We start from the raw sequence: 71,479 nt of genomic DNA, 5'->3' as shown, positions 1-71,479 counted from the left end.
AAACACTGTGTTCTTTGATCAGATTGGGAGAAAACGTCGAGGCATACATTGATGATATGATTGTCAAGACTAAACTTCAGAAAGATCATCTGTCGGACCTCCGAGAAACTTTCGCCACACTCAGGCGGCACCATGTCATACTCAATCCCAAGAAATGTGTCTTTGGAGTTGAGTCTGGGAAATTTCTCGGATTCCTTATCAATCAGAGAGGAATTGAGGCGAACCCTGAGAAGGTGCAGGCGGTCATTGACATGCAGTCGCCTCGTACCATCCGAGAGGTTCAGAAGTTAACAGGTTGTCTAACGGCCTTGGAAAGATTTCTAAGCCGATCAGGCGACAAATGCCTATACTTTTTCCAGGCAATTAAGAAAAAGACAAGGTTTGAATGGGGGGCCGGATGCTGAGGCGGCCTTCCAGAAATTGAAAGTTCACTTGCATTCCTTGCCGAGGCTGGTCAGCCCTTTGCCCAAAGAAGTACTCTACATGTACCTGGCCGTCTCTGATCATGCGTTAAGCGCTGTTCTCCTTGCTGAAAGAGACGGCTGTCAGCTCCCGGTCTACTTTGTCAGTCACGTACTGAAAAATGCCGAGTTGAGGTATCCCTTAGTGGAAAAATTTGGTCTTGCACTCTTCATGGCTGTTAAAAAATTGAAGCCCTACTTTTTGGCACATGCAGTCGTCGTGTATACAGACCAACCTATCAAGCGGCCACTGACCATCATGGACTCGTCAGGCCGAATGATCAAATGGGCCATAGAAATTCAGAGCCTCGAAGTTACTTTCGAGCCTAGAAAAGCAGTGAAGGGGCAAGCCTTTGCTGACTTTATTGTTGAGATGACTCGTCCCCCTGACTCTCAAGTTCCAGACCAAGTCTGGAAGGTATATGTGGACGGAAGCTCTACTTCAAATGGTTGTGGAGCAGGCGTCATATGTCAGTCGCCGGAGGGCGACAGGTACGAGTATGCTCTACGCTTCAGTTTTCAGGCCTCAAACAATGAGGCAGAATATGAAGCTTTACTAGCCGGAATCCGCATGTGTAAGGCGGCAGGGGCAAGAAAAATAGACGCCTGTTCCGATTCACAATTGATAGTGAGTCAGTACAATGGCGAATACGAAGCAACCCATCCGGCCATGATCAAGTATTTACAGGCGGTCCGACAAGCAGTCGGCTCCCTTGAGGATTTCCATCTGATCCAAGTGCCGAGATCAGAAAACAACCAGGCGGATGCATTGTCAAAATTAGCATCATCCGCCTCCTCTGATACTCCTCGAACTGTTTTTTGGGAAGTAATGGAGAAGAGAAGCATCGAGGAAGACCCTATTGGAATCCTAGACAGAAGCTCAACCTGGATGGATCCAATCAGGGCATATCTGACAAACGGTACCCTGCCGGATGATCATCAACAGGCGGCAGCACTGAAAAAAACGAGCAACCTGTTTTGAAATAATAAAGGGAGAACTTCACAAAAGGGGGTACCTTCAACCCTTCTTAAAGTGTGTTACTCCAGAAAACGGACGAGAGATACTAGACGATCTTCACTCTGGTTACTGTGCTTCCCATATAGGCGGTAGGACGCTTGCTCAACGGGCAAGGCGACAGGGCTAATTTTGGCCTACTTTAGAAGCAGATGTAATGGAGATGGTGAAAAAATGTGACAAGTTCCAAAGGTTTGGCAAGCTAATTCACCGTCCGGCTACTGACCTCACTGCCATTCATAGCCCACTACCGTTTGCTAAGTGGGGCATGGATATTCTGGGTCCATATACGCCTGCTACAGGCGGAAGGAGGTACATACTTGTTGCCGTCGACTACTTCACTAAATGGGTAGAGGCGGAGGCTGTAAAGGGAATCAAGACGAAGGATGTAATTTCATTCATTTGGAAAAATGTCATCACTCGGTTCGGGGTTCCCATGTCTATGGTTTTTGATAATGGTCCCCAATTTGAGACGCCTGTTCTCAAAAGCTGGTTGGGTGACCAAGGAATTGCACCCTACTTTGCATCTGTCGGCCGTCCACAAGCAAACGGCCAGGTAGAAGCCTTTAATAAAATCATCTCAGACGGTCTCAAGAAAAAGATTGAACGAGCAGGCGGCCTATGGGCGGATGAATTACCACATGTTCTCTGGGCCATTAGGACGACTGAAAAAGGGGCGACTGGAGAAACTCCATTCCTCCTAACTTATGGTGCGGAAGCTGTTCTTCCAATAGAACACTACGAGCCGACTCTTCGAGTAATGCTATATGACGAAGAGGCAAAACTGGGAAGCCATGCGCCTGGCATTAGACTCACTTCCTGAAAGGAGGGCAATGCTGTCTTGCGCCATGAAATTTACCGCCTGAGAATAAATAGATCATATAACAAAAAAAGTACACAGGCGTCCACTCAAAGTGGGGGACTTTGTACTTAGAAAAATGGAAGCAGTTGGTAGGGCTAATGAGTCTGGCAAACTAACTCCCAACTGGGAAGGACCCTACCGAATCTGTGAAGAGGTCAGGGACGGTACCTACCGGCTGGAAACACCAGAAGGACAAACCGTTGCCCTCGAACTTGGAATGTAGATAATCTTAAGAAATATTTCTTTTGAATGATGTAAATAATCAAGGCTACTTAATAAAAGTTTGCACTTAATATTCAATTTTGTACTAAGGAGGGCACGCCTACTAACAAATAGTCGGCTACTCTCCATGTTTAATTTTTATTCTTACTTAAGAGGGCATGCCTGTACTGGTATTCCTTTATCAGATCGGCTGTACTACATCGCTCTCCATTGAGATATTTTACAATCTTCAGAGGGGCATGCCGCTGTACCTTACAGTCGGCTACTCTCATTGTATTTTACTCTTTCAGAGGGGCATGCCGCTGTACCTTTACAGTCGGCTACTCTCCATGATATTCTCACCAACATGGCTGTACCTTTAAGTTGGTTTATGATATTTTAATAAGGCCTGTCGCCTGGACATATAGTCGGCTACTCTCCATAGAAGAGGCCGACTGGTTCCACATCTTAGCTAAAAAGATTAGGGCCTGGCCGACCCTGTGCCTAACAGGCGGCTACCCTCCTTTTACTTAGCACCTACGTTCACCAAGAACTTACAAGGCCACAGGCCAAATGATCAGACCAGGCGCCAAGCCAACTGATCCAATCTTCAAAACTAATACGACCTGTCCCAACATATAGCAGGCGTCCGGCGGCATCCCTTCGGGATGAAATTCGTCGCACAGAGAGCAGCTCCCTTTTGGGTGGAACATTGCTCTATAAACTAATTACACGGCACCTATACGACTGTCCCCAAGGGAAACACGTAGCCGTTTTTTGAGACAAGGATAACTGTATCACTAACCAAACCAGTGGTAGCAGTTGACATCTGAGTCAGATGACCGCCTGTATTACTTGGGATAAATGCAAGGGGTACCTCTTGAGTTAATAGCCAACAAAACATTGGCGAATCAAGGGGTCTAGCCGGCCTCCGCCGCCTGGTACTTCTACTACTCAAGCAAGAGTGACGGCGACTGAGTAACACCAACGTTAACTCATAGTCACTCCCTCAAACTTTGTATGGAACCTTAAAAGGTTTGAGTCGAGACCGCATGTTTTTTGGCAACAGCGGCACTCAAAACCCCTATTCCTACTAGGTAACCTCTTGTAGTTAATAGCCAACAAACATTGGCGAATCAAGGGATCAGCCGGCCTCCGCCGCCTGGTACCTTCTACTACTCAATCTAGAGTGTGATGGAGACTAAGTAACTTCCTAAATGTAACTCATTATGTCACCTCCCTCAAACTTAGTATGGAGCCTAAAAGGTATGAGTCATCCGCCTGTTTTTAGCAAACAGCGGCACTCAACCACTATTCCTACTAGGTTAAACCTCCTGAGTTTAAAGCCAACAAAACATTGGCGAATCAAGGGGAACAACCGGTACCACGCTTAATACCTCTACTACTTAGTTCCTTGGCAACTAAGTAACAATCATGTTCACTTGGTCAGACCACTTTCCTACTTGGTTAATTTACAAATGACAGGACCCTGCCTAAAAAGGATCCAGTCTTAAAATAGTTCGAATACCGATTGGATAAATGGCCGACTGATCGTCTATCCTGGAAACAGACAACACAGTCGTCCAGGGGCATAGGCGGCGTGACTAACTATCTGTACCTGTCTGCAACTATCGCCATGTAAAACAGTCGGTCTAGTGAACAATTGGATATTAGAATATTCAATACTTCAGACAATTTGAAGCAAAACAAAAATTCATTAAAAAGAAGCCGGTCATTAAAGACCGACAAAATATTCAAAGCCCGCGGCCCCCTGGCCGGGTAAATACAAAACAAACGGCACGCAGGCCGTGGAAAGAATACATAAAGTTAAGAAGGGGGCAGATCTTCAATATTAGCAGCTGCCGCCTGGTCAGCACTTTCTTGCTGGACTCGGGCTTCACTGCATCATTTTTTGATGCATTACCCCCAAGCGGCACAAGCGCCACTACCGCTCCTCCTCCTCCAACGCTTCCTCCAACGCCTCTTCCTCAGCAGCCGCCAGGATCTCTTGTTTATATAGTTAGAACACTAGCGTACGTTTTTTCCCATGAGGCAAAGTCGGCATTGGGAAGAGACGGCCCCAAGTCATGCGCTGGATTTGAGCGGAGTCTTCCATCATCTCCCGACCAGCTCTTTCTTCTCTTGCTCGCCTTTTCCGAGGAGCTCCTGAGTAAGACTCTTCTCCTGGGTCAGCAGGCGTTCCTTTACGTTGGCCAAGGATTTCTCCAAGGCTTCGTATGAGTACATCTTGTAGGCGAAGAGGTTTCAGCTCGGCCTTGAGATTGTGATGGTCGCCTCCACCTCGCCATTCCTCTTCTGGGCCGCCTCTAACTAAGCCCGAACAGCGGCGGTAGCCTGCGCCTGATAATAAAGAATATCAATGGTCAGAACTTCATTTTGGGCAATTTGAAACATTGCCTTATCACAGTCAGAGGCGGCCATAGCTTTTGCAGCCTTTACCTCTTTGTTCTTCCGGTCAAGCTGCTTGCGAAGGCCGTTCACCCGGAGCAGGGCCTAAGAACAAAGGAACAGCGTCAGTTTCCAAACAAAAAGAAAACAGGCGTCCTAGAATTCAAATACTCAAAAATATGCTAAGTAACATCAGCAAGGACCCCTGTAATCCCGTCTAGGTCAAGGGTGCCGACACCCCTGAACACCTCCCTTTCAACTGGAGGAACGAGCCCTGATCATAGACTTGGCCCACCTCTACCAAGTCAGGCTCCTAAGGGCCGGCTGCATCAAGCATAAACAAACGGATTAGACCTAGTAAAAAAGGGAGCAAGTCTAAAAATTTACAAGGACAACTTCATACTTCTAGGCGGCCCAGTTGGAGTTTTAGAAGAAGTGGCCGGCTGTTTCTCAGCCGCCACATGTTTCCTGGCAAAACCAGGAGAGCTCGCAACAGTCGTCCTCCGGCGCCTTGGGGTCCGCTGTTGGGAAGATGAAGCTCTCGGAGCACCCGTCTAAAAAAGAAGAAAAAGTCAGTATATGCATAAACACAACTCCAAAAAAAGGGTGAAAGGTTCGGAGCCACCAAGGGTGCCCCCTTGTTGGGGGAGTCGGTTGAAGCTTGTTGCATGATGGAGGCCCGCAACATGGCCGCCGCAGTCTTGGAGGCGGTAATTTTGCTCATGGCGTCAGCTGCAAAAAACAAACAGCAAAGTTAATAAAAGTCATAACAAGAAATGCATGGAACAACAGAGTATTCGACAGGCCGACTACCTCTTGAGCACCGACTGCTGAGGCCACAGGCGGCCAAAAAGTACTCGTCGTAGAGCCATTTGAAGCTCGGGACGCAGTGCAGGGGTACTTGCTCTCGTACCCCTGAAGTAGAGTCGACCCTCGACTCTACTTTAAAGAGTCCTTTATCAAGGATCTCTTTCTTAGCCTTGGGGGGAACAGGCGGCATGCTGCGGCCGCCTGCAAGAAGGGGCGGATTCCTGTTCCACCTATTGAAGCGCTTGTTCAGCTCAGTGTCTGAACTCTCAATGATGGAAGGTGCTCCGCCAGTCCTTCCATTGTTTGCTTTACCTCTCGTCATGAGGTAGCCCCTGTGGCTTGTCAATTGATACCAGCCGGTACCGCCTGCCTTAGGGGTCCGGCTGAGATAGTTCATATGGGCGAAAGCCTCGAAGCTCGGCTCCACCCCGTGCAGTTCGCACCCGGCCACATAGCCGAGTACGTTGACCCAGGAGTTTGGGGCTAACTGCCATAACCCCAACTCATACCCATCCAAGATCCGCTGAACAGCCGGATGTAATGGGAAGCGCAGCCCAGCCTTGATGGCCGCCTCGTAGCAGCCAAAGCAGGCGCTATCATAACTGGTACCAGCCGGCCAGACGACTGTGTCTTCTGGATCCGGCACAAACACTAAAAAGTCGGGGCCCATTGTGTGGTTTGCGATAAAGCTCTCCACTTTCTCTTGCATGGCTGTGATCGGCCCCGAGGTACCGTGCAGTAGTAGGGGGTATTTTGCTCTCGGTAAGAGGCGGATGGCTCCGCCAATTGTCCCCCTTCTCAACTGCGTGAGAAAGCCTCGCCTCTTGCAGGCGGCTGTTTTTCTCTTCTGTGTCCAGAGAAGCATGGCCAGAAGAGCTAGACTCGGAATCGTCCTCTGACGAGTCCGAAGAGGACGACTCCTCCCTCTCCCGGAGGGGCCCGCCTCCTCTCTTTAAAAGGAGCAGAATTGTTAACTGTTAAATGGGAAGGGGTCACTTGACTCCTCCCTCAGAATTGCCGGCTTTCAGCCGCCTTGTTTCACTTCCACATCTGGCGCCTGGTCAGATGTTTCACTAATCGGCACCCTGTGGGAGGAGCCGTCTGAATTTGAGATCCTAGCAGTCTTTTTGTTCTGGCCATCCTGCTCTGCATAGACACAGATACAGTCGGACTTTGTATAAAGGGCAAAGATGGGTCCGGAAAAGGGCAGGCGGCACTCCTAGTCCTAGATTCAGCCGTCCCCGGTGACCGGCTGATCACTAACCTAGGTCGTGTCGTGTGCTTCCGTGGTGCCATTTCAAAAATAAAAAGAAAATTAAGAGTAAGAGAACCGACGTTACCTGAACGAGTGACGATTGATGAAGTTCTGAAAATCCTGTGCAGTCGGCTTGTCAGAACAGGCGGTAGGCAGAAAAGGTCCAAAATGTCAGAGCAAGTTCAGGGGTCCGAATGTTCTCTCACAAAGTTCTCAAGTGTGAAAATGACTCAAGACAACTCTCCCTTATATAGGCGAAGTGAGAAGGCGAAGGGTCACTTCAGAATTTTTGGGCGGAAAATCTCTCGGCCTTTCGCCGACTGACACCTGTAGCAGGTCGCCTGTACCTGTCACAGGTAACACGTGACCAGTCACGTGCCACCTGTGAGGGGCAAATGATTAGGGGATTACCAATCGCGCCACGTGGCCAATCAGGTCCTGTCCCTGGAAATGCCACGTGTGTACCCCAGACACAGGGTAGGCCCAACTTCCTCAGCCCTAGGTTAACCTAAACCTAGGATTGGCACGTTGGTGGCCGGCTCGGGAGAGGGTACTAACTTGACAGGCGGAGCTTAGGTACAAGTCTCGGAATTGTAACTCTTGGAATGCTACAACTTACTCAACGGTTTGTTTTGAAGGGGATTTTTCAGGGTTCAGGTAACAGAAATTCCGGTCACTGAATCTAGGACTAGGAGTGCCGCCTGCCCTTTTCTGGACCCATCTTTGCCCTTTAGTCCGACTCTGTGTCTATGCAGAGCATGATGGCCAGAACAAAAAGACTGCCAGGATCTCAAATCAGACGGCTCCTCCCACAGGGTGCCGATTAGTGAAACATCTGACCAGGCGCCAGATTGAAACAAAGCGGCTTGATTCCGTTGACAAGCTCCTTTTAAAGAGAGGAGGCGGGCCCCTGAGGGGAGGAGTCGTCCTCTTCGGACTCGTCAGAGGACGATTCCGAGTCTAGCTCTTCTGGCCATGCTTCTTTGGACACAGAAGAGAAAAACAGTCGCCTGCAAGAGGCGAGGCTTTCTCACGCAGTTGAGAAGGGGGACGATTGGGCGGAGCCATCCGCCTCTTACCGAGAGCAAAATACCCCCTACTACTGCACGGTACCTCGGGCCGGATCACGGCCATGCAAGAGAAAGTGGAGAGCTTTATCGCAAACCACACAATGGGCCCCCTTTTAGTGTTTGTGCCGGATCCAGAAGACACAGTCGTCTGGCCGGCTGGTACCAGTTATGATAGCGCCTGCTTTGGCTGCTACGAGGCGGCCATCAAGGCTGGGCTGCGCTTCCCAGGCTGTTCAGCGGATCTTGGATGGGTATGAGTTGGGGTTATGGCAGTTAGCCCCGAACTCCTGGGTCAACGTACTCGGCTATGTGGCCGGGTGCGAACTGCACGGGGTGGAGCCGAGCTTCGAGGCTTTCGCCCACATGAACTACCTCAGCCGGACCCCTAAGGCAGGCGGTACCGGCTGGTATCAATTGACGAGCCACAGGGGCTACCTCATGACGAGAGGTAAAGCAAACAAATGGAAGGACTGGCGGAGCACCTTCCTCATCATTGAGAGTTCAGACACAGAGCTGAACAAGCGCTTCAACAGGTGGAACAGGAATCCGCCCCTTCTTGCAGCGGCCGCAGCATGCCGCCTGTTCCCCCCAAGGCTAAGAAAGAGATCCTAGATAAAGGACTCTTCAAAGTAGAGTCGAAGGTGAACTCTACTTCAGGGGTACGAGAGCAAGTACCCCTGCACTGCGTCCCGAGCTTCAAATGGCTCTACGACGAGTACTTTTTGGCCGCCTGTGGCCTCAGCAGTCGGTGCTCAAGAGGTAGCCGGCCTGTCGAATACTCTGTTGTTCCATGCATTTCTTGTTATGACTTTTATTAACTTTGCTATTTGTTTTTGCAGCGGACGCCATGAGCAAAATTACCGCCTCCAAGACTGCGGCGGCCATGTTGCGGGCCTCCATCATGCAACAAGCTTCAACCGACTCCCCCAACAAGGGGGCACCCTTGGTGGGCTTCGAACCTTTCACCCTTTTTTGGAGTTGTTTTGCATATACTGACTTCTTCTTTTTTAGACGGGCGCTCCAAGAGCTTCTTCTTCCCAACAGCCGGACCCCAAGGCCCGGAGGACGACTGTTGCGAGCTCTCCTGGTTCTGCAGGAAACATGCGGCGGCTGAGAAACAGCCGGCCACTTCTTCTAAAACTCCAGCTGGGCCGCCTAGAAGTATGAAGTTGTCCTTGTAAATTTTAGACTTGCTCCCTTTTTTACTAGGTCTAATCCGTTTGTTTATGCTTGATGCAGCCGGCCCTCAGGAGCCTGACTTGGTCGAGGTGGCCAAGTCTATGATCAAGGCCGTTCCTCCAGCTGAAAGGGAGGCGGTCAGGGGTGTCGGCACCCTTGACCTAGACGGGATTGCAGGGGTCCTTGCTGAGGTATACTTAGCATATTTTTGAGTATTTGAATTCCAGGACGCCTGTTTTCTTTTTTGTTTGGAAACTGACGCCTGTTCCCCTTTTTACTTAGGCCCTGCTCCGAGTGAACGGCCTTCGCAAGCCGCTTGACCGGAAGAACAAAGAGGTAAAGGCTGCAAAAGCTATGGCCGCCTCTGACTGTGATAAGGCAATGTTTCAAATTGCCCAAAATGAAGTTCTGACCATTGATATTCTTTATTATCAGGCGCAGGCTACCGCCGCTATCCGGGCTCAGTTAGAGGCGGCCCAGAAGAGGAATAGCGAGCTGGAGGCGACCATCAACAATCCAAGGCCGAGCTGAGACCTCTTCGCCAAAAGATGTCCTCATACGAAACCTTGGAGAAATCCTTGGCGAGCGTAAAGGTACGCCTGGTGACCCAGGAGAAGAGTCTTACTCAGGAGCTCTCGGAAAAGGCCGAGCAAGAAAAGAAAGAGCTGGTGGGAGATGATGGAAGACTCTGCTCAAATCCAGCGCATGACTTGGGGCCGCCTCTTCCCCAATGCCGACTTTGCCTCATGGGAAAAAACGTACCGCCAGTGTTCTGATAGATATAATCAAGAGATCCTGGCGGCTGCTGAGGAAGAGGCGTTGGAGAGGAGGAGGAGCCGGTAGTGGCGCTTGTGCCGCTTGGGGGTAATGCATCAAAAAGGATGCAGCTGAAGCCGAGTCCAGCAAGAAGAGTGCTGACCAGGCGGCAGCTGCTAATATTGAAGATCTGCCCCTTCTTAAGCTTTATGTCTTCTTTCCACGGCCTGCGTGCCGTTTGTTTTGTATTTACCCGGCCAGGGGGCGGGGCTCTGAATATTTTGCCGGTCTTTAATGACCGGCTTCTTTTTAATGAATTTTTTTTGTTTTGCTTCAAATTTGTTCAAGTATTCTGATATCCAATTGTACACTATACCGACTGTTTTACATGGCCGATAGTTGCAGACAGGTACGGATAGTTAGTCACGCCGCCTATGCCCCTGGACGACTGGTTGTCTGTTTCCAGGCTAGACGATCAGTCGGCCATTTATCCAATCGGTATTCGAACCATTTTAAAGACTGGATCCCCTTTAGGCAGGCGGTCATTGTAAAATTAACCAAGTAGGAAAGTGGTTTGACCAAGTAAACATGATTGTTACCTAGTCGCCAAGTAACTGAGTAGTAGAGGTATCAAGCGGTGGGTACCGGTTGTTCCCCTTTATTCGCCAATGTTTGTTGGCTTTTAACTCATAGGTTGTTAACCTAGCAGGAGTAGTGGTTGAGAGCCCCTGTTTGCTAAAAACAGGCGGACGACTCATACCTTTTAGGCTCCATACTAAGTTTGAGAGAGTGACTATGAGTTAACTTTGGTGTTACTCAGTCGCCGTCACTCCTGCTTGAGTAGTAAAGGTACCAGGCGGCAGAGGCCGCTGAACCTTTTGATTCGCCAATGTTTGTTGGCTATTAACTCTAAGAGGTACCCCTGTATTTATCCAAGTAATACAGGCGGTCATCTGACTAAGATGTCAACTGCTACCACTGGTTTTATTAGTGATAGAGTTATCCTTGTCTCAAAAACGGCTACTGGTTGCCCTTGGGGACAGTCGTATAGGTGCGTGTAATTAGTTTATAGAGCAATGTTCCACCCAAAAGGGAGCTGCTCTCTGCGACGAATTTCATCCGGAGGGATGCCGCCGGACGCCTGCTATGATGTTGGGACAGGTCGTATTAGTTTTGAAGATTTGATCAGTTGGCTTGGCGCCTGGTCTGATCATTCGGCCTGTGGCCTTGGTTAGTTCTTGGTGAACGTAGGTGCTAAGTAAAAGGAGGGTAGCCGCCTGTTAGGCACAGGGTCGGCCAGGCCCTGATCATTTTTAGTTAAGGGGTGGCCGTGTGTTTGGAACCAGTCGGCCCTCTTGGAGAGTAGCCGACTATATGTCCAGACGGCATGCCCCTATGGTGAGTAAAAAACTCAATGGAGAGTAGCCGACTGTAAAGGTACAGACGGCATGCCCCTCTGAAGATAGAGTAAAATACTCAATGGAGAGTAGCCGACTGTAAAGGTACAGACGGCATGCCCTCTGCTGCCGACTCTGCCCCTCCTCAATGGAGTAACTGCTGCCCAACTGGAGAGTAGCCGACTTTTGTTAGTAGGCGTGCCCCTTAGTACAAAATTGAATATTAAGTACGCAAACTTTTATTAAGTAGCCCTTGACTATTTACATCATTCAAAAGAAATATTTCTTAAGATTATCTATTCCAAGTTCGAGGCAACGGTTGTCCGTCTGGTGTTTCCCAGACGGTAGGTACCGTCCCTGACCTCTTCACAGATTCGGTAGGGTCCTTCCCAGTTGGGAGTTAGTTTGCCAGACTCATTAGCCCTACCAACTGCTTCCATTTTTCTAAGTACAAAGTCCCCACTTTGAGTGGACGCCTGTGTACTTTTTTGTTGTATGATCTAGTCATTCTCAGGCGGTAAATTTCATGGCGCAAGACAGCATTGCCCCTCCTTTCAGGAAGTGAGTCTAATGCCAGGCGCATGGCTTCCCAGTTTGCCTCTTCGTCATATAGCATTACTCGAAGAGTCGGCTCGTAGTGTTCTATTGGAAGAACAGCTTCCGCACCATAAGTTAGGAGGAATGGAGTTTCTCCAGTCGCCCCTTTTTCAGTCGTCCTAATGGCCCAGAGAACATGTGGTAATTCATCCGCCCATAGGCCGCCTGCTCGTTCAATCTTTTTCTTGAGACCGTCTGAGATGATTTTATTAAAGGCTTCTACCTGGCCGTTTGCTTGTGGACGGCCGACAGATGCAAAGTAGTGTGCAATTCCTTGGTCACCCAACCAGCTTTTGAGAACAGGCGTCTCAAATTGGGGACCATTATCAAAAACCATAGACATGGGAACCCCGAACCGAGTGATGACATTTTTCCAAATGAATGAAATTACATCCTTCGTCTTGATTCCCTTTACAGCCTCCGCCTCTACCCATTTAGTGAAGTAGTCGACGGCAACAAGTATGTACCTCCTTCCGCCTGTAGCAGGCGTATATGGACCCAGAATATCCATGCCCCACTTAGCAAACGGTAGTGGGCTATGAATGGTAGTGAGGTCAGTAGCCGGACGGTGAATTAGCTTGCCAAACCTTTGGCACTTGTCACATTTTTTCACCATCTCCATTGCATCTGCTTCTAAAGTAGGCCAAAAGTAGCCCTGCCGCCTTGCCCGTTGAGCAAGCGTCCTACGCCTATATGGGAAGCACAGTAACCAGAGTGAAGATCGTCTAGTATCTCTCGTCCCTTTTCTGGAGTAACACACTTTAAGAAGGGTTGAAGGTACCCCCTTTTGTGAAGTTCTCCCTTTATTATTTCAAAACTGGTTGCTCGTTTTTTCAGTGCTGCCGCCTGTTGATGATCATCCGGCAGGGTACCATTTGTCAGATATGCCCTGATTGGATCCATCCAGGTTGAGCTTCTGTCTAGGATTCCAATAGGGTCTTCCTCGATGCTTCTCTTCTCCATTACTTCCCAAAAAACAGTTCGAGGAGTATCAGAGGAGGCGGATGATGCTAATTTTGACAGTGCATCCGCCTGGTTGTTTTCTGATCTCGGCACTTGGATCAGATGGAAATCCTCAAGGGAGCCGACTGCTTGTCGGACCGCCTGTAAATACTTGATCATGGCCGGATGGGTTTGCTTCGTATTCGCCATTGTACTGACTCACTATCAATTGTGAATCGGAACAGGCGTCTATTTTTTTGCCCCTGCCGCCTTGCACATGCGGATTCCGGCTAGTAAAGCTTCATATTCTGCCTCATTGTTTGAGGCCTGAAAACTGAAGCGTAGAGCATACTCGTACCTGTCGCCCTCTGGCGACTGACATATGACGCCTGCTCCACAACCATTTGAAGTAGAGCTTCCGTCCACATATACCTTCCAGACTTGGTCTGGAACTTGAGAGTCAGGAGGACGAGTCATCTCAACAATAAAGTCAGCAAAGGCTTGCCCCTTCACTGCTTTTTCTAGGCTCGAAAGTAACTTCGAGGCTCTGTATTTCTATGGCCCATTTGATCATTCGGCCTGACGACTCCATGATGGTCAGTGGCCGCTTGATAGGTTGGTCTGTATACACGACGACTGCATGTGCCAAAAAGTAGGGCTTCAATTTTTTAACAGCCATGAAGAGTGCAAGACCAAATTTCTCCACTAAGGGATACCTCAACTCGGCATTTTTCAGTACGTGACTGACAAAGTAGACCGGGAGCTGACAGCCGTCTTTCAGCAAGGAGAACAGCGCTTAACGCATGATCAGAGACGGCCAGGTACATGTAGAGTACTTCTTTGGGCAAAGGGCTGACCAGCCTCGGCAAGGAATGCAAGTGAACTTTCAATTTCTGGAAGGCGGCCTCAGCATCCGGCCCCCATTCAAACCTTGCCTTTTTCTTAATTGCCTGGAAAAAGTATAGCATTTGTCGCCTGATCGGCTTAGAAATCTTCCCAAGGCCGCCAGACAACCTGTTAACTTCTGAACCTCTCGGATGGTACGAGGCGACTGCATGTCAATGACCGCCTGCACCTTCTCAGGGTTCGCCTCTATTCCTCTCTGATTGATAAGGAATCCGAGAAATTTCCCAGACTCAACTCCAAAGACACATTTCTTGGGATTGAGCATGACATGGTGCCGCCTGAGTGTGGCGAAAGTTTCTCGGAGGTCCGACAGATGATCTTTCTGAAGTTTAGACTTGACAATCATATCATCAATGTATGCCTCGACGTTTCTCCCAATCTGATCAAAGAACACAGTGTTTATCATTCGCTGGAAAGTGCCGGGGCATTCTTAAGACCAAACGGCATGACCGTGTAACAGTATAACCCCTGATCAGTGACGAAGGCCGTCTTCTCCTGATCTTTCTTCCATAAAGGAATTTGATGGAAACCAGAGTAGGCGTCCATAAAGCTCATCAAAGCATGGCCGGCTGTTGAGTCGACCAGGTTATCAATTTTAGGCAGAGGGTAACTGTCTTTGGGGCACGCCTTGTTTAAGTCTGTGTAGTCTACACACATTCGCCAGGTGCCATTCGGCTTTTTAACAAGCACCACATTTGCAACCCAGTCTGGGAAGTAACATTGCCGAATGAACCCTGCATCAAGTAATTTTTTAACTTCGGCGGCTGCCGCCTGACTTCTTTCTTCGCCATGGTTCCGCTTCTTCTGCCGTACCGGCTTCTTTTTCGGATCCACGGCCAGTTTATGTACCGCCAGATCAGGACTAATGCCTGGCATTTCATGGACTTCGAATGCAAAGATGTCCTTGTATTCTTTCAATAGTTTGTGAAAGTCGTCACCCAGGACTCTCAGAGCAGTCGTCCCAACTTTGACTGTTCGGTCAGGACGCGAGTCGTCTAAGATCAGGTCCGTATGCTCACCAGCCGGCTGAGGGCGGAATTCATCCGACCGCTCCTCTGCCAATGATTGCTTTTTCTGTCTTTTCTTGCGGCCCCTGTCTGGGATGTCTTTCTCTTCTTGCCGCCTGCTTCTTGAACAGGCACACTCTCCTTGACATTGTCAAGGTCTATTTTTCCACCACTCGACCCAGTGGCCATAACAGTGAGCTTGACATCCGAGTGATAGCACTCTCGGGCCATCCTCTGATCTCCCCTTAGGGACCCGACTGTTCCATTATACCTCTCAAACTTGAGCAACATAAGAGATGGGATTATAACAGCCTTGGAATTATTCAGGGTTGGTCGTCCCAGAATCATGTTGTAGGCCGAGAGTTCTTCTACTACCAGGAACCGGACTACCATGTGTCGTCCTTCCCCTTTTTCGCCCAGGCGGATGGGTAAATCCACTCGTCCCACTGGGTGACGACTCCTCCTCCAAACCCTACTAAAGGGTGGGATGCCGGATGTATGCAATCAGTCTGATATTTTAGTTTCGACAGACATTTGCTACTGATGAGATATGAGGAGCTTCCGATATCTATGAGGATTTGGCCAACTCTCTGGTTGGCCACTTTACATTCAATAACGATAGGGTCGTCATGCGGCCCTCTTACCCCTCCTAGATCTTTTTCAGTGATGACAATCTCAGGAAATGAATATTTGGAGGGCCGTTCTTGGTGAACGGAATTTACATCTAACCGTCTGATGTTGTCTTTGTTGCCCCTAATAGTGGGGCCGCCTCCTGAGAAGCCGCCTGCAATGGTGTAGACGACTGCATCATCTGTATCGGAGCTGTCGGCTTGTAGACTCTTTTTGGTCGACTGCTTTTTTGAGGAAGTGTTCCTCGTAGATTTCTTGACATAAGTGTCAAGATCACCTTGTTCAGCCAGGCGGTCCAGATACCGCATGAGACTGATGCATTCATTGGTGTGATGACCAACGTCTTCATGATAAGCACAATATTTATCTTGGTTCCGGTTGTTTGCAGAACCCTTTATGGGGACCGGCTTCTCAATTGAGATCCGTCCCTTGATTTCCTTTAGGATAAACTGGCTATCCTTGTTAAACGCATACTTTGGGGAGTATGGTTTGAATTCTTTTTTCTTTTTCTGGGCCGGCTGTTTAGAGGAATCAGCCGCCCAGACCTCTTTTCTCTTCTCGTCTTTGTTTGACGACTGTTTCTGTCGTCCCTCTCTTTTGTCGGACCTTTTTCCGTCCGACTGTTTTCCCGTACTACAAAGATCAGTCGCCTGTATATAGGCTTCCGCTTCAATCAAGGCCTCTTGAAGAGTCGCCACCCTCTTTCGGACCAAATCAAATTTGAAGGTCGACCCGTCTTTGAGACCTCTGAAAAAGTCAGTATAGGCTACTTCATCCGGTAACCCTTGAATCTGTATTCTCATCAGGTTAAACCGCCTGATGTAAGAACGAAGCCCCTCCTTCTCGCCCTGCTGAATTGTTCCTAAATCAAGGGTCGTCTTCTTTGTAGGGATGTTCATGGCGAAGTTGGAGGTGAATAAGTAAGCAAGCGTCCTGAAGCTATTTACACAACCAGTCGGCAGGTTGCCGAACCATTGTTGTGCGATTCCTTTGAGAGTCGCTGGGAAACACTTGCACCAAGTGGGATCATCCAACCCTTGAAGGTATATCAGGTTGGTGAAGGCCATAAGATGGTCTTCTGGGTTAGTAGTGCCGTCATAGGCGCCTACTAATACATTGTTCACTTTGGCCGGCTGAGCGGCTTCAGTAATTTCCTTGGAGAAGGTCGACGGCTGTTCACCAAGTCTAAGCAACCGAAGCTGCCAGTCCATAGGTTGGACATTTTTTGCTGCATGACCACCAAACGGAGGTGGCTGTAAAAAATACTGTTGTTGCGGTACAAACGGTAAGTTTGGTACCGCCTGGTCGCTATGAAAGCCGGACTGACGGGAGGTGCCGCCTGACTGACTCTCTCGATACGACTGAGTATGCCTCATTGAGGTATTTCGCAGACTGTCTTGGAAGTTTGAAGTAGAGGCCGACTCTGACAATCGGTCACTCTTCTTCTGCTCTAGCAGTAGCCGAGCGTTTGTGTATGATTTCCTCGACCCGTCCGCCTGAATATGACGAACAGGTTTCCTATTTCCTGGAGTAGGAAAACGGTATTTTGTGAAATCAAGGGCAGGTGGCTCCCGCTTCCTAGATTTAGGATGAGGAGTCGCCTCTCGCCCTTGAACTGGCTTCCTCTTCAGTGAAGTGGAAGGTTTCTTAGCCGACTGCTCCTTGTCCAGAGCAGGCGGCTTCTTGTTGATCAACTCTTGAATTTCTCCCTTGAAGTCCCTCATGAAGGTCATGAGTTCGTTCCTTGTGATGGGAGCAGACCCATCAGTCGGCTGCTGCCGAACAGGCGGTGCGCCTGCTGGCTCACTTCTAGTTTGAAGATGTTCCCGTTCCCTCCTTTCAGTATGACGGGTACGTCGGGCCCTTAGGGTCCCGTCTGAAGCTGTGTGAGCTTCAACTTCAAATTCACTCTCAGTATCGTGGTCCGACTGAACTTGAGGGTCGTCTAGGTGACGCCTCTCTTCAGGAGTCGGTAGAGACATGGATGCCATCTCAGAAGTACTCTCCCCACAGACGGCGCCAAATGTTTCGGGGTTTTCTGATGTCCTGCGGGAGAGTTACAATTCCGAGACTGGAACCGGACGCCTGTACCTGCAAAACAACGGAGACTCCTGGTGGTGGGAGCTCCGCCTCCAACGGTCAAGTTAGTACTTGATTAAGGAGTAATTAATGCGGAAATTAAAGTGATTGGGTCTCTCTAGGTGAGAGTGTTTAATGTGAGTTTTTAGCGTAATCTGCTTTGTTAGCGTGATCAGCCTGTTATCTCTGTAATCCCCCCTTAATGAGGATTAAGGGAGGTATTTATAACCTTGGGAAAACGTGCCCATCCTAGGTTTAGGTTATTCTAGGGCTGATTGGGCTTCCCTCGGAAGTTGGGCCTGGGTGGCCGGTTTCTCCATTAGACATGGAGTATGCCACGTGTCATGACATAATAGGTCCAAGGTGGACAAATAAGCGGGTGCCACGTGGCAAGCCCTGACAGTTCCAACTGAGGGACACTTGGCAGGACCTGATTGGCCCACGTGGCGCATTCCGATTGGTGGGAGCAAAATCCCCTAATCATATATCATATCGTACGAATGTACGGTTGGTATCATTATCATACTATCATAGGTATCATTGCCTCATTGAATTATTGGTATGTACTATAATCGATAAACATATTTACATATCTGATCATTAAAACTTAAAAGTTTAAAACACTTGTTGATCAATCTAATTGAATACTTGTACATTCTTAATTATCGATTTATCGTATTATAAGTATCAACTCATTAAATCATGGTCATGATTTCGTGATTTCGTCCATTTAACTTATTAAGTTGTTTGAGTTAGTAATCTAAATAAAGTAACAAACTAAATAACGAATCCATTTAATCTCGTGTAAGTTATAATTTATAAGAAATGCAATGTTTGGAAATGGAAATTGATTCAATACAATATTGTTAATGTATATGTAATTATAGATTAATTATTATGTATATCATATCGTACGAATGTACGGTTGGTATCATTATCATACTATCATAAGTATCATTGCCTCATTGAATTATTGGTATGTACTACAATCGATAAACATATTTACATATCTGATTATTAAAACTTAAAAGTTTAAAACACTTGTTGATCAATCTAATTGAATACTTGTACATTCTTAATTATCGATTTATCTTATTATAAGTATCAACTCATTAAATCATGGTCATGACGCGATCTTTAAAACAATCATGAATTCATGACCCAAACCGCTTATAAACCGAACCGACATGATCCAAACCGTTCATAAACCGAACCAATTGAACTATGTAAACCCTCCACTAAACCGGCCCATTTCAAACTGAACCGACATGATTCGCACCGTTTATAAACCGAACCGATATTGACCCGGGTAAACCCGCCCCTAAACCGACCCATTTCAAACCAAACCGGCTTGATCCAAACCGTTTGTAAACCGAACTGACATTGACCCGGGTAAACCCGCCCCCTAAACCGACCCGTATCAAACCGAACCGACATAATCCGAATCGTTTATAAACCGACCCGCTTATGACCCAAACCGAATTTGAACCGCAAAGAAATAAACCGAAACCAAACCGAGCCGTGACTAACCCAAACCGAACCAAACCGACCCGCCAGCTAAACTAAACCGTTTCAATCCGAACCGCTCCAAACCGAAACCGACTCAAACCGAGGTCAAACCGAACCGCCAGACCGAAGTCCCACCCCTAGTTGTAACCCAACAGAGTCTCTCATTGAAGTCTTCGTTTGAATTTTTTTCCAGAAATCTGATGAGCTCCATTGTTGTCTGAACATCCACAAAAATGGTGCCGAAAACTCGATCAAAACCAACAAAATTACAACTAATATGGCCATTCTTCTTCATCTTCTTCATCCATTGCCTCGCCATTTTTCTCTTCACTCGAGGATTTCTTCTCACTCGCACTGAACTCCCTTACTACAGCAATTGCTCCGATGTTTCTCTCTCTCCTTGCTTCGATTCATCATCAATCCCTTCTTCTCCATCTTCGTCTTCGTCTTCGTCTTCTGCTCAAGGGAGTAATCAAACTTGTTGGACTAAACCAGTTGTTGATCGTCTCGTCATTATCGTTTTCGACGCTTTGAGGTGATTTCGGTGAATTAATTTCATTAGCATTGGATTTGAGCTGTAAATTTTGTTGATGTTTTTAGGGTTTTTGATTTTTTTTGCAGGTTTGATTTTGTCGCGCCAAGTAGCTTTTTTCCAGGTTAGTAGATTTGTATTGTAATTCTGCCCCAAATTATGTAGCTGAGTATTATTTTTTTTGGAATTTCTTTGGAGGTTTGCTACTATCATACTATGTTTTGGCATTTGTTTATCTAGTATAACTTTTTATTCATTTAATTTGGACTTGTATAAATCTAAAATTAAAAATGACACAACTTTTGGTTGTTTCTTTGATTGATAATGTGTGCTTGAATCTGAAACATTGGACATTTTGTGATTTATAGTTGTTTATGTGTTTCAAGTTGAAAAGCTCGTAGAGCAAAGTTATATACTTCTTTGGTCCCGAAATAGAATTCGAGCTTACCATTTTGGAGTACTTGGATGTCGTAGTTCCTGTAATACAGTAATAGTAATTAATCGTAGGCCAAATTCTCAAAAGCTCGAAGCTAACAACACACACCTCTCCTACTCAATTTTAGAGAAAAGTTTGCCAAAATGGTTGGACGAGAAACTTACAAATCATCTCATTTATGTTTGTATAGTTTTAATAACATGAGACTCATGACGCTTCATTGGCTTCTTAGACCTGTTCACTTCACCATTGGAGAGGGTCTTATAGTTAGGCCTGTTCACTTTAGTTTAATTTCAGTACAGTTCAGCTCCTAATTTCCTTCTCTCATAAAATATTCATTTCAACTCACTTTAGTTCAGCTCAGCTCCAATCACTTTAGTTCACTTCAGTTCAGTAAATGTGAACATGCCCTTACTGTAGTTTTTGGTGCTTGAAATGTCATGACACTTGAAATTAATGGCAAAAGTGATTCCTCTTTTCAGTTTTTTGTTTATGTAAGATATGGTGGTCAATGTGACAATTATTTTCAGATGCATGAAGATTGAACTTATATTAAAATATATAGTGATGCTGCAGTGAGATATTGTAATCTCTGGTCATGTTATTTTTTAACCCTGTAAAATTTAGCAATCTAAAGAATGTGTAAAATTGAATCTGGTCTACAAGCTGTAGTCTTGTAACTCATTTATCTTTCATGCTTTAATATCATATCTGGACAATTTTAGCACTCTATTAAGTGTTAGCTATATGTTGCTGTAGAGAAGAAACCATGGATGGACAAGTTACAAGTAATACAAAATCTAGCAGCAGAGGAGGGGCCCACATCTAGGATTTTCAAAGCTATTGCTGACCCTCCTACAACTAGTTTACAGCGTTTGAAGGTGAAGAATATTGCATTTTATCAATATCTATGCTGAACCTTTATATCTTTAGGATCTCTCCATTTATTGGAACTTTTTTTTGACTTGGTATCCTATTTGAGAGGTTTACTTACCTAGATCTGCTAGGTCATATTTTGGAGCATTTTACGGGTGGAAGTATGTTGGTTTTGAAAGAGATAAGAGATCAGGGATTATTAATCATTTGAAAATTTGATTCTTTTGATTTTATCTGAAATAGGGTGCACTTTCTATTTTCATCATTGTTTTGTGATGTGTACTTTTTCAAGGGATTAGTCTTGCACATAAAAATTTGGTTGCATGAGTATCTCTGTCTTCACCATTGTTTTGTGATGCGTACGTTTTCAAGGGATGAGATTTGTACATTTAAATTGGTTGCCTGGGTACTATCGCCTCTCACTTCAAAGATTCTTGAGGACTTTTGGACCTCAACTTTTCAACCTCAACATATTATAATGTGAGTCTGTGATTTGCATAACATTGTAATTGTACTTAATGGAACGTGAAACTATCACATGAGCTTGCCTAGCAATAATGTACCCGTGGCACCTATAAGTCAAATATGTTATGTGGAAGTAACTAGCTTGGTCTGAAAAGTAATCCTGTACTTCCAAATATAGCTAACATCAACAATTGTAATGTTGGGGCAAGGATTAGGATTGGGGGAATCCTTTCTTTTGATTATGCAAGAATGTGACAAAGTGAGGCTATCTGATACAGCAAATATAACAGAATTTAGAGGGAAACAAATGTAATGTCTCTATATATGATCATGTTGGAGTCACAAAAATTGACAGTCACGCAAACTCAGCAAAAGAGTTACCTTTGTTCTGCAAAACCTTATGAGGTTTTTCTGAACCAAAAATCCAAGTTAAAATCTTTATGATAGGAGCTGAATGATAAATGTGGAATTATGGAAAAAGATGTCTTCCTTTCGCAAGCTTCTCTTCAGCATTATGTTCAGTTTTGATTTCAAGATTTGCAGATTGCACTTCTACAGTCCAAAATGAATAACGGTTGACTTTCAAGTTTATTAAGCCTTTTTTTAGTGTAGGTTTACTAAAATCTGGCTGCATACAAACAGAATCTCCTTGTACTGAGTCAATTCTCTACTCTCACATTTTATTGTGTGCATATATGATTATGGGTTTCCATTTGTAACACAGTTGTTGCCTTATAGAGTTACGGCAGGAGGACATGGAAAAGGAGGATGCTATGTTGCTATGTATTTATGGTTCTTTTGCATGTTTCTGCTTGAATAGGCTAAACATGAGTACTTGGCATGTTGTTGGCCAGATTTTACTGGTGCTGGATCTGGTCAAGGCTATTAAGCTTATCAGCTTATGAATTTCTAGTGGATACTTGTGCTATCATATGTGCGAAGTATTATTTTTTTGGAGTATGCACTGTCTTGGCTTCAATTTTGACTACATATAAGTTGTTGAATTCAATTTCTTTCAATTTATGAATTACAGCTTATCACCATCTTTGTTCTTTGCTGTTATCTAGGGCTTGACAACTGGTGGATTGCCAACATTCGTAGATGTGGGAAATAGCTTTGGTGCTCCTGCAATCGTTGAAGATAATTTTATTCAGCAGGTTCCAATATTTATTTTCCCATTTATTTTCTTTCTTCTTTTTATTTTATCTTTATTTATTATTATTGTTATTTTTTTATATTCCCTCTGTACGTATTTGTATTGCCCGTTTTTCATTATAAGATGTCCATAGATGTATAATTCATCCAATTTATAGTCATATGGTTCCATCAGACCATCACTTTACTCTCATTAACTATGTATGGTCTCACCACTCTATTCTCTCATCAAATCCTAACAATCAAACATTAAATTTTTGCCAAAATCAAATGGGGCATAGAAATAGAAACATAGGGAGTATTTTGTATATGTCACTTAATCATCCTTTTTCTACCAATAATAATTAGTTTCATGTTACCCACTTGAGCTTTGAAAAGGGGATCAACATGTAAGTTATTACTCTTGCGATATTTTTTAGATTTCTCTTTTTGTGTATGCGTCTAGCTTTAACTAAATCAGCTCAGTCGAGATTACAATACTTTATCCCTTTCACCTCCGAGACTCAAGTTTAATTTCTGGTGTCATAGTCTCTAACTTGTGGACTTCTTGCTAAGGGGTTAGGCTGATCTTGTTACCCATTTCCCTTGACACAAATTGTGCTTAACCTTCTATAACGGAGGGCCTAATGGTGGCCTTTTATACTCTTCCACATTAAAAATTTTTTGTTTATTTTCTGAGCAAGAGTTGATATTGGACTTGTGCAGTTAGTGGAAAATGGAAAGCGGGTTGTAATGATGGGTGATGATACATGGCTACAGCTGTTTCCTCACCATTTTAAGAAATCTTTTCCGTATCCTTCATTTAATGTTAAAGACCTTGATACGGTAAGTTATGTTCATTGTTCAATTTATCTTCATTTTCCAGTAAACATTTCATGCAAGTTTGTAATTGTGAAGCTACTAACTTTCGATACCATTTGTTAGGTTGACAATGGGTGTATTGAGCACTTGATTCCATCTCTTCATGATGAAGATTGGGATGTGCTGATTGCACACTTTCTTGGAGTGGTAAGTTATCCCTTACTCTACAAATTAATTGCTTTAACATGTTGTCTTAAGCAGGCTAGAAGGAGCATACAGCCAGATACTGTTTTATGTTAGAGGCATCAGATAATTCATACATTTGTACTATTACAAAATTTGTATTGAAGGCAGGATTTTCATAGTGAACAAGTAATACATTTTTATCCGTGAAAAATTTTCACCCTTGTAAGTGACAGCTAAAAGAGTTACGGAGTTTCTTTCCTGTTTGTTTACTTGCCTTATATAGAGAGTAGTACAAGGCAATTGCTAAAAAGTAGACAAACTAAGGAATTTGAATTCTTTGATGTTCATTGAGATAGTTATTGAAAGGAGAAGTTATTTTAAGGGGAGGATGGTAGGGTGATTAGGGAGAAGACTGTCTTTTTAGTTGAGACAATCCCATCTAAAAGGAGCTTCTTAAAGATGTGAATTACAATTATCCAATGATGAGAAAATCGGCTAATTAGGATCATATGTTTAGTGGGGTTTTATTGTGGATAAAAGACACTCCTATACTGTGGAGTTAAGGCGCTAGAGAATGGCTTTTCTTCAAAAGCATAGAGATTTAATGCTGAATGAAATGAGGATATCATTATGATGTGTAGCTAAACATTTTATGGGTTTATTTTGGAGTTAAAGCTTGTGTTTGGTTTGTATTTTTGGACTCATGATGTTGGACTTAGGCCCAGGCCTTGTTAAGGTGAGCATTGTTGCTCTTTTGGTTGATTTTTATTTATTTTTTATTTTTTTACCTCTATTAGTGGCACAGAAAGTATTCTATTGATACTACACACTTCTGGTTAAGTAGAATTAATCGAGATTAGAAGTTATATTATGACTTGTAGTACAAATATTAAATTGAAGTATTAGAAGCTGTATTAGTCCGACTTTTAAATACAATTTATGAACAAATTACACCCTTCTTTATATTGATTGAAGTACATACTTGGACATCTAAATATGCAGCAACTAGAAACTGCAAATTAGCAAAACTTGTGGATCCTTTTAAATTAACTGGAGTTCAATCCTCGATACACATTTGTGCAGTTGCATCCCATTATTTATCCTCCATATCGGATATACTGAAAAATGTTGTTGAACTTTCTATGTCTAGTTTGTTGTTGCTAAAATATGCTTCGTAAAGTTCACAAGAACTTCATGCCAACCATCTTTGAATACAACAAAATAATGTTTTCTAACCAAAGAGGATATATGATTGCATTATATGACATCATTGAAAGCCTTAACGGGAGGAAGATGTAATTGTGTATAAATGTATAAATGATATTGATAGTCTTTTTGTTGGTGTCACATTGTTGCCTAGCATAAATGTAACATAGCAAACTTTCATATCTTTTGCTTTGGTTGGTGCATTTCAGGTGCCGGGGAGGATATAAACTTTTCTCATCTGAACTTGATTTGTCTGAACTAATTTTGTCTGATATAAGCTTATAGTGTATGAAATTTTCTGAGTAGAACTAATTTTATCCAAACCTCGGTTACTTTAGGCTGTTTCCCTTTAAGTGTAAAATTCCATTTGTTTGACTCTGACTATTAGTGTGGTCTGTTACTCTATAGTTGATTGTAATGTTGTTACTTTAAACTATAGAAGCAGCCTCTTTGCTGGTCTAAAGTATACTCTCCAAAACCTCCTAGAATATATTTGGAATTTCGTTACATTATGACCTGTCTTTGTGATGGTATAATTTTTGTCATCCTGGAGTTTCAGTCTATCCTTGTATGTAAATTATTTACATCTTATGGTTTCTGGATCTTTTTCTGTACCAGGATCATGCTGGGCACATTTTTGGAGTCAATACAATGCCTATGATACAAAAGTTGGAGCAGTATAACAGTATAATGGAGGTCAGGTTACTAAAGATTATATATAATCATATATTATATAAAGGGTCTATGTGTTTAAAATAAGTTTTTTATATGAGATATGCTATCACCATTCGTATTAAATTACAGCGTGGAGGGGATGCACGGTGTTTAAGGAGATGAGAGAGATAGTAAGTGGTATTTAGTATTGTTAGATTAGTGTCCATCTGGCATTGTTGTAGATTTCATGTTTTCTACTTTTCCATTCCTCCCCCCCCCCCCAAAAAAAAAAAAATGTGTTCAGCTCCATTGTTGAAATACATGAGTTGCTATGGGCCTGCGGCATCGTTTAATTAAGAAATAGTATGGGTTACTACAAAATAATTAGGATGTCCAGTGTGCTGTTAGTCTTTGATAGCGACAACTTCATTTGTGCGCATGGATTTTTTTTTTTCGTGTGGAGTCTGTTGTCTTCTCATTTGCTAGATTAAGACTGGGAATGTTCATGACTTTTGATTCTAGGAAGATATTTGCTGATGATTACTGTTAATTTCTAGTGACTGTTGAAGGTTTTCTTTTTCCTACTCTTTCATTTTTATACCCTCTGATTCTATGTGGTTTTTCTTACAGGAAGTTGTAGAAGCTTTAAAGAGCCAGTCAGGAGCAGGTGGCCTCCATGAGAATACTCTCTTGGTTGTGATGGGTGATCATGGCCAAACATTGAATGGTGACCATGGTGGTGGAAGCCCAGAGGAGGTGTGATATTTTGTTTCAGCACTGAAATATAGTGTTTTATATTTCACAAAATGAAATGATGCACATTTCTCATTAATGGATTTTTTTTCTTAGTAACGACTCTGTGAATTGCAAATCAAGATGATGTAGAGCTGATGTCCATTGTGTCATGCAGGTCGAAACATCAATATTCGCTATGAGTTTCAAGAATGGCACATTTTCATTGCCATCTGAGCTTGATTCTGTATCTTGTGGATTGAATGTGGTAATTTCTTTCGTCTTTATTCATAAACCTGTGCTCTGACATTAAGCTTTATGAATGAAACTTTCAGAGTGTGGCAGTGTTACATGACTTGTCTTACTTTCATCTCTGCTTGCACAATGCATCATTATTTCCATCTGCTTTTACTTAATTGGCAGTATATGACTTCTGCATGCTGTTTGAGCAGAGGTGTATTGGGTGTGGTTGGGGAAGGTGAAGAAGCTCACTAGATACTTGTGTAGAATTTTAACCAAAAGCTGACTAAAAGAAGTTTTATGTTTCAGGATGCAAAGCCGCTATGTGTTGGCACCATTGAGCAGGTTAGTGTATTATTGGATGCCGCATGATGTTCTGTACTATCTAAGTATAGTATTTTGAGCGTTTAGTTGATTTACTATTTGCAGCTTGATTTTGCAGTAACTATATCGGCAATGCTTGGAGTTCCTTTTCCTTTTGGAAGGTGTAATATAAGCTCCTATCAACTCTTTTCTTTTTCACGCATCTCCTTAAAACATGCTGTTCTGGTACTTTATGATCTTTTGTGTGACACATGATCTATAGAGGACCATTATAATTTAGTCAAACTAAAGGAGAAATTTTAATTAACAGAGGATTGACTTTGGCAAAATTGTTAATTATTGCAAATAAAGTACTAACACTGATGGAGGAGCTTCTCTAATTGCAAATTATCCTTGTAGGTTGTAGCATGCACGACTTTCGTATTTGCCAACGTTTTGTGATTTCCTGAGGACTGTGTCTGACAAGAATGATGAGCTAGACTTTTTATTAACTTTGGAAAATAGTTGATACAGATAGCTATTTTAAAATTGAGTAAGGAATTCGAAAAGAAATTGGAGTACCAACCACAATTAATATCCTCCGAGGGGGCAATTATGGAGAAGATGTATAAGTATGTGACTTGAAGTTCTTTTCCTCTCTTCAGGAGTCATGACATGTAGAACAAGTGTGATGCTGTAGTGGAAGTTGCATATAGATTAATATAGCAAATAGCCAAATGGTCACTAGAATTTCTCAGCATGAAGCACTTGATGCAATTTAATAATTTGAATCTCTAAAAATCTTGACTTGATGTATGATCATGATTGCTTGAACACAGTCTTGTCTATTTTGCTGATCTAGCTTATCCTCGTCTCCTTTGAAGCTGATGAGGGAGTAAATTATGGTTTACTTCAAACATATTTGATTACACAATCAGGGTTAACCGATTGTTTGTAATGAACCAACGTAATGCGGATGATTCTAAATAGATAAAAAAGATTATTTGGCCAATAAAGCTTATGAAATAGAAAATTAAACCGAAACTTAAAGGAAGAAGATGGTGAAATTGGCATTAAAACCTATATATAACAAAGACGGTACAAGCTTTTGAGTGGTTTGTTCTCCTCTTAGACAAAACCCAAGAGGTTGGATTTCTCTTAAGTATTTCCACTCTCTCAAGAATATTCAACTTTCCTTCCCCTATGCCTACTCTCTCTTATTACTTTCTTTTAATATCCTTGACTACATTTTTCACTTGTATATAAATATTATGTATATTGTTGGATTTATTTTAATGTATATTTTCAAAAAATAACTTTTCTATAATTTTTTACTAATGAATATACAAACATTAATGGTCAAAGTTGTGTTTTGACAAAGAAAAATGTCAAAACATTGTGACGTTACATCTATTGTGAAACAGAGGTATTATTAGACTACCCTTAATGCCCCTTCCCTAGTTCAGTTCATTACATTGTTTTCTGTGGTTCAATCAAATAATAAATCCCCAACCGCTGAATATTTAAGTTGCATGAATTGTTGATTTTTTGTCAGTCAAATATATAGAATGCATAAATTTATTGTTACCCTAGTAGGCACTTTCCGTAGTATTTTCTATTGAATATTATCTGATTACTTAATCCTCTGATCGGATCCTTTTCCAGCATTGGGCGTGTAAATCCACAATTGTATTCTCTTGGCGCGGGAAATTTTCTTTCTCAAGGTATTAAGATGGAAGGTCATGAAAATGACTCAAACATAGTGAGATGGATGCAGCATTATGTGAATGCCCTTTGCATCAACGCTTGGCAGGTAGATGGTTTCAGTCTAACTTTAACTTCTGTGCCAAATTTCTTTTACATGTGCTTTCTGTGAAGATGTATTTGAAGTTCTCTGAATTTTTCCTTGTCTGTTGCCTTCACTGATTGTACAATCTTTTTATAATTTTTATAAGAGGAAGGGATATTTGGTCTATTCTCTTGGTTTTGGTGGAGTAGCTTGATCATATATATGTTTGATCGCCTTATATTTACCTTCTTTTTTCATTTCCCTTTAGACCACAATTAAATGCTTTATAAACTTATGTAGGTGAAGCGATATATTGATGTGTACTCAGCATCGTCTGTCATTGGATTCCCCTCCGAGGACTTATTGCATGTGGCAGACATGTATTCTCAAGCACAGGAGAACTGGCTGCATGTTGTGAAAGGTTCACTGTCCCACATGAATGAAAGTTGCCCTTCATCATCCCCTGCTTTAATGAGGCAGATTGATATGTATGCACACTTTCTTGACAGTGTTATTGGCCTTGCTCGCTCCAAATGGACGGAGTTTAATCTGAAGCTTATGGTGGTTGGCTTGAGCATTATTTTTCTGTCGCTTCTTGTACAAGTATTTGCTATCAAGAGAATGAACACATTTTATGAGTCTTCTCTGTCTACTAGATTCCCTGAGGCCTCTGTTGGTTTAGTTTTTTCAGTTTTTGCAGTCATCATAAGAGCTTGCAGCTTCCTGTCAAATAGTTATATATGTAAGTTTCAGTACTTTTTTCATGTGATTTGTTGCACCAGATGATCTTGCATTTTTGACATTGTATGTTATGAATTTCAATGTGCTATACAGTGGAAGAAGGAAAAGTTGCCTTATTTTTCTTGGGAACATCTGTCATCCTTGAGTTGCGCAATTCAATTAATAAGGCACAGATGCTATTAGAAGTAAGGCTATTTGTTTTTGTTGGTCATTTTGCTGCTGAAATAGGCCATTAGGCATTTATATTAATTCTGCTACCTTTACCCTTCTAGCTTCATTGTTCACAACTATTTTGTTTGTTACAATTCCTTTGATGCTGATAATACTACATTCATTTATTTGCAGGGAGCTCTATTCTTATTGTTGGTCTCTGCGTTAAGATTTATTATGGAATTTGGGCTGTCAAAGCAGGCTGATAATTTATCAAGTGTTGCATCAATGCTTGGGACTACCCATGATCATTTGTTTGGGATCTCTCTATCTTCAAGTGTGTCTGTACTAGCTCTATTATTACTGGCATACCTGTTGCTCAAATACGTTTGCAACAACTCTTGTCAGTGGGTCCAAAAATATGTTATTTTGGGAACCATCTTGTGTTATGCGCTCATTGCATTACACTGGATCCTAGATAGTGAACTTCTAAATCTTCCTGTCACACTCCAGTACATTGGAAAAAGTAACATTCCTCGGGTAATATATGCTGTTGGAATTGCCCAATTGGTGGCTTTAGTGATTAATCAGTTGTTTATCAGAAAGAGGACCTTGTATCATCTAAACGACCTTACAAGTAAGATAATTGCCATGTTAAGTGCATGGAGTTCTGCAATCATACTTCTGTCAGGAAAGCAAGGATCTGTTGTTGCTTTAACTTCTGTCGGCGCAGGTGCTTATGCCATGCCCTTTTGAAGCTTTTAGCAAAGTTAAATTTGTTATTGCTTACTCGCTCTGATTCAAAATATAAGTCGTTTTATGTATTGAGATTTCAGATTATTAGTTAAATTAACATGATTATTTACTAAAAAACAAAAAGGAAAAAAGAATGTTGCATTGATTTTGCAAAATGACCTGTTATACTATATTGATTCCATAAGGTGACAATTAATGTTGTGTTTAATTTTGTAGAATTACTCATATTTTTGGATAAAAAGGAATCAGCTAACTGCCTTGTATCATGAATCAGAGGAGTCTCAATATTCTGCAATATTCTAGTTGATTGATTGCACGGTTTTCTATTTCCTTAATAATTTTATTTGGTCTGCCATTTCCCAGCATTTTGCATCATGAGGTTGGAGAACTTATGGCAAGATGCTACAGATGGCACTTCAAGCAATGTTACTTTCTATTCTCTTCCTACAACTCAGTGGAGCCTTCTTGCAGTTGTTCTTTTTTTCTGCAGCGGTCACTGGTAGGGATCTGAAGGCTCATTTCAATATTTGTTTGTAGAAATCTACTCTAGTTGAGTTGCGATTATAATAAGCTGTATTAATTTTGATCTTTGTCCAATAATAAAATTTAAAGCTGTGTTTCATCTTCTTACAGGTGTGCGTTTGATGGCCTTCGATATGGTGCTGCATTTGTTGGGTGAGGAAACTTTCTGAACTCTGCATTTTGTTGCAAATGGATTATGAAATATAACATGCGTAGAGGAGAAGGATATGGATATGTGAAGCCCTCATTTTGGCTTCCAATGATCTTATGCATGTAATTTTGGTTAAGTAAATAGTTGCTTGCATCTTTCCCCTACACATTAACTGATCATGTGTTCTTCAAGCAACTTTACGAGTGGTTTTTTCTTCATTTGCAGATTTGATGAGTTCATGCTTGTAAGACAAGCAATTCTGCTAGCGATTGACACGTTTGGTTTTTCTCTCCTGCTACCAATTTTTGGTCTTCCTATTCTAATTACTCAAAGACATTCAAATAATGAGAAAACGCAAAGCAAACTCTCCGTATCGGCACAATTATCTCAAGTAAGTTGACCCATATGCAAATGTGCAGTTTATATGCTCTCATTGTGGAATCAGTTTTATAGATTTTGTTAGTTGCTGATCAATTTCTTTCATCATATGGTTAGGTATATTTGATGTATGGATGTATGACAACGATTTCAGTGGCCTGTATGGTACTATGCGTTACAATACAAAGACGGCATTTGATGGTAATGATTTCACCTTTTTTCCAGTAATTCTTGGTTCATTTGTTGTGCCTTTGTTGAACTAAAGAGTACAAACTGCCTTGCAGGTATGGGGTTTATTTGCCCCAAAGTATGTGTTTGATGTTGTGGGACTTCTCCTCACAGATGTCCTTGTTTGTCTGGCAACGCTTTACTATATTGACCCTGTAGAAGATGACTCCAAACAGAATTAAATTCTCAAAACTGTGGGTCTGTAGGATCTTCATGAAAGGCAAGTCGCCACGATCATTCCTCTTGACTAATTTGTTCATTCTTTCCACTCCTTTAGATCAGTAGAAATTAGCTCCATAGGAAATGAAATTGGAATACATTATATTTATTGTTTGGAAAAGATGGGAACGTTAATTATAAGTTTGTATTAAATGATAATTTGCGAGTTGCCTTTGTATCTGGTTTGATAATGTGATACTTCTAGGTTGTTTTGATGTATTGTTTGGCGGAAATTGCTTAACATAGCCTGCTAGGCTTGATTTAACATTGATCTATGTAGTTTTGTGATTTTCATTTGGATCGGGGAAAATCAAGGGTGGAATTTGCGCCTTTTTTCTTGGGAATACTACTCCCTCTAGCCTCTGTCCATTTTTATTTGCACCATAGACCCACTTTATGTAAGAGCTTTAAGAGTCATATGGTGCAAATATAAAGGGACAGTGGGAGTAATGCGGAGTAGGTGATATGCCGTATACTCCCTCTGTAAATGACACTCTTTGTCTCTTTGAAGCATGTTTCGTAAAAGTGGGAGATTTGAAATATAGCTTACATAATACATAACCTTGTTTCTTTTGTTTGGGCAGTTGGGCCACAAATAAATACATAAAACACACAAAGCATGAACTTTTGCAACAACAATTGGGAGGGGACGGGAACCTAACCACCCAGAACTGATCCCCGAATCCGGATTAGCCCAAAAGGTGAACCGGGTAAAACACCAAAAAAAAAAAAAAGCATGAACTTTATGATATCCCTAAGAAACAGGAATGTAACGGTCAGTCTCACAGGATGCATAACTATCGGTTACTGTAATCTATTTCAAACAACTAAACTATATTGGATTTATTATACACTTTATTTGAACGAGTAAAAATCAATACGGAGTACTACGTATTATGCAAATGCTTACAATGATCAAAACATCAAATTAGAGTCAATAAAGGTCAGTTTTGGTGTGCGACAGTGTGTTTGTGTGTGTGTGTTTTTTTATTTTTATTTTTTTTTTGTGGAAAATTTAGTTTTGTAAATATTTAATTAGATCATGAAAAAGCAGTAATCTATAGTCTATATCTATAGTCTATAGTTAGTATTTAAAAACATTAACCACAATTTTTTCATATGACACATGGCATCACAAGTCACTTACTACCGCACATGCCACATGTCACCTCCCTTAATATTTATGTTTAAATATTTATGCATTCAACAACTTGCAAATCTATATCTATATCTATACTTAGTATTTAAAAACACAAACCATAAATTTTTCATATGACACATGGCATCACAATTCACAAGTCACTCATCACCCCATATGCCACATATCATTTCACTTAATATTTATGTTTAAGTCTTTATGCAAATTCAACTAAGAAAATGAAGTGTTTCATTTCCACCATAATAAAATAATGTTTTAATTAATACACATTACATAAACATATAAATTATAATAAAAATTGTTTTTTCAACTCCTAGACTTTAAATATAATTTAAAATAATATGTCATTTTATAGGAAATTTTGTATAGAACTACCCTAAAGATAGGGTCATTTGTGAACAACTACCTATTTTCTTTTTATTGGTTTTTCTACATTATCACCCTCTAACTTTCTGTTTTCTACGATGTGCCCCCTCTTTATGAGAAATCTACATTGTAACCTCAAAATACATTTAGCTTCTATACGGTAACCTTGCCGTTAACAAATTCTGTTAGTGGGGCCCACTCATCACTTTATAATATTTTTTTATCGATTTGTGTGTTGGAAATGGTTTCTTTTAAGGTTTTGGGGGCTATTTTGGCCCTTAAGGGTCCAAATTGAGCTCATATTTGAAAAAAAAATGACGTAAATGTCTCGTTTTGCGTATTAAATACATAAACACGCATTTTGAGATATTACTTAATATGCAATACGAGGCATTTGTGTTATTTTTTTGCTAAATCTGAGCTCAATATGGACCCTTTAGAACCAAAATAGCCCCCAAAACCTTAAACGGAACCATTTTCAACACGCAAACCGATAAAAAAATATTATTAAGTGGTGAGTGGGCCCCATTAACGGAATTTGTTAACGACAACATAACGGCAACGTTACCGTATAGAAGCTAAATGTATTTTGAGGTTACAATGTATATTTCTCAAAAAGGGGGGGCACATCGTAGAAAACGGAAAGTTAGAGGGTTCTAATGTAGAAAATCCCTTTTTTATTTGTATAGAACTAACCACAAGTTTGAAAACATTTGGGCAGCACTATCCATTAACATTTTTCGTCCAATTAAGACGTTATCGGAGCTCACTTTTTTAACTTTTGTCACCCAATTAACTCTCCCAATTTATATAAGGAAAAATTGATTATAATAATTTCACCTTTCACTGCTTTACTTTTAATAATCCCACCTTTAGATTATTATTTAATAATCCCACCTTTATAGAGGATCTTCTTCTATTGGTCCTTATGATCGTTAACCTGTACATTAAGTAAATTTTTTTTTGTTTTTAAATTTGAGTGACATGTGTTAATTAATGATTGGTCAAAATTTTTTTAAAAAAAACTAAAAATCGATTTAAAAAAAAAAAAATCAAACCCACTGCCATCAACCTACTGCCGACGACAACCCCCTTCCCCTTGCCTCGCCGACAACCAAGCCACACTCCCCGGCTAGTCACCTCCCCCGACTACGAATCTCGACACCATCACCAAAAAGCGCCCCTAAACCCGAAACCCCTACCCAAAACCACCAAAAACCCAACGAAATTACCCAAATTAATTCGATTTGAAGTTTCGAACCCAGATCAAACACAGGCAGTTGGAATAGCAAGAGCGGCGCGGAGTAAGGCGAGAGTGAGGAGGGAGAAATGGTGAATAAGGGGTGAGTTCGAATTTAGGTAGCAGTTTCGAGGGTTTTTCGGCGGTTTTCTGGTGGATTTCGGCGGTTTCAAGGTAGTAGTTGTGGTGGTTATGGTGATTTCGGGAGTGGCTTTTGGTCAGAGGGGTGTTTTTCGGTATTGGGTGGTTTCGACTGGCCGTTTTTGGGGGTTAAGGGTGGCTTCCGGCCGGTTTTTGGTGGTGCTAAGGTAAGGATGAAGGGTTCACGGTGGGTATGGGGTGGCTGATGATAGGTGGTGGTTTTTTTTTTGTTTTAGTTTTTAATTTTTTATTTTTTAACCAATTATAAAATGACATGTGTCATCTTAACTTATTAAACTGGTTACCAATAAGTTAGGGACCAATAGAAGAAGATCCTCTATAAAGGTGGGATTATTAAATAATAATCTAAAGGTGGGATTATTAAAAGTAAACCGGGGAAAGGTGCGATTATTAGAATCAATTTTTCCTTTGTATAAAGGTTTTAATTTACCTTAGGTCCTTTTTGGTTAAAGGGATTTGGATGGAAAGGAAAAGAAAGGAAATTGTTTTAATCATATTCCCATGTTTGGTTGAATAAATGACATAAAAATCTAAAGGAAAGGAAAGGAAGTGGGAGGAAAGTCTCTTAACAAAATTTTGGCTTTCCTTTCCTCCCAAAATTGGAGGAATTTGATTGGAAAGAGAAAAGTAAAAGTAATTTCCTTTCTCTTTCTTTCATTTCCTTTCATCAACCAAATATTAGAAAATAAAATCACCTTCTTTTCCCTTCTTTTCATTTCTTTTCCCTTCCCATCCTTTCTCTTCTTTTCCTTTACTAATATTAAACTAAACAAAGCCTTAATTAACCTAATTAAGGTTTTAATCATAATTTATTTTAGGGTTCATGAGTGTAGTATTATTTGGGGATTTTAATTTATATGGTTTGGGGGTTTAATTGAATTGGATTTTTTGCTTATTTTAACATTAATTGACCATTGTAATTGAAAAAAGTAAAAAATTGGGCCAAAATAACGTTTTGATGGGACGAAAAACGTTAATGGGTGGTGCTACCCAAACTTTTCCAAACTTGCAAGTAGTTCTAAACAAATAAAAAAAAATGGGTAGTTGTTCACAAATGACCCTATCTTTAAGGTAGTTCTACACAAAATTCCCCATTTTATATCCCACAATCTTCACGTGTATATATCTAATAACTAATTTCCTTCATCTTCTTTCATAGTTCTACCCTTTTTTTTTCTTTTTTTTTTTTCTTTTTTTTTAGAAATGAAACAATTTTCCTACATATGAAAATAATTAACCCAAGTAATATCCGTGCATTGAACGGGCCAAAAAGCTAGTTCAAGTAAGAAAATAAAGTGTTTCATTTTCACCATAATAAAATAAAGTTCAATCAATTAGTACACATTACACAAACATATGAAATATAATAAAAATTGTCTTTTCATCTCCTACAATTTAAATATAATTTGATATGTCATTTCATATCCCACAATCTTCATGTATATATCTAACTAAATTCCTTCATCTTCTTTCACAATTTTACCCTAACTTTTTTTTTTCTTTTAAGTTTTAGAAATGAAACAATTGCTTCGTATAAAAGCATACCTACATATGAAAATAATTAACCCAAGTAACAACCCGTTCATTGAACGAGCCAAAAACTAGTTTAGGTTAAATTGTTAAACATATACTTCGTATTTAGGTTAATTTTAGTAAAGAGAACATGACTGTGATTTTGATTTGACTGAATACTTTTAGAGTTTTAGACTTTGTGGGGACTTTACATCCTATTGCACAAGTTATTAAGAGACCGTCTCACAATCTGTTAGCTTGTGTAAGAAACTAAGAATTTTGGCTGAAGATAGAAAAACAATGATGGGAGAGTGGTAATAAAACAATAACCGGGAGGGTGCATATTTTCCCATACCAAGTTTAAAAATCTTCTACTTGTACTAATCGTCTAATCTACTACGTTATGAAAAACAATGATGTTAAGTGGTAATAAAACAATGATGGGAGAGTGGTAATAAAACAATAATTTTGATTTTGGTTTTATGATAAAATTACTTTCTCTGTCTCTAAGTTAAAAGCCCTTTTATCTTTATTATGTTTCTCTTTATTATGTGAGCAATAAATACTAGAAAGAGACTTTGTATTAAGAAAGGGAGAGAGTACTAGTGAATATATTTGTTTTATGATGCTAATCAATAAAATTTGAAGTGGTATTACAGCGATTTCCAAAAATAATGCTAAATAATGAAGTAAAACCGCTAATAATGGTAAAGGTTTTAGTTGATATAAAGCTACTAAAACAAATAATTGTTTTTTATATTTTGTTTTTTGTGGACACAAGTAATGGAGTACTTATTACAACAATAGTGGTTTTATGATAAAAGTGCTAATGGGGTTTGTAATATTATACGGAGTACTTATTTAACTAGAGTAAAAATAGTTTCATATGTTAATTGAACCATTTTTAATTAACAAACCGCTAATAGTCCTAATACGGTAATACCATAAGTGGTAATTGGTAAAGGTTCATTATTTAAGGGTGTGTTAACCTTCAAATTTATCGTCACTGCCATTATTTCAAGTAAATTGATAATCTTGTCCTTACTAACTTTTTTATTTTCCATTTTCATTCTCTACCATTATTCCATCAACCACAACCGTATCAACCACCACCTTCTACACTGGACATCCACAACAACGGTGAAAGTCGACGAGAAATGGATGGTGATCAAGGTGACTCTATAAAAAAAGAATCAGGGGTCAACCGGGGTTACAGGTGTTGACCTTCGGATACCGTGGACGTTAATCGGTTTTGGGCTCCACTTACCATGGTCAAGCGGAGGTCAAAATCGGCTACCGTCCACGGTAACCGGAGGCCAAAACCGATTACCATGGACGGTAATTGGAGCCTAATTCAAAATTTGCTCAATTTTCTTTTAAAAAAATTAAAATATAGTGTGGCTGGTAACCAAAGGTGAAAACCGGTTGCCCACTACACCGATAGCCGAAGGTGAAAATCAATTACCAGCTACGGTCAATCGAATTTGGTCGCCGGTTACCGGTGTTGGCAACCGGTTTTCACCTCCGGTTACCGGCCACTTATTTCATAAAAAAAAAAGAAAAAAAAAATCGGAAATTACTTACCTCCTTTCCACCCATTCCGCCATAGTTGTCGCACCACCGCTGTCTAAGTCTATGCCGCCTCCACCGCCTCAGATCGCGCTACCGCCACTGCCTGAGCTCGCCGCCAATTGCTTCCCAGTAAACCCCAAATATGTGGTTGTGGAGGTTGTATGGTAAAAAAGGTGAGTGGTTGATGTTTGCGGAGAGTGAAAAATGGGTTTGGGTTTAGTAAGGGCAAAATTGTCAGCTTGCTCGAAATGATGGCGGTGACAATAAATTTGGACGACGATATTTAGCATTTCACTTATTTAAAGACGCTAACTCATTAGTAGTTTTAACTTTTTAAGCTTAGGAAAAATTAATAGTTTGTACTTTGTAATAAAACATCCAAATAATCCAATGTGGATGGTAATATATAGTACTCCATATGAAATAATATAATTGTTGTGTTTTTATTTTATTTTATTTACTTCGTATTTTTTTTTACGGCTATTTCACCAAATGCCACTGAGCAATTTAAAAATTTACCAAATGCCATCGGACTTTTCAGAATTCACCAAATGTCACCCAGTTTTTAAAAAATTCACCCAGTGCCATTAATGACCAACGACCGTTAACTCCGTTAGTAATTAGGGGTTAGTCATGACATAATTGGACCATTTATCTTAATTCATAAAAATTAAAAAAAATACAAAAAAGGTTAAAAAAAAATACAAAAAATAAAAAAAAAACAAAAAATAAAAAAAAAAAAAACCTCAAAATTTTCCCAGCCACCCCGACCACCGCCAAACCCTAACCCTCCCCTCATCTCACCGGAAAACGGTCGGTCACCACCGAAACCACCAACAATCGGCCGGCCGACCATGTAGCTCCCCACCTGATCTACCGCCGACCCCCAAAACCTCCCTCACAAACTGCCCCGACCCCATAAAACCGCAAACACGAGCGAGCATCACCCACCCCAAAAACCACCCACACAACCGCCCCGACCCTAATAACCACCAGTAAAAAGCCCCTCCTCCCTTCTCCCACCGTCGAAACGACCGATTTTGAGGGTGGGGAAAGGGAGGAGGGGCTTTTCACGGGTGGTTTTTGGGGTCGGGGCGGATGTGTAGGTGGTTTTTGGGGTCAGGACGAGCAGCGTGGGTGGTTTTGGGGTTCGGCGGTGGGTTAGGTGGGGAGCTACATGGTCGGCCGACCGATTGTTGGTGGTTTCGGTGGTGACCGGCCGTTTTCCGGCGAGATGAGGGGAGGGGTTAGTGTTTGGCGGTGGTCGGGGTGGCTGGGAAAATTTTGGAGATATTTTTTTATTTTTTGTTTTTTTTTTAATTTTTATGAATTAAGATAAATGGTCCAATTATGTCATGACACGTGTCATGATTAACCCCTAAATACTAACGGAGTTAACGGCCGTTGGTCATTAATGGCATTGGGTGAATTTTTTAAAAATTGGGTGGCATTTGGTGAATTCTGAAAAGTCCGATGGCATTTGGTAAATTTTTAAATTGCTCAGTGACATTTGGTGAAATTTCCGTTTTTTTATTCTCCAATCAGAGTAGTTACCGAGTAATTGCCTAATTTTTTTTTTTTTTTTGACACAGAGTAATTGCCTAATTGGAGACTAGAGTTACATAATTACCGAGTAATTTCATATTAAAAAAAATAATAATAAAATAAAATAAAAATTCCCCTCAAAAAAAAAAAAAAAAAAACAAAACAAAAAATTACCGAGTAATTTCATAAACATGTAGTCCTACTCCTGATATAATTATACAGAGTAATTTCCAAAAAAAGATAACATCAGAAATAAATAAAAAAAACGGTAATAGTGGCAAAACCGTCTTTTTCGTATAAACAAGTTCTATATAAATGAATCTCTATTTCTTAATTTCAGTGTTTGACTCTTGATTTAATTTTACTCTCTCTCTCTCTCTCTCTCTCTCTCTCTCTCTCTCTCTTAATCACACTTTACAGAAAGCTTCAAAACAAAAATTTACAACTTTCATGGATGCTAATTGAATTACATCACCAATTTCTCCTGGTAAACTTTCGTCTCTTTCTTTTTCTTTTTTCTTTGAAATTGTTCTGTTTTTTCAATTCTTTGATAATCTTGCAATTGTGCTTGAATTTATATAATGTAGTACGTGTTTTTGTCGCACTTTTTTTTTTTTAATTATTATTTTGTTGCAATTTTTCTTCCGTAATAATTAAGTTTTCCTGATTCATTGAAAATCAAGTTTTTTATTTAATTCGAATGTTAAATTTCACATGAATTATTTTAAATAAGTTTCAGCCTATATTGGAGTAATCCAACTTTACACTTAGTTATGAATGAATAAATACAAATACAATCCCATGTTTTTAGGACCTTCTTAAAATTGCGTGCAACTTTTTTTTTTTTTTTTTTTCATTAAATTTGGGATAATAGAATATTTAATTTTCAAAAGGTATAAAAAAACGATAGGTATATTTTGATAAAATTTTCATGGAGTATTCGTATATTTTTGATAATGTGATCCTAAAGATGTTTGCGGTAAAAAATGTCGATAAAAACTTACATCAATTTGCGTAAACAAAAAAAAAAAAAAAAAAAAAAGAAAAAAAAACTGTTACAAAATTTAATCTCGAGCCTTGGGAACAACTTGAAAATTTATCTCGACTCTAAACATTCAATTAATTGTCCTCATTTATCTATAAGTGCATTAACCCTCTAACGCCGGTACACCCGAGTGCATATAAAAATAAATTAAAAAAAAAGAAAAAGAAAATTAAGCCTACTGATTTTGAAATGTCAAAATTTTCGTTTTAGACAGCTCTCTTCGTATATTGGACTTTTTGGAGTATTTATTTATTTATTTACTACTTGTATTTTTTTTTTTGAACCCACTTGTATATTTATTTTATGTTGGTATAGATTATGTATTGAGGTATGCCTTTTGAATCTTTAAAAAGGAAAGAGAGCAAAGTTGATTTTTCTACTGTGAATGAAATATTTTCTTTCTTTTGATGGAAAATGTGAAATGTGAATGAAATCTTAGCTGTCAATGTGTGTAAAATATTCTTGATGTGGTAAGGCAATCAACAAATGCTAAGCATGTACTCCGTAACACGTAGATTAATTGAATGCTATCCTTCAAAGAAAAAGCAATGATTCATTCATATTATTAGACTATTTTGAATTTCTAATTGGACAAATTTGTGGTAAATTACTGTGTGATGTTTCATTGTTTTGACTATTCATATGCATAAACAATAGCATCATGTTGGATTAACAAGTGTTAGTCTGCTATCTGGTTTCTCGTGCATAATACAAGTATTGCTTTGAACTTTTTTCTTCCATTTTTAATTTCCCGGACTTTTAGAAGCTTATAAACTCAAAATGTTACGAGTAATATGTAAACAAAAATTCAAAGTGTAGACATTGTAACATATACGTATTTAAGACAATTCGGCTCCTTTTAGTTGCTTAACTAGAAATGCAAATAAGTTTTTGTTTAAGAAGTGCACTTTATATATGATTGTGCATGGATATTTGTCTGACAAAATGTTCTACATTCATGAAAACAGGGCACTAAAGAGAGATTTTGCTGGTTTTGTACCTTGTTCACATCATAATTCCATCTCAACATGGCTGTAAATGTTACTGCTTGTCCAAAGCCGATGCAGGCTACCTCTACCGGAATCTTCCAAGGAGAAAATCCTCTTGATTTTGCTCTCCCCCTTCTTATCATACAAATAATCCTTGTTCTCGTCCTCACTCGTACCTTGGCTTTCTTGCTTAGACCTTTGAGGCAGCCTCGTGTGATCGCTGAGGTTATTGTAAGTATCTATTTCTTAGCTATTTCACCTTAGCAGACATCTTCATATCAACTAAGAATTGAGTAGCTTAACATTATTTGCTGACACTTTTGATTTTAGATGATGATATTGGTTGAGTCGTTTTATACTTGAACTTTTTTTGGTCTAGTCCTCAATACTTTGAGTATTAACACTTTAGATTGGATCCAAAATATGGAAAATAATCATAGTTTGACATTTGGATATGCACATGTTTATCATGAATGCCAAATTAGCCTTACATTGTACAAGGCATATATATTTTAGAAGAAAGAGTTTTGTTGGTTAAGCATCTGTGGCACATGAGAGGCTTTTGTTGTATTTATTCAATTGTTTTTCATGTTAATTACTCGTAATCTCGGAAAGTCCTCTATAAAACTATAATGAAGAAAGAGCAATTAAATGTCAAAGCTTAGAGTAGTACCTTTTATGATTAAATTTTGCTATTATTGGAACATTCTGAATTGTCTTCCTCAAACTGCTAAAAGCATGAGCAGTTTTTTATACTAACATCTGGCAGTATTGCTGAGGAACTCGAGAAAAGTTGAAAGCACAACTTAACTAATTAGTAATTACAGATGAATGCGTAATGAATAGTTTATTGTCACTCAACCTATACTAGGTGTTTTAACTGTCCATTTACTCCATTACATTAGATAAGAAATACTAGATGCGATTGCATAATTATTGACAGAAAGTCCAAAACATCCTCAAACATATGATTGGGGATGAAAATTTGTTATGGTTACCATTATTTATTACCGACTATTAAATGATTTGGTGATCGAAGTCCTTTACCTATTTTCTTATAAATAACCATTCATGTTTTTGTTTTGTCTAATGATTGTGTGGAATACTCCATAAGTCTGAAGAGATGAGGTGATGTGCTTAACTAATACTTAGCTTTCTTTAGTTGATTAAATTCAGAAATAAGTATGATAAAAATTTACAAGTATAATTGTATTTACTTAAAGTACATATTTATTTAAATGACTTTAGATGTTAGCATCTTCCAACCCGTACATTTTCTTTTCCAAAGTATGAGTTTGTTGCAACTTAGGTTAGCTATATAATGAACTAAATTGTTATACTATTTTGATGTAAATGTATGACCTATTGATCATTTCCATTGTGCTACCTGGGTCAGCTACCAAGAAATTATGTTGCTGAAGATGTAATTTGTTCTAGAGATGTGAATTAAATATATGTATCAATAATATTAGATAATAATTTCCTAAAAATTAAAATTATTCCAAGTTTAATCTTGACCCCGACTTTGACTTTTGAATGTCCTGTTTCTGTTGCTTTAACAGGGAGGAATCTTACTAGGCCCATCTGCTATTGGTCGTAACACAAAGTTCCTGCATGCAGTATTTCCTCCCAAGAGTCTTACAGTGTTGGACACACTTGCCAATCTCGGGCTCATCTTCTTTCTGTTCCTTGTGGGTTTAGAATTGGATTTAAAAGCATTACGCCAAACAGGAAAGAAAACCATGAGTATTGCTCTTGCAGGCATCACATTGCCGTTTGTGATGGGGATCGGTACATCATTTATCCTTAGGGCAACCATTTCAAAAGGCGTAAGCCAAGGACCCTTCCTTGTATTCATGGGGGTTGCCCTCTCTATCACAGCATTTCCTGTCTTAGCTCGTATCTTAGCTGAGCTTAAGCTCCTAACCACTGATGTGGGACGTATGGCTATGTCAGCAGCTGCAGTAAATGATGTGGCAGCCTGGATTCTCCTTGCTCTAGCCATTGCTCTTTCAAGCTCAGGCAAATCTCCTCTTATTACCTTGTGGGTATTTTTGTGCGGTGTAGCTTTTGTTTGTTTGTGCATTCTTATAGTCCCTCACATCTTTAAGTGGATGAATCGGCATTGCCCTGATGGTGAGCCAGTGGATGAGCTTTTCATTTGTGCCACATTAGCTGCAGTCTTGGCTGCTGGTTTTGTGACCGATACTATTGGAATCCATGCCCTTTTCGGTGCATTTGTTCTTGGGATTCTAGCGCCGAAGGAAGGGCCTCTTGCCAATGCCTTGATAGAAAAGGTTGAGGATCTTGTGTCTGGCCTCCTGCTTCCTCTGTACTTTGTTTCGAGTGGTCTTAAAACAAATGTGGCCACCATTCAAGGGGCTCAGTCATGGGGGCTACTAATGCTTGTTATACTAACTGCCTGTTTTGGCAAGGTTGTTGGGACTTATATTGTATCTCGCCTCTGTAAAATACCTGTCAACGAGGCTATTGCTCTTGGGTTTTTAATGAACAGCAAAGGTTTGGTGGAGTTGATTGTCCTGAATATTGGTAAAGATCGAAAGGTACTAATAACTTAAACCAGTATTAGTTATAATTGCTTATCTTATAGTAATTTTTTTTATCTAACTCTTTACTTGATCCTTTTAGGTGTTGAATGATCAAACTTTTGCAATAATGGTTCTTATGGCCCTAGTCACCACTTTCATGACAACACCAATTGTGACAGCAGTGTATAAACCAGCTAAGAGAAGACGCGCTTATAAGCTGAGGACAGTCCAAAGAAAAGACTCCAGTTCCCAACTCCGAATTATGGCATGTTTCCACAGCGGAGGGAACATTCCAACAATGATAAACTTGATTGAAGCTTTGAGAGGAACAGAGAAGAAGCAAGGGCTCACAGTCTACGCGATGCATCTCATGGAGCTTTCTGAAAGATCTTCTGCAATTCGAATGATTCACAAAGCCAGGAATAATGGGCTTCCCTTCTGGAATAAGACAATGAAGTCAGACTCAAACCAAGTTGAGGTGGCTTTTGAGGCATATGGGCAGCTCAGCCGGGTTCAAATCAGGCCCATGACAGCTATCTCTCACTTCCCTGACATGCATGAAGACATATGTGCTAGTGCTGAGAACAAAAGGACTGCTCTCGTTATCCTTCCCTTCCACAAACACCAAAGGGTTGACGGATCATTAGAAGCCACACGACAGGAGTATAGATTGGTGAACAAGAAGGTGCTCCAACATGCTCCTTGCTCAGTTGGTATTCTAGTAGATCGCGGGTTTGGTGGATCTTCCCATGTAGCAGCAAGCAATGTTGACTCCACCATCAGTGTTTATTTTTTTGGCGGACCTGATGACCGTGAAGCATTGGCTCTGGGTCTACGGATGTCAGAGCATCCTGGGATTACCCTGAGGATAGTCCACTTCAGAGCAGACCAAAACATGGGGAAAGGTGAAATAGTGGCACTCGATATTATTGATAGTAGTAGCACCGGAAACAAGGGTGACTCAAGGGCATCTGACGAAGAGGCCATCAATGCTGTTAAGCAAAAAGTGTCCGATGGTGGTTCAGTCAGGTACGAGGAAAGAGTAGTAACAGAAAATTCTGATACTGTCAGCATAATCAAGGAATGTAGCCGTTGTACAATGGTTTTGGTAGGAAGATCACCAGAAGGCTTGGTTGCTGCAACTTTGGGTCTTACTGTAAAGCGAAACTCCCCTGAATTAGGTCCAGTTGGTGCATTGTTGACCTCTCAAGAGATCTCAACAAATGCTTCTGTTTTGGTGATTAATCAATTCAAAGGCGATTCAAAGCCAGTATCCCTCGAGGAGGCAGAAGAGGCAACTTACGAAACTGAAAGTGATTAATCGAGTTTAGTCAGACTTATGTCCAAAGGATCACAGTCAGAGAAGTATAAATAGATAGTCTTATAATGCTGAATGAGAAAATCTGTTATTCAAATACTGATAAATTGAAGTTAAGTTCCATAGCAAATGATTTTCAGAGTCTATGACTATTGACTAATCCATATTGAGCTGTTTTATAGCTGTTGTGCTTAGAATATTCATTACATTGAATTTTTTAAGGATTTTCTTACATCGTCTTTTAAGGATTGAGTGAGTATTAATTTTTTAAAAATAAAAAACATGGCCGACCTAAGTGAGATTTCCAACTACATCCAAGCTCAAAACTTTTTTAGGACACTCTTTTAATATCTATGAGAATTGGTCACTTAATTTTTCCCTCGGCGAACCAATTTGCCCATTTGTCTAATGTTCAATTGCATACTACTCCATTAAAAAAATGGCCGTTGCTTTTGGTCATAAGTAGTCATTACCCTTTCCTTTTCCCTTTCCAATTACAAGTATATAATTAATGAAACATTAAACAACATAATTACATTTGGTGTAATGATTAATGATGAAGGTGGATGGAAAAGTAACAATAACCTAGTTCAAATTTGAGTGTGATTTGGTATTATTAGAAGTTTAGCTACTTAAAGTTAGGGGCCGAGGAATCTTTTGCTCAACTTAATTGATTCCTCTTATAAATGAAACATACGAAGTAATAAACTAGAAAGTAATAAACTTTGCCACCCTAAAACAATAGTTTCTCGCAAAGTAACCAACATGTGACATATTGTAGTTGACAAGAAAAATGTCATTTATTAAAGTGATTTATGGAAAAATGTTCACAAATAATGTTCTACAAAGTACCTGTGTACCTCCGATTTTTTAGTTGCAACTTTGACGTATTATTTGTAAGATATAAAATATTCTAAAGTTACAACTGAAAAAGAAAAAAAAATCGGAGGTAGTATACTCTATTTTTCTTGTTTTATTTTGATATCAAATTTATCCTAAAAAGCGTGTTCACATTTACTAAGCTGAGATGAACCGAACTGAACTGAACTGAACTGAACTGAGATGGAGTGAATATTTTATGAGAAAAGGAAATTAGGAGTTGAACTGAACTGAATTGAACCGAACTGAAGTGAATATTTTATGAGAAAAGGAAATTAGGAGCTGAATTAAACTGAATTGAACCGAACTAAAGCTAAAGTGAACATGCCCTAATTATTTGAGTTCACTTAGGAAGTTAGGATTAATATGCAACTATGCAAGTAGATTCGGAGGAAAAATTGCTACTTAAAGTTTGTAACGGCTTTACCTTGTTTATTACAGTACAATACTTTCTTTTTTTTTTTTTTTTTAATTTTAATTTTATTATGTTTATTAACGCATAAATTCAACCATTGATTGATCTAAATTCGAACCCGCAACCACTAACCAATAAAAGTTATACACTTACCATCTCAAGTTCTCAACCAACTTTTATTAGTTTAAAATTTCACACCATTAACATTATATATTTCTTTTAGATTAGAGGTCATTTAATTTATTGTTTATAAGATTAAAAAATAAATACATATGAGGTTAAAAAAAAAAAAAATTATCCGACGCAACGCCTAGATCATACACTAGCTATACAAATAGTTGAACATAATTATCACATTAAAGAAGTACAAAATACAAACTAGCAATTTGGGGCATCGTCCAAAACACAAACTAGTTCAATAGTTCCAACTAATTACCGATCTCTTTAAGAATTTATACTCCCTCTGTCTTCTTTTGATAGTCCATTATGGACATTTTTCACGGGAATTAATAAACACAAAAAAGAATAGTTAAAGTATATTAAAAAAATAAATTGAAATTGGATATGTAAAAAAGTAGAGAGAGAGTAATAAAAGTAAATGGGAAAACAAAATTTACATGAAAAAGTTAAATTTGCACAAATATTGTTGCAAATTGAAGAGAATTTTGATAAAAAAATTAATATTAATAGTTGCTGGAAAAAGCAAATAAAGTGAACATTTAGGGACTAAAAGTTGTCCATAAGAGACTATGGAATTGAAGGAGTAATTAAATTTCCGTGCATGCTATGACATTGGATATCCTTTTCACCTTTTGAACATTAGTGCCTTCGTCCCAATTTAATTATCACACATTTGATTCCTGTACATCTCAATCAATACGAAGTCTACCCACAAAATAAAATTGGGACTATTTCAGGTGACTTTTGAGTAGTTTTTGACTTATAAATACAAATAATAAGCGAATATCTACAGTCCAAGAGAAAGTATACACTACTGTTGCAAATTGTAATTGCAAAATAACAACCATTCATATCGGTATGATTTAAAGAAGAAATTACTGGAAAATTCAGTATGAACACATTGCATATTATATGATGTGTCTAACTGCTGAATTACACAAAGTTTATTTCCAATTATCTTATTTATATTTGTGACACTTGTTACTTGTTCTTTGGCTCAACTGATGTACCTCTTGATTACCAGAAAATGTGGAGAAAAAAGTCTGCAGAAAAAACTTTGAATTGTCTATTTGCTGAGGTAAAACGCACTTGCCAAGAAAAACACTATAAGGGCCTATTCCGATTGATTGAACTGAACTGAACTTATTAATTAGTGATTTTTAACTACGGATTAGGGCCTGTTCCGATTGATTGAACTCAGCTGAACTAAACTGAACTGAACTGAACTTATTAATTAGTGATTTTTAAATTCGGATTAGTGATCTTTGATTATTTATTGATTATTTATTACTATACATATGTGTATATACAAATGTACATAATAATAATAATAATAATAATAATAACATTATTATTATTATTAATTATTGATGATTATTATTATTATTTATTGATGATTATTATTATTATTTATTGATTATTATTATTAGTATTATTATTTCAATTATTATTGTTATTATTATTATTATTATTATTATTTATTGATGATTATTATTATTATTATTTATTACTTATTGATTATTATTATTATTATTATTGTTGTTAATATTATTATTGTTATTATTGTTGTTGTTGTTGTTGTTGTTGTTGTTGTTGTTGTTGTTGTCGTTGTAATAAGAGCTTAAAAGAATGAAATTTGGCTTTATATCATTAGCAATATCATTAGACGTAAATTAAGAGCTGAACTAAACTGCACTGAACTGAATTTCAACGGAAGAGAACATGCCCTTAGTGATCTTTGATTATTTATTGATTATTTATTACTATACATATGTGTATATACAAATGTACATATTATTATTAATATTATTATTATTATGATTATTATTAATTATTGATTATTATTATTATTATTTATTGATTATTATTATTATTATTATTATTGTTATTATTATTATTTATTGATGATTATTATTATTATTATTTATTGATTATTATTATTAGTATTATTATTTCAATTATTATTGTTATTGTTATTATTATTATTTATTGATTATTATTATTATTATTATTATTGATTATTATTATTATTATTATTATTTTTATTATTATTATTATTATTGTTGTTGTTGTTGTTGTTGTTGTTGTTGTTGTTGTTGTTGTTGTTGTTGTTGTTGTTGTTGTTGTTGTTGTTGTTGTTGTTGTTGTTGTTGTTGTTGTTGTTGTAATAAGAGCTTAAAAGAATGAAATTTGGCTTTATATCATTAGCAATATCATTAGACGTAAATTAAGAGCTGGACTGAACTGAACTTAACTGAACTGAACTGAACCAAGCTGAGCTGAACTGAACTGAACTGAAATGAATTTTAACGGAAGAGAACAGGACCTAAATCTGTTTCTTATTATTTGCAGCGATTTGACATTTTTTAGAAAATATCTAATGTTGCAAATAATTAAAAAACTGACGAAGATAGTAATTAATTATATAGAATTTTTTTGGTATGTGCAAAGAAATGGTATTAATGAGATTGTCGATTGATATATAAATTTGTACCACCTCCGTTTTTTTAGTTGACACGTATTTCTTGTTAGGAAGTTTTTTTTAGTTGACACGTTTCCTTTTTTGGGTAAATTTTTTACCTTGCATTTACAAGGTACCCCACTTATTTTTTCATTTTCTCTCTCCTCTCCTTAATATATGTGCCTAAATCAAACGCGTCAACTAAATAGAAACGGAGGAAGTATGTCGTAAGATAAATTTATGGATATGATTTTGAGATTCTCTATTTTTCTTCACAAATCTTCATTTTCATGCATTACTAGATAACAGGGAGTGGTATTGGATGATAATAGTGGCCATTTATATTGCAAAACTATGAATATAAAGATGTTACTTTGTTAGCCATTTCACATGTAAATTAACTGTCATAACCACAACCTTGGAGAAGGATAGATACAAGGTTTTGGTAAGAACCTTTTGGTTATCTGGGCTCCGAGATGTTTGGTATGATGCACATGGGTGTATTCATTCATTTCTCTATCCCTCTACTGGTTTAGTTAAGTGGGTTTTGTTGTTTTTAATTTCTTGTTTTAGATCTCTTAGGTTGTAATTTGCCTTTATTTATGATGTTCTCATTGTCAAAAAAAAAAAAAAAAAAAAAAAAAAAAAAAACTGTCATAACCACTGTTGATAACCAACTACGAGTACCAAACAAGTCGTAAAGTCAGTATAACATCAATGATGCTTAAGCCAATATTCTTCTCACAATATTTAGTGTTCAATGTCATGGGCCTTATGTCTTCTTATTGCAAATGTATGTGGTTCATAATTCCTCTCTTGGTCCCTTTTTAATATTGTTATTTAATGTATATTTTAAATACTATGTTCGTTACAGGTTATGTGCAACGATTTGACATAAAGTAGAGAGAAAAAATGTTTAATCATTGCACATAACCTGTAACAAAGGTAGTAAATACGAAACACACTTTAAATCTATGATATTGGGAAAGTTCTAGCCGTGACAAGTTTTATAAATTTATCAAGTTGCATTTTAGAAAATAAGAACTTTTTATAATAATAACATATTCTATTTGGTAATAATTAAACTATTGATTATATTGCTTAGAGAATATATCTTCCTATATATTAACATATATACAATAAATATTCATTTTCATTTAACTACTTACCTTCATAATCGTCCTATACTTTTGATTATATATGTTCATTTATATGCTTCTCACATGCATATGAAATAAGCCTTATCCGAGACTCCAGGTTTTACACGTGGCTACGTAAATATGTTCATATATAAATAAACATGTGTGAATTAATTTAGCACCAAAATAGGAGGAAACATTAAATTTGTAATGTAACTTAAGAGTACAAATTTGATTAGTCATAAATTAAATGAGCTCTTAAGACTTAAGAGTACAAATTTATCCATCGCCCACTAACGTTTTTTTCCCTATTCCCTTTGCACCAAAAACAACCAACATTTTTTCCCATTTGAATCAACTCTCTTTGAAAGCGTGTAGACATGTATATATGTGATAGAACAAACTAAAAAGACTTGCTTATTTTATAATCTACGGAGTACTGTAGTTATTTATGCATAACAATACACATGTTTAATTTTAAATATATCAAATTATTTGATTAAAAAAAATATAAACATTGAGATAAATTTAAAAATATGATTATATTTTTTCTTACCTACAATTTTCACAATATGAAACCTCCTTATTTTTCTTTTTCTTCTTTTTTTTTTTTTTTTTGGAATGGGATATGACACCTCATTTAGGCATACATAGACCAAGACTTAAACTCTATGGTTCAATTTCTTCCTATTTTATTGGAATAACATGCATGCATTTGTTGTAGAGACCAATGCATCATATTTTTAAATATAAATAAATGGGAGGAAAAAATGGTGATCATATTAGATTTATAGATTATAATAGAGATTGCAAACATTAATTTACATTATGCATATATTGGGGCCTTTGGGGTGATACATACCCATGATTTGAGATCTACCCAACATCATTGTTGTCTATTGTTTAATTTTACTTACTTGATTAGGGCATGTTTTACTTTGTTCAACTGTAATAAATTCAGATAAGTTCAGTTCGAAATAATAAGTTATGATAAATGTTATCCAACTAAAAATTATAACTAAAATAAGTTTATTAATAATCTGAAAAATATAACACTCTTATATCTATTTATCTAAACTTATTTTATTATTAATTTAACATTTAAACTTATTAACCTTTATTTGAACTTATTTTATTAAAGTTATCGTATTTGAAGTTATCATAACTTGTTTATCGAATAATAAATAAAAATAAAATAAACAAAACTAGTCAAAACACACAAAATAATACTGTAGAAGCTAAGTATTAAACCGCCGGAAAAGAAAGGATGAACTCATAATAACCTGCTCCTTCTGGAAACCCTTTGTTGCAGTTTATTCTGGAAATATAAATGAAAAAGGCCTTGTTTGGCAAATGACTGTTGGCGGTTTGTTGTTGGCTGGTTCACTTGGCTTGTTTGACCAGCTGGAATGTTTGGCTGTTTATAATGGCTTTTGAAATTGGTTGTTTAAGTTGTCTGTTTGTAAAAGTGTTTGGTAAATTAATTGTTGGTTGTTGGCTGTTTATTAGATAATTTGTGGGCCAACAAGCCAAAAGCCAACAAAAAAGCTACTAAAAGCAGCTTTTTCATTTTGGCTTAAAAGCCAGCTTTTTCGCTGACTAAAAAGCCAATTACCAAACACATTTTTTGGCTGTTTGACCACTTAAAAAAGTCAAAAGCCAAAAGCTAACCAAAAATCCATTAAAAAGCCAATTACCAAACATGACCATAATGAGTATTCTTTTTGAATAGTAATTATAATAATAATAATAATAATAATAATAATAATAATAATAATAATAATAATAATAATAATAATAATAATTTATAACCACTTATTTGTAAGTTCTTTTTTAATTAATCATTAATTTCCAAGATCTAAGAGAAATCAAGGACGGAGTAGGTTTCGGCTACGTTATGTTAATCTAAGCATAGATATTTATCATTGTCAATTTAATGGTAAATTTTAACAAGACATCACTTATTATGTTCTTCCATTAGCATATGTACAGCTTTAGGCCTTGTTTAGTTCACCTTATTTTTACTCATTTTAGAAGAAATAAGTTTAGATCATATCAGATCAGGAAAAATAAGTTCAGATTAGATCATTGTTTTATGTGCAATTTTTTATCGCTAAAATCTTTAATTTCGTAATGATATTTTTTTGAAAATTACATATTAATAAACACATTATTACGTATCTAACAAAATCTCACGTCATATATTTTTACCTTACAGACTATTATACAGATCAAAGATTTGTCAAATCAGATAATAAGATCAAATTAGACCAGACCAGATCAGATTAGCAAAAATCAGGTGAACTAAATAGTACTGGACCTTAGTCAAGCAAAGTACTAAAGAAATAGGGGATGGTTCAAATCAAATCAGACTATATTCATTTAGAGTTGATTAGAGCAAATCTTAAAAATCTCACATGAGAACACACATAAACGGATAATGAGAATCGATCAGCAAACCTGTTTAGAAAATGAGCCACATAAACGGATAATGAGAATCGATCCTATAACCTCCTAAAAGTATAGTTTTCCTCATTAGCTAGACACATCCGTATGAGTATCTATTCTAAATCTCCAACATGTTTTTTTTTTTTTTTTTTTTTTTTTTTTTTTTTACAACAGCAAATTAACAAAAAAAAAACAACTAAAGCTCTAAATTAGAGAGAGTACAACGATATTTCCTTGCAATATCATTTGCTCGTTGCACCTATTCCCTCTTGATCTTAATAATAGTATATTTTCTGAATCGAATGCCCACTTATGCTCATAGTACATATGAGTTATTCATATGATTTCAAGCTTTCGACTGATCAGTACCCAACTAAAAATAAAATAAAATATGTTCAATCATAGTTATTTAAAAAAAAAAAAAAAAAAACCCCCGAGAATTGTGCTTATTATCATACATAATTGTAATTGAAAGAACAAATTGGAGAAATAATTTAATATAGATTATATAATTGGCCACTTCCACATCTAGGTTTAAAATATTGAACCACTTCTAAACATTATTAATCTCTTACTATATATGGAGAATATTACACACATAATTTCATAAAATTATACTCCTAAATTACTAGGTAGTACTAGCAGTTGCAACCTGCAAAATAAATTAGTACTAAGATGAGTAAAAATAGGCCAAAAAAGCACAAAGAAAGCAAACTTAATTTGCTTAATTATTGTTTAATTACTTAAAATAGTTAAATAATGAAAGCCACATAGTTGTCAAAAACCAAATAACCTTTGCCAAAACCTCGGAGATCAAAGTCCCACTTATAGGGGTAATTTCGTCAATCACAATAAAATAAATAATTACTCCAAGTACTTAGCTAGATTTATGAAGTTTCTAAAGATGGTATTATAGCCTGTCACAGAGGGCAAAACAGTCTTTTTGCATAATACGCGGTTCTATTTAAACGGAACTTTGTTTGTTTTTCATAATTTAAGTTGTTGTTTGTTCGTCATCTTCTACTCTCTCTTTTGTTTCTTTTTTTGTTTTCCTCTCATTTAAATTCAAAGAATTGTATAAATAAATAAATAGTTAAGAAATCTTTAAACCAAAAAAAAAAAAAAACCACAAGATTATATCGTAGAAAAGCGCACAATTTGGATTACAGCAATATAATCGATCTTCAGGTTTACTTTCATTCTCTCTTCTTTACTTAACATTGAATAATTCCTCATGCAATACATTATTTTATCTTGTGATATTCTTAAATTTGGAAATGGTTAAAAATGAAGCATGTCGACTATTGTATTCGAATCGTTGTATTTGTACTACCTCAATTAACTTTTATTTGCAACTTTGGAATATTTTATGTCTCACAAATAATACCCCAAAGTTGCAAATTTAGGTTGTGACGTCTCATTATATATCCCTAAATGAAAATTTTGCGATAATATGGTAAAAATAACATAAGAACACATTTGGTTGTTGGAGGGTATTATTGACATTTTAGTAGCTCGATAGTGAAGGAAGAATTCAGCATTTCAGCGTGTAGGTGGTTTATATACACTTGTTAATCGCTTATCATGCATAGGGCTGTTGTTCACGTCTTGATGGCGTTAATGTTAGAGTTAAATTGACGATTATGCCCTTGGCTATCTTTTAGATTTACTCCTTTAAGGACTTTTTTATATAAACAAAAAAGTTACTACTCCATATTAATTTTGTAGTTAATTCGAGTAATTAATTAACTTATTCGACTATATTTCGTATTTTGATAAATTTTTGTAAGACTAGCTAGCACTTAGGCAGAGGAGGACCTTTCACCGGGGTCATTCGGGATCAGGCCCCCCGTAAATTATTGTAATTAATTAGTCAATGAACTTAAATAACCTTTATTTACTTATAAAGTATTGGGGTAAAAAGATTAGTTTTGAGTAAGAGGTAAACTTTTTAAATTCCGACCTCTCTAATATTTTCGGCCAAGATCCAAAATTAACTGTAGACGTGTAAATATTTTACCTTATTAAAAAAAAAAGTACTTTGTATATAAATAGTGCAAAACGAATATTTAAATTTTAAAAAAAATATGGGGGTATCATGGCCTCATCTCAATCTCATGGGAATGAGTTAGATAATTCATTTTCTAATCTTTCCTTAAATGTGGGGAATAATCAACTTGTCAGAAATTTCCTTATTACTGTAGAATTTAGTGATACTTTTATTTTCCAAATAAAAAATGATAACAATTAAGAGATTAGAATCTTGTTTTGTTTTTTAGCAATAAAGTCAATTTCAATTTGGTCAACTCACGGATCATAAGTAGCTGATGGATAGCACGTACGCTTTTGTAGTTTGATATTTGATTACAGTGCACCATTAGTATGAATCTGGACAACTTTCTTGTAACTTAAGAAGGATTTTATTTCCACTATTTTATTTTATTATAAGCTTATTTTATTGTTAAAAATATACTAGGTGTTATTATTTGACTGTAGTTTATGTTTGCGACAGGTATCTTGATTTCAAAATCATCATAGGACTTTTATCTTTATAAGGAAATAATGCACAAGTAATTCGAGTAAGTTTTGGTTGAGATTCTTAATATGATCTCACGTTAATTTCTTGTGATACGTTAAAATTTAATAATTGCTAAGATTGTCTCATATATGATTTTACTTTTAACATTTGAACAAAATAACTTAAATTACACAAATTAGATGATTACCATATTCCATTGTTGTATGCTTGATGTATTTGAAATTTGTTTCTCCTTATAGTTCATTTCACAATATGGGTTGTGTAAACACGACATGAGGTTGAGGTGATGGAGTAGTGACATCGCTCCTACCTCATATTTCTAAAGTCTAGGAATCAAGCCTCATGGGATTCATTTGAGGAAATGAGCCCCCTTCTTCTTACCAAAAAAATAAACACGACATGAGCAGTGAGCCCAACACAACATGACACGTGGCCCATATTGTGTCACGGGCTTTTTATGACTCGTTTTATACTCCCTCCATTTCACATGACATCATCAACATAATAATAGTCATAATTTAATATCAATGCAATAACTAATGAATCAATAACTTGTACATAACAATGTGATTATGTAAATTAGGCAAATTTGGTAGGCGAATTTTACGAAAAACCACCGTGTTATTGTGTTTGACTTGTGATTAAGCATCACCCAACTGCATTAGTATGTCACAGGAAATGCAAATATTATGGCTAGTGGTGAAAAAAGGAGAGATAAAAGAAGATAGTTTTAAGCTAACTTGTTAGCTGTGATCACATGTTTTTTAGCTTGTAGTGGACTTTTATGTACACACTTAAACTATATAAATCATAACACCTGAGAAGATGAGTCATCATTTATCTACCTTTTCTTGTATTAACAACTAACTATCTGGTTTCTCGTGCATAATCTTGCTTTGAGGATTTTCTTTGCATATTTCTTGGAATTCTATAAGCATATTATATAATCAAGATCGAGTTAAAAGAGTATAAATTGCTTGTTCAATGTTTCTAGGATTATTATTGAGCATGGAAAGTTTGGCTAACGAGTTTTTACACGTATAAACAGGGCATTTTAAAGGGATTAAGCAGTTTCTGTTCTTTGTTCTGATCATAACTCTAGCTCGAAATGGCTCAAAATGGTACTGCTTGTCCAAAGCCGATGCAGGCTACCTCAACCGGAGTCTTCCAAGGAGAGAACCCTCTTGATTATGCTCTACCCCTTGTTATCGTTCAAATAATCCTTGTGATTGTTCTCACTCGTACCTTGGCTTTCTTGCTTAGGCCGTTGCGGCAGCCTCGTGTGATTGCTGAGATTATTGTAAGTATTCATCTATGTTAACTTACATTTTCGTGTTTATTTGTAGTTTAGCAGTACTTCTTGACTGTTTTGAATCATCATAGTACATGCATATAATGTCAAAGGTTAAGTTCTATGAGACTAGGATGAACTTTTATTTGTAGGTAAGTATCAATAAATCACACGATGAATTAGTGTAGGGCGGTCTCATCCATGAGTTATTTCTCGTTAAAAGGCTGTGTAGTACACAAGTATGTTCTGTTTGTTACGCACTTCTCTGTAATTGGCACCCTGAGGTGTTTGTTACGCAATTGTTTAATATTCGAACTCAAGAATCTATTGTCATGGTTTATTGATGATCTCAGATAGTGCTGCAATAATCAACAACTTATTGCTTTTGTTCAAGTAACGGCTAAAATTAAACCCTGAAAAGTGTTAAATTATCAAAGCCTAAAGATAGTGTTTTTTTCATTATTGAGGCTCTCATTTGTAATCCTAAAACTGTCTTTAGGCACTAACATTAGTTTATTATAAAAGAACACGCGATTGGTTTAAAGAGGGAATTATTCTAATAACACTTGAGCACAAACAACATACGATTTTCAGCAGAAAGTAGCCTCCTACAGTTCTGAAACAGAAAGTACACACTAACTTATATTGAAAATAATAAACATGTTACTATGTTAGTGTTTTGTATAATGATTGCAACAAGAGAAGTTCAAAGAAAGAGGTGACGTTACTAAAGATGCTTTGCTTAAGATAAACTAAACCTTTACACAAATATTTTTTAAATTTGGACGGAATTATAAATGATGTAGTAAATTTTACATCATCATCTTACCTTTTTTTTTTTTCTATCTTTCTGGAAAGTAGGAATTTCTTGCAATTCTGGTTAACTTTCAACTGAACCTGAAATGTTTTTCTGTTCTGATTTTGACCTTTACTTATAAAATAATGATTTACGACTTCTTTTGTTGTATTGGATGATCTTCTTACAGTATATGATGTTTCTGAAGTTGTGATTTTACTGACTGTGTTCTGTATCTGCACATAAGATGGACTGGATGAAGAAATAATGAAATATAAATAGTTTGCGTAATTTGTTCATGTTATAAGAATAAAAGCATGTACTAAGATGATAAAGGCCTAAATGAAAAGTTTTAAGTTTAATCTTCAAAAGAAGTGAGACATAAATGATAAATGTTGTGTTTCTCTTGCTTTTAACAGGGAGGAGTGTTACTAGGCCCATCTGCCTTTGGTCGTAGCGAAGCATTCCTACAAACAATATTTCCTCCCAAGAGTCTGCCAGTATTGGACACACTTGCTAATCTCGGCCTAATCTTCTTTCTGTTCTTGGTAGGCCTAGAATTGGATCCCAAAGCATTGCGTCGAACAGGGAAGAAAGCCATGAGTATTGCTCTGGCAGGCATCTGTTTGCCCTTTGGTATGGGAATTGGTACATCATTTGTTCTAAGGGCAACTATATGTAAAGGAGTTAGCCAAGGCCCCTTCATTGTATTCATGGGGGTCGCGCTGTCTATTACAGCATTTCCTGTCTTAGCTCGTATCTTAGCTGAGCTTAAGCTCCTTACCACTGATGTAGGCCGTATGGCCATGTCAGCTGCTGCAGTCAACGATGTGGCAGCCTGGATTCTCCTTGCTCTTGCTATTGCTCTCTCTGGCACCGGAAAATCTCCTCTTATTTCATTGTGGGTGTTCTTGTGTGGTGCCGCGTTTGTTGGATTGTGTATTCTTATAGTTCCGCCCATCTTTAAATGGTTAGCCAGGCATTGCCCTGATGGAGAGCCCGTGGATGAAATTTACATCTGTGGTACATTAGCAGCAGTTTTGGCAGCTGGATTTGTGACCGATACTATTGGAATTCATGCACTTTTTGGGGCATTTGTTCTTGGAATTTTAGCTCCAAAGGATGGGCCATTTGCTAGTGCCTTGGTAGAAAAGGTGGAGGATCTTGTATCAGGCCTCCTCCTTCCTTTGTACTTTGCTTCGAGTGGACTTAAAACAAATGTTGCCACCATTCAAGGGGTTCAGTCATGGGGACTTTTACTTCTTGTTATACTAACTGCCTGTTTTGGCAAGGTTATTGGGACTATTGTTGTTTCGCGCCTCTGTAAAGTGCCTCTTAGTGAGGCTGTTGCTCTTGGGGTCTTAATGAACAGCAAGGGTTTGGTGGAGCTGATTGTTCTGAATATTGGCAAAGATCGAAAGGTACTTGTTACATCTTATCCTTGGCTTATTAATTGCTTGTTTTCTAGTTACATACTCTTATCTAACTTATAGCTGATCATTTTAGGTGTTAAATGATCAAACCTTTGCAATAATGGTTCTGATGGCCCTAGTTACCACATTCATGACAACACCAATCGTGATGGCGGTGTATAAACCAGCTAAGCGAGGACGCATGTATAAGCTAAGAACAGTTCAAAGAAAAGACCCTAGCACTCAACTCAGGATCATGGCATGCTTCCATAGTGGAAGGACCATCCCTACAATGATCAACTTAATTGAAGCAACCCGAGGAACAGAGAATAAAGAAGGGCTCACAGTGTATGCAATGCATCTTATGGAGCTCTCTGAAAGGTCTTCTGCTATTCGGATGGTTCACAAAGCTCGAAACAACGGTCTTCCCTTCTGGAATAAGGGGGTGCAGTCAGACTCAGACCAAGTTGTAGTGGCCTTTGAGGCGTATGGACAGCTTAGCCGTGTCCAAATTAGGCCAATGACCGCAATCTCCCACTTTTCTAACATGCATGAAGACATATGTGCTAGTGCTGAGAGCAAGACGGCTGCACTCATTATCCTTCCCTTCCACAAGCACCAGAAGGTTGATGGTTCATTGGAAACCACAAGACATGAATATAGAGTAATCAACAAAAAGGTCCTAGAAAATGCTCCTTGCTCAGTTGGTATCCTAGTAGACCGAGGGCTTGGTGGCTCTTCGCATGTGTCAGCAAGCAATGTCGACTCTACTATAACTGTATTTTTCTTTGGTGGACCTGATGATCGCGAGGCATTGGCCCTTGGTCAAAGAATGTCTGAGCACCCCGGGATTACCCTGATTGTAGTCCACTTCAGGGCAGACCCCAACATAGAAGGAGGTGAAATAGTGGCTATTGATGTGAGTGATAGTAGTAGCAGCAGTAAACACTCCAAGGCACCTGACGAAGAAGCCCTTGATGCTATTAAACAAAAATTGTCCAAGGACGGGTCAGTTAAGTACGAAGAAAGGGTAGTGAAAGCAACTTCTGAAACTATTGAAATAATCAAGGAATTTAGCCGTTGTCATATGATCTTGGTTGGACGGTCACCTGAAGGTATGGCGGCTGCTACTTTCAGTATCAATGTAAAGGCAGAGTACCCTGAAATAGGCCCAGTTGGGGGGTTCTTGATCTCTCAGGATGTCTCAACAAATGCTTCAGTTTTAGTGATGCATCAGTACAGTGGTGGTTCAAGGACAGTATCCATAGATATGGACGAGCCAACTGATGGGACTGAAACCGAATAAATGATTGAGCCGAGTAATGTCCTTAAGAACTGATTCTTCTGCTCGTTGCTCAGTGTCTGCAAAGTAGATATATATGTAGATAATCCATAATCTCAACCAAAGAATTCAGAAATAAAAATTGCGACAGTATTTCTTTGGTTTATAGTCTTCTCCAAAGTTGTTGGACTGACTTTTATGAAGATATCAAGGCATTTATGTAAAAAAAATCTGGTAAGTCACTGAGCTGAAGTGAAGCTTGGGCTTTTCACAACAACAAGCTGTAGAAGTATATATATGAGCAAAAGAGTTGTATCATGCAGCTTCGGAGTATTTCACTCCCTCCAATTAAATGATGGATTTTGAACTTTGGCATGAAATGTATCTTTTTATATTCTTGCACCAATAAGTTGTTATTCATGTGAATTGTGATTGCTAAACATAATACCTTCGTTTAATTAATTTCATGACAAAATTATGAAATAGTTAGTACTATCTTCACTTGTGAATTTTAATGAAACTCCTAAGAGTGTTTGTAATCTTGCACTGTGTTCTGCCATAGAAACAGAATATTGTGTGTGGAGTCCTTCCCCTTCTCAAGTGACAAATGAAAGTTCTAATCGCCCACTTTTCTCGCTTCGCCTACAATGTGCACTACAACTCAAACCTGCGTGCTTTCGTGCCCCTTATGAATACATAGAATGAACAGGTTTCAGAGATTAGAACTTTCATTTGTTTTTTTAATGTGTATTTCAAGTTGTATGATTCAAGGGTCATGATTATCTGATAGTCTGATATCGCAATTGCACATATGTCTTCATATTTTGTAGAATAAAATCCTTTATATATTTGGAAGTATCAGTCAGATTAGAGTGCAACAGATGCTTTTGGAAGTTCAGAAGGAAATAATATCCACTTTAAAGAAACCAGAACAAATGTGATTTTCAATGTTAAACATATGAAGAATATGCTAGGTGTATATCTGAAACTTAGATGATATTTATGCAAGGTACCTTAAATCCAAATTTTTAATGTATCTGTAAGTACTTTTAATACACAATTTTTACTACGAACTGAATTTGGAACGCACCAATGATTCAAGCAAGCCTTAACGAGAGCGATTTCTCATTTGTAAGACGTCGAAAGTTAAAATATCAATTCTTCATAGGAAAATTACTACTGTAATAGGAGTAGCTAGGGAAGTAAGAAGTATTTTATCAGACTGTCACAGGAAATCTAAGTTTTATGCCAAGTGGTGAACTGAAAAAGAAAAGAGATGATATTTTTATCTGGTTGGCAGTGAATCACATGATTTGAGCTTGTATTGGACTTTTATGACATTAAAACTTGATAAGTATAATTCAAGAGAAGAGTTATAATCTACCTTTTCTTGCTTTAACAGCTATTATCTGGTTTCTCGTGCATATTGTTGCTTTGAATCCACCTTTCCTGTTCAATGTATATATGATTGTGCATGGAAATTTTGGCTGACCACATTTTCTTCATATTATTAGCAGGGTGCTAAAGAGGGCTTCTGCTGTTTTTGATCGTTGTTCTTATCATAATTGTCTACAACATGGCTCACAATGATACTACTTGTCCAAAGCCGATGCAGGCAACCTCCACGGGAGTCTTCCAAGGAGAGAATCCTCTTGATTATGCCCTCCCCCTTGTTATCTTACAAATAATCATTGTTATTGTCCTCACTCGTACCTTGGCCTACTTGCTTAAACCTCTAAGGCAGCCTCGTGTGATTGCTGAGATTATTGTAAGTACTGCTATTTTTGGCAATTGAAACCTTGTTGGAAATTATAATTTACTATAAAGTGTGTGGAAATTGAATAGTTTAGCATTGATTCTTTTTTTTTTTTTAATCATAAGATTTTATAAGGGAAAAATATTTTAAGAGATAATCTCACAATAACTTAATTTGAAAATATATTCACGTTTAATATGTTTGCTTTGTACCTTTGTTTGTGTTAGCCAACTTTACCTGATATTAGCACCTGAGAATCTTATCTTGTGGTTGGTAATAATTTTACATTGTTACAATTCATGAGCTAAGCAAGAGCTTGAATAATGGAATCAGTTGCTTTTATACAAGTGACGGCCAATATTGATTCCTGGAAACCGATGTGTATATTTTAGTGTTTTTCCCATTGTTGTTGTTATGTGATGCTATGAATTGTCTTGCTAAGAATCATTTATACACGATTGCAAGGGCACTGTTTTTTATCTTAGCAATCAGTCTACTCAGAAATATTGCACAGGAAGTTGAGGAAAGTAGAAAGCACGAACTCAAATAACTAAAAATTGGATACGTAATGAAGGACTCAAGCTATGGCAAACATTCGATAGCTATGTGAAACAGTGAAACAATTACAAGATTTTAAGGGAAAATGTAAGATTACTCGCAGAAATTAGGTTCCTAGACTTGTAAATGCTGAAGGTCATTGCTTTTTACCAGAAGATACCAATGATTCAGTACCAGGAAGCTTAGTTTGAACTTAATGTGTTAGTGTTATGCATAATGATTGTGAAATAAGACTGAAGGTGTACAAAATGATGTTTTGCCTAAATTAGGTGCCTGAAACTGTACAACTGATAATCAATCAAAAAATATTAGATTTTCACACAAAGAATACGGAGTACCTTTTTTTTTTTTTTTGGGATTATGTTTTTGTAACAAGACTTCTACTGCATCATCCTACCTTTTTAATCCTTTTATTGGATATGTAGTTCTTTCCGAATTGCAACTTAAACCTTCAAATGATGAATATGAATTCTTAACTGTTTCATTATTTCTGAACTGCTTCACTTTGGAAGTTTGTAGCGGTTGTGATCCATGTTAGTTCAGATGTAGAGGGATAATGCTTCGGACGTATAGTTTGTTTATGCTTAAAACTGGTTGATGAATTCCTAATGCCATACAGAGTTTATTTTTTAGATGTAGACTGATACATACCGACTTAAATTAATAAGCTTGTATTTTACGTATTTGAGTTATTGATTTTAATCGATCAAACTGATATATACTGATTAGAACTGGGCTTAAGTGGAGGATTTTTAATGTACTATACTCTTCAGCTGAGAATGAGACTTTAATGTCATGGTTCACTTGTTTTAACAGGGAGGAGTGCTACTAGGCCCATCTGCTTTTGGTCGTAGCGAGGTGTTCCTGCATACCGTATTCCCTCCCAAGAGTCTGCCAGTACTGGACACACTTGCAAATATCGGCCTCATCTTCTTTCTGTTCCTTGTAGGCTTAGAATTGGATCCGAAAGCATTACGCAGGACAGGGAAGAAATCCATGTGCATTGCTGTTGCAGGCATTTGTTTGCCCTTTGCTTTGGGAATTGGTGCATCACTTGTCCTCAGGGCAACTATTTCGAAAGGTGTCAGCCTAGGTCCTTTTATAGTATTCATGGGGGTTGCTCTCTCTATCACTGCCCTTCCTGTATTAGCCCGTATCTTAGCTGAGTTCAAGCTACTTACCACTGATGTGGGTCGTACGGCCATGTCAGCTGCTGCAGTCAATGATGTGGCAGCTTGGATTCTCCTTGCTGTAGCCATAGCTCTCTCTGGCTCAGGAAAATCTCCTCTTATTTCCCTATGGGTATTTTTGTGTGGTGCAGCTTTTGTTGGCATGTGTATTCTTATAGTCCCTCGTATATTTAAGTGGTTGACTCGGCATTGCCCTGATGGTGAGCCTGTGAATGAAATTTTCATTTGTGGTATCTTAGCCACAGTTTTGGCAGCTGGATTTGTGACTGACACTATAGGAATCCATGCACTTTTTGGGGCTTTTATAATTGGAACTCTAGCCCCAAAGGATGGGCCGTTAGCCAGTGCCATGGTAGAAAAGGTGGAGGATCTTGTGTCTGGTCTCCTCCTTCCTTTGTACTTTGCTTCGAGTGGCCTCAAAACAAATGTAGCCACCATTCAAGGGGCTCAGTCATGGGGACTTCTACTTCTTGTTATACTAACTGCATGCTTAGGCAAAGTTGTTGGGACTGTAGTGGTTTCTCGTCTCTGTAAATTGCCTTTGAATGAGGCTGTTGCTCTTGGGGTTCTAATGAACAGCAAAGGTCTGGTGGAGCTGATTGTTCTAAACATTGGTAAAGATCGAAAGGTACTCGTATCATTTTATTTTTGACTTGTAAGGCCTTATTCTGTCCAGCTTATTTTCACTAATCTGAAATTAAAATTTACAGAACTTCAATTAATATTATTTAACTTAAATTATTTTTACTGATTAATTTACTAGTTCTCTTTTATATGTGTTCTTTAGAGTTAAATTTTTTTTATCGATTAAAATTATTTTTATTGAAATAAACTTATTTTTGTTGAACTTAAATTATTTTTACTGACCTTAAATTATTTATTAAAAATATTATTTGAAGAATGTGAAGATAAAAGGGCCCAAGTATTAGTTTTAAATCTTTCAATATTTGTTTTTCTACTTGAAAGCCCTTTATCTAACTTCTCGTTGATACCTGTAGGTGCTAAATGACCAAACTTTTTCAATAATGGTTATGATGGCCCTAGTCACCACGTTCATGACAACACCAATTGTGAGGGCAGTGTATACACCAGCTAAGAGAGGAAGCACGTATAATCTAAGGACAATCCAAAGAAAAGATCCCAACTCTCAACTCCGAATCATGGCATGCTTCCATAGTGGAAGGAACATCCCTACTATGATAAACCTAATTGAAGCTTCCCGGGGAACAGAGAAAAGGAAAGGGCTCACGGTCTACGCGGTGCATCTCATGGAGCTCTCTGAGAGGTCTTCAGCAATACGGATGGTCAATAAAGCCCGAAATAATGGGCTTCCCTTCTGGAATAAGGGGATGCAGCCAGATTCGGATCAAGTTGTGGTGGCCTTTGAGGCATATGGGCAGCTCAGTCGGGTGCAAATCAGGCCTATGACGGCAATCTCTCACTTCTTCAACATGCATGAAGATATATGTGCTAGTGCTGAGAGCAAGAAGGCTGCCCTCATTATCCTTCCCTTCCACAAACACCAGAAGGTTGATGGTTCATTAGAAACCACAAGACATGAATATAGAATAATCAACAAAAAGGTCCTTCAAAATGCTCCTTGCTCGGTTGGTATCCTAGTTGACCGGGGGCTTGGTGGGTCCTCACATGTGTCAGCCAGCAATGTCGACTCTATCATCACTGTTTATTTCTTTGGTGGGCCTGACGATCGTGAGGCGTTAGCCCTTGGTCAACGGATGTCTGAGCACCCGGGAATCACCCTTATAGTGGTGCATTTAAGAGCAGACCCCGACTTGGAAGGAGCTGAAAGGGTGGCTATTGATGTGAGTGATAGTAGTAGTAACAATGGAGAATCCAGGGAAGCTGATGAAAATGCCATTGAAAGTATTAAGCAAAAAGTGTCCGGGGACGGGTCAGTTAAGTTCAAGGAAAGAATAGTGAAAGCAACTTCTGATACTGTAAATATAGTCAAGGAATTCAGCCGTTGTAATATGGTCTTAGTGGGACGATCACCAGAAGGTATGGTGGCTGCTGCTTTCGAACTTAATATAAAGATTGAGTACCCTGAAATAGGCCCAGCTGGGAGTTTGCTGGTTTCTCAAGAGATCTCAACAAATGCTTCTGTATTGGTGGTTCATCAGTACAGTGGTGGTACAAGGCCAGTATCTCTAGAAGAGGAAGAGCCAGCTGATGGGGCTGAAACTGAGTAATTGAAATTAGTCTGAATATGTCCTTAAGAGCAAATCAAGTTGTACCGAGTCTTTCCTTTTACAGATAATACATAAAAGTAGAGATATATAGGTACATAAGCTTGATCAGAGGCTTTGGAAATTTCTGTTTTCTAGAGTATGTATGTGGTTTTTAGCCTTTTCAAAGTTGTTGAAATGGCTTCTATGAAATCTCAAGACATCACTTTACAATAACTTGAAAAGTCACTGACCTGAAGTGACGCTTGGGGATGTAGCAGTTTATAGGTAGCAAAGAACTGTATCGAATCTGGTAGCATTACATTTCTTTTGCATGCCTAAGCTCTAAGGAGCTTTTAGATTCTATACAACAATGTGACAGTTAAATGATGTATCTGGCAATTTGATTTTCTTCCATTTAATTATTGTTCATATGATTTTTTTTTATTGATTGGTATTTTCAGTTTTGTGGATTTTTAGTATAAAGTTTTCAGACAAGTATGAAGGGAAGGGGTATAAGGTTTGGGAATCAACTGACTTGATATGAACATTGAGGTATCCTATGTATAACACCCATTTACAATTTCAGGATTGTTTGCTTCTTTCTAGTTCACTTTTTAAACATTCAAAGGAATCAGAGTTGCACCTCTCAAGTTGCAGTGTGAAGTTTTGTTATCATTATGATTAAATAAGTTGTGTTTTGGTGAACCTTCTTTATGGAGTGTTTGATTTTGAATTATTGTTCTGTTTCCTGCTCGTGTTTACTGCTCTACTTGAATTTTCATCAATTTAATGCTGCTATGATTTCTTCATGTTTCTTTTACAAACTTATGACTGAGCTTCATGTGATTTAATGCTGCTGGATATGAAAAGGCCTATTACCCAAATTGCCAGAGCATTATGAATTACTTAGGGGATTTAAACTAATCCTAAATTGGCTATTTATGGTTCTGTTACAGTCTTACAGATTCATTCGATTGAGCAACTAAGTTTCTGGAACAGCTACACAACATGAACTTGTCATGAAAGCAAGAGCAGCAGCAGCAGCAGATAATCGTATTTTTCAAAGGGAAGTTCAACAGCAAACATGTTACTACAACTACATACACAGGCACCAAACCAAAGACAAAAGAATGCGGTAAGGCATATGCTAACAAGAAATCAGAAACATGAACAAAAACTTCTTCGTACCTGGCAGCTCTATCAGCCTTCAGTTACCTAGCTGCTCGCTTCTATCTTTATGAATAAAATAGACCTCAGGTTGATCACATTGTTAGCATTCAAGAAGCATGCCACTGCTTTTGGGATTAGTGTAGCAAAGGAAATAACAGGCAGTCATATACAGTCATATACGTAGGCAAAGATAAAACAATCAATTCTTGGCATTATATTTTAATAAACAGAGATATATTACCATATATACTTCTACATAAAATTTTCCAATATCATAGCCTATGTAGGATTTGAACCTACATCCTCCGTGCAAGAGCACAGTGCTCAACCCATTGAGCTAATAGGCTTTGAAGGAGTCAATTACATAGGGTGCTCCCACAAGGAAGCAAACATATTGGAAAAGACAAGATTGGCTCTTGTATTAATTTAAATCAAAATATGGCAATTTCCTAACTCAGAAATAATAGACGTTGACACTTTGAAAGGACTTCACCTAACTTCTGGGTAAATTTCTTAACCAATGCAGTACAACCCTGCTAAACATGGACACCATAAGTCCATAATAACAATAGGTTGGTAAAAATTACTATTTCAAGTTTCAACACTATCCTGCCAAATGCCAACTAAGCCGAATAGCTTTGCCTTTCATTTTCAAAGCCAATGAACTTCCAAATTCGAAATTTATAACCAAAGCAATATGATTACACATTACATGGACATCACAAGAGCTATAATAGTATGTAGCTTTCAGCTGTATTATAACCACCTAACCAGTAAGCTGGGACATACAGATTTCAGAACAATATAATCATGGCACAACTTGTGTTAATTTTTTTTAAGTAGCATAACCGTTTGTGAAATTGATATCCCATATAATCGCTTATCTTATCTTGATCTCCGTCATCTAAAACCAACTCTTTCTTCCACCCCTCAATCCCAGCCATCCAAGAGACCAAAATGTCACATAGTCTTCAATTGCACTAAAAAAATCACAACTCATGTTAATTTTGTATACATTGCATAATCAATTGCAAAATGGAACCCCATGTAATCGCCAATCTTATCTCGATCATCACCATCTAAATCCGACGCTTTCTTCTGCCCCTTAATCCCTACCCCCCCCCCCCCACCCCCTCAAAAAAGCCCCCAAAAAATCAAACAATCATCAATTGCACTAAAATCTGCTAGTAGTCAAGACCTCAAAAAATCCTTTTTAAGACTTGCACACATACGATGTATTCAAAGGATTCGCCTGCTAAAATCCGTATCAATGATCATGTTAATTCGCTTAACTTCCCCAATTCCTCAATATTTCCTTGTCAAATTTCAATTTAGTTTTGCACATTGAGTTCATAATCAATTTTTAAAATCACAAAATTAGACATAGTTTCAAAAGTTAGAAAATTGCTATCATACTCTCAATGCTGAACCCTAATTTTTGCATCATTCATAATTCCTGCATCCAAAATTTAGAAATCGAATCTATGATTACAGAATACAACAACCATGATTATTAAACAACTTAATTCACAAACAACAACAAACTCGTTCTCTTCGTTAATTTTAACGGTTAAAAGTCGAAAATTGACAAACTAGGGGCATATAGATATATTTTCCAATATCTTATATCTCAATCAAAGATCCTTAATCATAATTAACAGAAAAAATCACCAAATTTACAGTTAAATTCCAAACAAGATGATAAAGAGAGAGTTGGTGAAAACCTGAAAAAGACAGCAGCGAGAAGCTGAAAGTGCACCAAAGCGATCGTCTTGCCTGCTTCAAGAGTGCGTGTGAAGCCGCACTTGCAAATTGCAATGCTAGCAGCGCAGACTGGCTGTGAAGCCTGTTATAGTGTGATGTACTGTGTTTTCGGGGATGGTTAGACATTTGATATACGGGGTATATTCTTTCCGTCGCTTTTTATTTACCCCATATTCAATATACGTTTTGATCGATTACTCGTACTTTATACTTCCTCCGTTTTAATTCAGTTGCAACACACCCCTTCAACACGCATTTTAAGGAAGATATTAAAATAGATAAACGGGTAAATTAATTTACAAAATTTTACCACGTATATGAAAATAAAGGGATAAGTTGGTATGGTTTAAATAATTTCATAGCTTAATTCATTCGTTTTCCAAATTTAATCACGTTTTCAAAAAGCGTCATAAAAATTGTGTTGCAAGTATTAAAAAAAAACAGATAAAGTATTAAGTAAAGTTTCTACTCCACTTGTAAGCTCAGTACCTCACATCATCGTCAATCGTCATCATGCACATAATTTTGTTTAGCATTCATAAAAAACGTAAGGAGTAAGATTTGCTGGCATTTAAAAAAAAAATAATAATTTGGAACGAGTATTACTTTGACTCATAAGCAAATAAACTTTTTTACTTGATTGTTTTTTTTTTTCATGTGTGTGCCCTATTTTATCCATCATTAATAAAGTAACAATTAAAAGTAATAGTTATTTTGTCCATCTATAAGGGGAGAAGAAAAAACATGAAATTCAATACAAAATTACATGCTCTTTCATGTTTGGACCTAAAATTTGATACATGAAATTACAGTTAAAGTTTTCAAAATTTGACCCACATTTTTAACAATGGAGCAAAAAATAGGACATAATGAATATTCAATAACATCAACTTTAAGTGCTTAATTATACAATTTTTTTTTTCTTTTTTTGAAAGGTAAACTAGCCCAAAAATTATTGACAGTAGATTTTTCTCTTTTTTTAGTAAGTATTAAGGCTAATATTGATTTTAAGATATTGCTACTTGAATTAATTGTAATAGATTCAAACTAAAACCAATTATTGATCATAACATGACCCTAACTACCTCAAATTCAAACATGAAGGGCTTGTTCACATTTACTGAACTGAGCTGAACTGAACTGAACTGAATTGAACTGATTGGATCTGAACTGAACTGATTAGAGCTGAACTGAACTGAATGAGCTGAAATGAATATTTTATGAGAGAGGAAAATTAAGAGCTGAACTGAACTGAACTGAACTGAAATTAAGTAAATGTGAACAGGCCCGAAGATTAGAAATTTTAAATTAACGTACTACCAAACCATAATGCATCCAATTAAAATGCATTATTTCACTCTAATAGATTATAGATTATATATAAAACATATTCCTGGGTCTCAACCATTTGCTTTTAAGTTTTTTTATTGAGATGGTGCTCTAACACAATCGTTATTATGCTCCATTGTCAAAATTCAAATGGCCATGGCTTGATCATACACAATTTCGAATTAAGGGAAAACTTGCAATTACACAAACAAAAACATAAAACAAGGCAGAAAAAGAAACACGAAGGTGGGTGGTATAATTTTTGCAACCCCCACTTTGACATGATGAAAATGTTGCATCCTAACAAATCTTGTAGCATGAATTACCAACATTCATAGAGATTAATCTCAGTACGAAGTCGAAAATAGACATCGCCTTCGAAAGCATCAGTCATCAAAGTAGCAACACCCCTAGCCATAAAGAAATCACCCGTTCCTCCAACAACAGAAATGTCCCTAGTCTTATTCATCAAAGGATCAGCCCCTGCAAAGTTCAATGACCCCTTGTGCTCGGTCGAGTTGAACACGAACGAGAACCCTAACCAAGATGTAAACACGTCCTTCCTGTCGTACAAGTAGAACCCTTGTGCGCGCCCTACTGGGGTGGAGTAAAAATCATTTGTAAGTGTAATAGGATCGTCGAAAACTACTACATCCCCAAAATGGCTTTGCCCTGCTGCAATGGTTGTGTTAGCCCAAGCGGGCGCTCCTACGATGGCTGAAGTGGCGTTTTTGGCGTTCTTGCCGTTGTAGAGTACGTCATGGAAGTAGTACACCATACTCTTGCATGGTTTCCTAGGCCTTTGAGGGATTTTATGAGTGTTTTTAAGAGCATTTGAGAGGTTTGTTAGTGAAAGGAGAAAGAAAAAGAGGAGGGAATATATTGATGATCTTAGTTCCATTTGCCTTGGTTTTTGAGGAAATGAATGAATTGCTACTACAAGAGTACGTACAAATTAAAGTTTAATTTGTTTGGAAAATCATATTTAGGCAGCGTTGTATATATAGCACTCTTGGAGTCTAGGCTAGACAATCAGGGTTCTCTTACCAAGCTTTCTGACCCTACTTCGGAAAAGTAATTGTCTAATTTAAAACCACCACGTGTCTACGTTATTTGTGATTCATTTTTTATATATATAATAGATGTTATGTTAAAGACTTCTCTAGACACATACATACGAAGTATCAATCATGTTAGGGAAAATAACGTTATATATATGTGTTAATTTATATAATTGGTCAGGGTTACAGATGACGTGATGGTTTAAACATTTTTTTTTAACCCCATCATAAACATTTTTATTTTCCTTTTGATTTCTACTTAGTAAAGAGAGTAGCTGAGTGATTGGATCACTATTACAATTGTTAAATTTCTTTAAGTCCATTTACACAACATATTTTTTATTAGGAGGAGAGAGTTAGCACATGACGTGAGGAAATAGAATACTCCAAATATATGAGCTGAGACACCTTAGAAATAAATTAACTAGAACGTATACACCCTAAGGATAAGATTTATTCTGATTTATTGAATTGAGCTGAATTGAACTGAATTCTTTACGAGAGAAGGAAAATAGGAACTGAATTAAAATGAACTGATTATATTGGAGCTGAGCTGAA

The 71,479-nt window shown here is 37.9% G+C and overlaps 5 protein-coding genes across 5 annotated transcripts; 4 read left to right on the top strand and 1 right to left on the bottom strand.

Annotated features, from left to right (window-relative positions):
* The first annotated feature begins 19,267 nt into the window (after positions 1–19,267).
* On the top strand, positions 19,268–31,870 carry LOC110722630 (GPI ethanolamine phosphate transferase 3-like). Its single transcript, XM_021901902.1, has 20 exons — positions 19,268–19,620; positions 19,707–19,741; positions 20,813–20,934; positions 22,462–22,551; positions 23,255–23,374; positions 23,474–23,557; positions 25,361–25,438; positions 26,027–26,152; positions 26,307–26,396; positions 26,678–26,713; positions 26,798–26,853; positions 28,337–28,484; positions 28,761–29,202; positions 29,295–29,386; positions 29,547–30,084; positions 30,471–30,606; positions 30,741–30,782; positions 31,006–31,171; positions 31,276–31,359; positions 31,443–31,870. Exons 1-20 carry the CDS (start codon positions 19,319–19,321, stop codon positions 31,566–31,568), a joined length of 2,913 nt encoding a protein of 970 aa, XP_021757594.1. The 5' UTR covers positions 19,268–19,318; the 3' UTR covers positions 31,569–31,870.
* Positions 31,871–39,076: 7,206 nt separating this feature from the next.
* Positions 39,077–45,226, top strand: LOC110722629 (cation/H(+) antiporter 18-like). The gene is made up of 4 exons (XM_021901901.1): positions 39,077–39,648; positions 41,175–41,426; positions 42,758–43,759; positions 43,845–45,226. The coding sequence occupies exons 2-4, from the start codon at positions 41,235–41,237 to the stop codon at positions 45,063–45,065; spliced, it is 2,415 nt and encodes an 804-aa protein (XP_021757593.1). The 5' UTR covers positions 39,077–39,648; positions 41,175–41,234; the 3' UTR covers positions 45,066–45,226.
* An 8,357-nt stretch (positions 45,227–53,583) lies between these two features.
* Positions 53,584–60,310, top strand: LOC110722628 (cation/H(+) antiporter 18-like). The gene is made up of 5 exons (XM_021901900.1): positions 53,584–53,772; positions 55,097–55,163; positions 56,172–56,423; positions 57,630–58,631; positions 58,717–60,310. The coding sequence occupies exons 3-5, from the start codon at positions 56,232–56,234 to the stop codon at positions 59,926–59,928; spliced, it is 2,406 nt and encodes an 801-aa protein (XP_021757592.1). The 5' UTR covers positions 53,584–53,772; positions 55,097–55,163; positions 56,172–56,231; the 3' UTR covers positions 59,929–60,310.
* Positions 60,311–61,310: 1,000 nt separating this feature from the next.
* LOC110722627 (cation/H(+) antiporter 18-like) lies at positions 61,311–65,988 on the top strand. Its single transcript, XM_021901899.1, has 3 exons — positions 61,311–61,672; positions 63,035–64,036; positions 64,407–65,988. Exons 1-3 carry the CDS (start codon positions 61,481–61,483, stop codon positions 65,616–65,618), a joined length of 2,406 nt encoding a protein of 801 aa, XP_021757591.1. The 5' UTR covers positions 61,311–61,480; the 3' UTR covers positions 65,619–65,988.
* Positions 65,989–69,925: 3,937 nt separating this feature from the next.
* Positions 69,926–70,829, bottom strand: LOC110722563 (disease resistance response protein 206-like). Its single transcript, XM_021901826.1, has one exon. The coding sequence runs from the start codon at positions 70,759–70,761 to the stop codon at positions 70,183–70,185; it is 579 nt and encodes a 192-aa protein (XP_021757518.1). The 5' UTR covers positions 70,762–70,829; the 3' UTR covers positions 69,926–70,182.
* Between the last annotated feature and the right edge of the window lie 650 nt (positions 70,830–71,479).

Source organism: Chenopodium quinoa, unplaced genomic scaffold, assembly GCF_001683475.1.
Source record: "Chenopodium quinoa cultivar QQ74 unplaced genomic scaffold, ASM168347v1, whole genome shotgun sequence".
NCBI lineage: Eukaryota > Viridiplantae > Streptophyta > Magnoliopsida > Caryophyllales > Amaranthaceae > Chenopodium > Chenopodium quinoa.
The sequence above is the reverse complement of the archived record's forward strand: the minus strand, read 5'-3'. Positions and strand labels throughout refer to the sequence as shown.

Excerpts from the sequence above, each read along its gene's own strand:
- LOC110722630 (XM_021901902.1), top strand. The coding sequence starts at position 19,319 with ATGGTGCCGAAAACTCGATCAAAACCAACAAAATTACAACTAATATGG. Across the intron at positions 28,485-28,760 it reads TTTGCATCAACGCTTGGCAG|GTGAAGCGATATATTGATGT; the intron begins GTAGATGGTTTC and ends AAACTTATGTAG. Across the intron at positions 30,607-30,740 it reads TTTTTCTGCAGCGGTCACTG|GTGTGCGTTTGATGGCCTTC; the intron begins GTAGGGATCTGA and ends ATCTTCTTACAG.
- LOC110722629 (XM_021901901.1), top strand. The coding sequence starts at position 41,235 with ATGGCTGTAAATGTTACTGCTTGTCCAAAGCCGATGCAGGCTACCTCT. Across the intron at positions 41,427-42,757 it reads GTGTGATCGCTGAGGTTATT|GGAGGAATCTTACTAGGCCC; the intron begins GTAAGTATCTAT and ends TTGCTTTAACAG. Across the intron at positions 43,760-43,844 it reads ATATTGGTAAAGATCGAAAG|GTGTTGAATGATCAAACTTT; the intron begins GTACTAATAACT and ends TGATCCTTTTAG.
- LOC110722628 (XM_021901900.1), top strand. The coding sequence starts at position 56,232 with ATGGCTCAAAATGGTACTGCTTGTCCAAAGCCGATGCAGGCTACCTCA. Across the intron at positions 56,424-57,629 it reads GTGTGATTGCTGAGATTATT|GGAGGAGTGTTACTAGGCCC; the intron begins GTAAGTATTCAT and ends TGCTTTTAACAG. Across the intron at positions 58,632-58,716 it reads ATATTGGCAAAGATCGAAAG|GTGTTAAATGATCAAACCTT; the intron begins GTACTTGTTACA and ends TGATCATTTTAG.
- LOC110722627 (XM_021901899.1), top strand. The coding sequence starts at position 61,481 with ATGGCTCACAATGATACTACTTGTCCAAAGCCGATGCAGGCAACCTCC. Across the intron at positions 61,673-63,034 it reads GTGTGATTGCTGAGATTATT|GGAGGAGTGCTACTAGGCCC; the intron begins GTAAGTACTGCT and ends TTGTTTTAACAG. Across the intron at positions 64,037-64,406 it reads ACATTGGTAAAGATCGAAAG|GTGCTAAATGACCAAACTTT; the intron begins GTACTCGTATCA and ends TGATACCTGTAG.
- LOC110722563 (XM_021901826.1), bottom strand. The coding sequence starts at position 70,761 with ATGGAACTAAGATCATCAATATATTCCCTCCTCTTTTTCTTTCTCCTT.